Here is a 72,089-nt window from a genome sequence, read left to right on the forward strand (position 1 = left end):
TATAATGTCACCATCTACATCTTTATATTTTTGCATTTCACATAATTCAACAAAATTATTAAGATGGGCAGCAGCATCATCAGAACTAACACCAGAAAATTGCTCTCGCATAACAAGATTCAGTAAAGCAGGTTTAATTTCGAAGAATTCTGCTGTAGTAGCAGGTGGAGCAATGGGTGTGCATAAGAAATCATTATTATTTGTGGTTGTGAAGTCACACAACTTAGTATTTTCAGGAGTACCCATTTTAGCAACAGTAAATAAAGCAAACTAGATAAAATAAATGCAAGTAACTAATTTTTTTTTGGGTGTTTGATATAGCAAACAAGATAGCAAATAAAGTAAAACTAGCAACTAATTTTTTTGTATTTTGATTTAGTGCAGCAAACAAAGTAGTAAATAAAACTAAGCAAGACAAAAACAAAGTAAAGAGATTGGGATGTGGAGACTCCCCTTGCAGCGTGTCTTGATCTCCCCGGCAACGGCGCCAGAAAAATTGCTTGATGGCGTGTACAGCACACGTCCGTTGGGAACCCCAAGAGGAAGGTATGATGCGTACAGCGGCAAGTTTTCCCTCAGTATGAAACCAAGGTTTATCGAACCAGTAGGAGCCAAGAAGCACGTTGAAGGTTGATGGCGGCGAGATGTAGTGCGGCGCAACACCAGGGATTCCGGCGCCAACGTGGAACCTGCACAACACAAACCAAGTACTTTGCCCCAACGAAACAGCGAGGTTGTCAATCTCACCGGCTTGCTGTAACAAAGGATTAGATGTATAGTGTGGATGATGATTGTTTGCAGAAAACAGTAGAACAGTATTGCAGTAGATTGTATTTCAGTATAGAGAATTGGACCGGGGTCCACAGTTCACTAGAGGTGTCTCTCCCATAAGATAAACATCATGTTGGGTGAACAAATTACAGTTGGGCAATTGACAAATAGAGAGGGCATGACCATGCACATACATATTATGATGAGTATAGTGAGATTTAATTGGGCATTATGACAAAGTACATAGACCGTTATCCAGCATGCATCTATGCCTAAAAAGTCCACCTTCAGGTTATCATCCGAACCCCCTCCAGTATTAAGTTGCTAACAACAGACAATTGCATTAAGTATTGCGCGTAATGTAATCAGTAACTACATCCTCGAACATAGCACCAATGTTTTATCCCTAGTGGCAACAGCACATCCATAATCTTAGAGATTTCTGTCACTTCCCCAGATTCACGGAGACATGAACCCACTATCGAGCATAAATACCCCCTCTTGGAGTTACAAGCATCTACTTGGCCAGAGCATCTACTAGTAACAGAGAGCATGCAAGGTCATAAATAACACATAGATATAAATTTGATAATCAACATAACAAGTATTCTCTATTCATCGGATCCCAACAAACGCAACATATAGAATTACAGATAGATGATCTTGATCATGTTCGGCAGCTCACAAGACCCGACAATTAAGCACAATGGGGAGAAGACAACCATCTAGCTACTGCTATGGACCCATAGTCCAGGGGTAGACTACTCACACATCACTCCGGAGGCGACCATGGCGGCGTAGAGTCCTCCGGGAGATGATTCCCCTCTCCGGCAGGGTGCCGGAGGCGATCTCCTGAATCCCCCGAGATGGGATTGGCGGCGGCGGCGTCTCGATGGTTTTCCGTATCGTGGCTCTCGGTGATCGGGGGTTTCGCGACGAAGGCTATTTGTAGGCGGAAGGGCAGGTCAGGGGGCCACACGAGGGGCCCACACTATAGGTCGGCGTGGCCAAGACCTGGGCCGCGCCGCCCTATAGTCTGGCCACCTCGTGGCCCCACTTCGTCTCCTCTTTGGTCTTCTGGAAGCTTCGTGGCAAAATAGGACCCTGGGCGTTGATTTCGTCCAATTCCGAGAATATTTCTTTTCTAGGATTTCTGAAACCAAAAACAGCAGAAAACAGCAACTGGCACTTCGGCATCTTGTTAATAGGTTAGTTCCAGAAAATGCACGAATATGACATAAAGTGTGCATAAAACATGTTGATAACATCAATAATGTGGCATGGAACATAAGAAATTATCGATACGCCGGAGACGTATCAGCCATGTGGTTGGCTATGAAGCCGGATCGGTTAACAGTTTCCCCAACTTTGAGACAGCCGGACCCACCGGCTTCGGCATGCTGCAGGACGCTTTGAAAGTCAACCTTTATGCTCTTTGTGCAGAAGGGGCAGCTGTTCCTGGCACCAGTCCAGGGTTCACTCCAATACTTGTCGAACTTCCCCGCCTTAAGCTTGTTGAGAGTGGCCCTGGCCTTCCTATGACGCGACTCGACATCGCTGTCAACCTCATCAGTAGCAACCTGATACATGCCAAATAAGCAGGTGAAGCAAATATGTAGCAGTTGCAACTAATAATGAATATGAATCTAAAAAGATTCTAACGCTAATTCAAAACCCTATAGCGTAAAAAAGAGAGGGAGAGACCATAGAGCAAATCGATACAGGGCTATGTTGAATAAGGGAGAGAGGTGAATCGGATGTGAAGCAAATATGTAGCAGTTGCAACTACTGAATATGAATCTAAAAAGATTCTGACGCTAATTCAAAATGCTATAGCGCAAAAAAAGAGGGAGAGACCATAGCGCAAATCGATACAGGGCTATGTTGAATAAGGGAGAGAGGTGAATCGGAACATACTTCCTCCCCCTCGTCGACGATATTCTCGTCGAAGGTCGGCGGCGGTTCAAAGATGAGTTCAACCTCGTCCTCGTCATCTAGGGGATGCTTCCCAAGAGAGTGGACCCATCTACCAACAGCATCAGATGCCGATGAGCGACCGATGGCCCGACCTTCGGCAATGGCCTCCGCTTCGTCTTTGGCATCCGCTGCGGCGATGATCGCCGCCGTTGCGGCCATGCGTGCTGCGGTCGCGGCTCTGGACGCCTCCTCTGCGGCTAAGGCCAGCCGCGCGGCTTTCGCTTTCGCTACGTTGACGGCGTCGGTTGGGCTCTCCATCGGTGGAATGGGAAGGGGAAGCGAAGAGAGGGTTTTTTCCTAGTCCGTGGAGAGAGGGAGAAGTGTGGACGTGAAATGGATAACTGACGATATTTAAAGATTTGGGAGACATAGCACGAACGGGCAGATGACAGCGCGTGGGTGCATTACCTCATACTGCCTCTGTCCTAGAAAGAGCGTACGTGTGGGTTTTCAAGGCATATTAAGGATTTTATTATTACATTGGGAAACTGTCATCGACCATCACTTTCCTCTTCAACTTTTCCACCTCCAATGAGCTAAATGCATGTAGTAAATAAGAAAACCATATTATGTTAAATACTACTACCTCCATCCCAAAGCGTAAGGCTTATATTATTTTTAGAAGCTCAAACTATGTCAAGGTAAACTAAGATTTTACCAAAAATCATTATCATGCAAAATACAAAATTAATATCAATACATAGACAATGAATTTTTTTGGTATGGCATCTACAAAATATTATATTAGTTGATAGATTATTCTAAATTTTCGTCAACCTTTACTTGCTTTGACTCTTAAAAAAAGACTTAGGCCTCCTTTGATTTAAAGGATAGGAAAAGCATAGGAATAGGAAAGGTTTAGGATTGGAATGGCATGTCTAATTGAATCCTATAGGAAGATGAAGTTTGTTTGATTGTAGCAAAGGAATTTTTCCATGAGGCATGAGCTAATGCTTTTTTCCTATAGGAATTACACTACAAGATTCCTATAGGATTTTTTCCTATAGGATATGTTCCTATGAATCAAACAACATGTATAGGAAATTTTCCCATAGGAACCAAATCCTACACAATTCCTATGCAAATCCTTTGAATCAAAGGAACCCTTAAGCTTTGTGATGGAGGTAGTACGTACTAGTCGTGAAGAAACTATATCTCTCGTGATGAGAAAGAAATATTTTTTACTAGGAGTACCACTCTTTGTGGACAAATTTTGAAGTGCATTGCAAAACGAGAAGTACACTCTTTTATGGACAAATTTTAACTCTACACCCATTATTTCAGGATGGAGGGAGTATAGCCCAACTTGTTTTTTTTCTTCTGGGCACTACACTGCTTTTTCCCTGTGCAATGCTTGGTTCTACCCTTTTTCTCATTGTAATGGTCACTTTAAGTCAATTTTTCCCACACACATTTATTTTGTACTTCTCTACAGTGTTGACCGTGCTACTACTATTTGTGTTAGTGCGCCAAAAACAAAATGTTATTTTCTAAGTGCCAAATTAATCTAGGGCGTTGGTTGTGAACCGGTGAACAAAAAAAATAGCCCAAAAGAGGAACACACCAAGGTACAAAAACTAGCATATATGCATGTTTCTATGTACATATATATGACCCTGGGTTTGTAGATAAAAAAACATTCATATATGCGCTTACTATTAATATACATAAGTTTATGCTGATTCTCTTGGTTTAGGTATATATATGGCTAGGCATCACTACTAATTCAGAAAAAAAAATGTAACCCTTCAAGTGAAGTCATTTTAAGTGACCTAACAACTAAAATTCATATATAGGATTTGTATAGGAATTATGTAGGATTTAGATCACATGTGAATTTTCCCCACACTAGTTGTTTGATTCATAGGAACATATCCTACAGGAATCTTGCAGTGCAAATCCTATAAGAATAAAACATTAGGTCATACCTCATGGAAAAATTCCTTTGGCACAATCAAACACAACTCATCTTCCTATATGATTCAACTAGCCATTAAATCTCAATCCTATATTTTTCATATTTCTATGGTTTTCCCATCCTATGAATCAAAGGAGCCTTAGGGCTTATATCTTTTTTTAGAAAGGCAAACTATGTTAAGATTGGCCAAGTTTTACGAAAAACCTTTAACATGCAAAATACAAAGTTGAGTCATTTCGTTTGAATCGGAGGGAGTACATTTGACGTTATGGTACTATTTGACAAACCGCTTGGCACACCGTATTTTTTCGAACCAAACTTCCCCCTTCATGAAGCTTTTATTTTGGGATAGAGCTTCAGTGACTTGATACATCCATATATATCTAGACAAAGTTGAGTCAATTCATTTGAATCAGAGGGAGTACATTTGACTATATGGCTACTGTTTGACAACTGTTTGGCATTGTCTTCTTTTTTGAACCAAACTGCCCCCTTCACGAAGCTTTTATTTTGGGATAGAGCTTCACTGACTTGATACTTCCAAGTCTCACAGTGACTTGGTGCCACCATCCACCATCCATCTCAGATCCAATGTATGCGATTGACTTAGAATTTAAACTAAATAATTATTATAATTGCTCAGAAATATTTCAAGAACTTCCAGTTAATCGTGCATATTTCGATTTATATTTTGGTGAAGTTTCATTCGATTTGAATCAAAGGTTTGTGAGCAAATATATACTCCCTCCGGTTCATATTAATTGACTCTAATATGGATGTACTAGACACATTTTAGTTCTAGATACATCCATATTGAAGTCAATTAATATGAATCAGAGGGAGTATTTAGTTTAAACTAGTGCTCGTATACGTAAAAAGCTCTTTAATCACAAGCTAGTCGTCCGAGTGGGATGAAATATTCACAGATTTTAGAACAAGGCATCTACATTTTACTGGATTTTTTTCATAATTTTCTGAATAATTTTTGTTTTTAGGTTCGAAATAAGAGATAGTTTGGAACGTTGGATCTCAAATGGTTGGTAGATGGTGGCACCAAGTCACAATGAGATTTGGAGACTTCAAGTCACTGCAGCTCTGTCCTTTTATTTTGACAAACTGCAGAGCCGCTGGTGCATCTATGGTTGCATACGGCCGACGCCGATTCTTAGCAAGGAAGTTCTTCCTATAAGTAGTAGTATCCATACTCCACTCCAAGGCATGTATAAAAAAAAAGAACCCATCCCGTTCTCGTTTTCCCGATCACTCTTCTCTGAAGATGGAGGAGGCCCTCTTCTTGTGCCCCCTCTGCCTGCTGCCCTTCAAACCCCCCATATCCAAGGTCGCTCCCTTCCGATTTCATTCTTAGGTTCACCTGTGAGAAATTTTAATGACAACTGATGCCACGTACGTTGTTCCGTGCAGTGCATGGGCGGTCATATGGGCTGTCGGCGCTGCGTCGGCGAGCTTGCGCCGAACTCGTGCAAGAAGTGCGAGCAGCCGACGAGGTTGCCGCCGTTGAATCGATATGGGGCAAGATTGCCGCCGTCGAATCGATCTGGGGCAATGGTCAAGTGCGTCGGCTGCCAGAGCTTGGTCGCCTCCACGGAGTCCTACAAGCACTATATCGCGTGCCCGCATGGTCCGTGCGGCTGCACAGAGGCCATCAATACCGGCTGCAGCTTCACCGGCCCGCCGCGGGAGCTCCTAGTACACCTCCAAGCATCCCACTCCATCCCAGTGTTTACGTTCCAGTATGGCATACCCGCCTGGTGCATAGTTTGTGTTCCGGTACAACCACAGGGACACCTGTTCATCGGCAGTGGGGAAGAAGACAGTAGCATGTTCGCCATCACCGTTGGCGCGCTCGGCCCGACCACCATTGTGTCCTGTGTGTGCATCAGGTCGGTCGCGTGCTTATTTCTGATGTACAAGGCGCAGCTGCTGGTGATTGGTCCGCCGGCGCCGGCTGGGACCAGTGACCTCTCGACGGACACCTTGATGGCGGTAATCGAGCCGACGAGCTCCCCGACGCCTAGCTCGATCATGTTGTAGCAACTCACTTCTTTCCTGGCGGTGCCGCCCCGTTACGCGAAGCAGAGTGGAGGGCAGCGTGTGTTGCCTATCTGCGTTTGCATCAACAAGAAGGTTATATAATAATCTTCGTTTAGTTACTCGAAGATCGGAGGGAGTAGTTTAGTTCGAAATAGGGTTCGTTCGGATGTATTTTGGACTTGTATAGTAGTACTACTACTCCAGAACTATTAGCTAGCTAGTTGGAGTGCTAGAATGCAGCTCGGATTATTAGTATTTTGGTAGTACTATATATATGTGACTGCAAGTTCAAACTAAACTGGAGTATTTCTTGCTAATGTTGTTCTCTTGGAGTCATCATTTTTTTCTGAACGTGTTAACTATGCTATTGTCTAAGGATTCGTTTAGATTTCTTTGGTTGAATTCATATTTCCTCTCTTCCTAATTTGGCAAAACTGCACTGTCATGGGCATTCTTACAAGGTCGTTGAAGTTTCGATGTTTCTTAATGTATATTGCGTAGGGTGTACCCCCTTAACATGGATCTGTTGCATTTTTTGGTTGTATTTTTTTGGCAATTTTCAGGACCATAAAATAGCATGCCTTCAGTTGAAATTTGAATTACTTTTCGAAAAGTGGCCGATACTAGCATGGAGTAGTAAAGTTTTTTTGTACTCCCTCGGTCCCACCAAAAGTGTCTCACCTTTGTTAAAATTTAGATGGATAGATGTATTTTTTTTACAAAGTTGAGACAACTTTGGTGGGACGGAGCCACGGAGTCCTAGTTGATGGCGAGAAGGTTGATGCCTTGCTAGGTTGGTGTACTCCATGTTGCAAAAAGAACAAGGTTGGTGTGTATTTGTTTTATTTGTTCACCATAATACTGACATGGCCATCGATTTGATTAGACAACACAAGCCTGGGACGTTTCACTTATTTATTGTAGGGAGCACGATTAATGGACTGTAATGATGGGGCTACTCCTATAGTCCGTCTGCTCCTACTCGGGTGTCGGGTCACAGTCACACTCTCCTCTTTTTTTTGAACACATTCACACTCTCCTCTTTTTTTGAACACATTCACACTCTCCTCTTTTTTTGAACACATTCACACTCTCCTCGAAACTGCAGTAGGCAGTATATGCATAAGAGGAGGAGCGTCTCGGTTCACCTCCGTCGTCTATCCCCACTCCGCCCAGCTTCCATAGCACGCGCCTGCGTCTCCGCCATGGCGCTTTCGCATCCTATCCAACAGTGCCCAGTTTGAGAGCCTCTGTTCTCCAACTCAAACCCCCACCTGCCGCCATTGATCGCCATCTCTCTCCCAAAGTTCGAATCAGTAAATCTCCCAAGAAAATACCAACCCCATTGTACCACCTGCCTCATTGCGATGGCGAAATCGAGCAGGGTCTGTGGATCTGGGCTGTTTCACAAGGTGTTTACGGAAGGCCCCCTTGAAGTGCTCATCAGCCAGTGCGACGCCATCACCGCCGCGTCCCTAGTCGGTTCCTCCAAAAGTATTCTTCAGTCAGCCAAATACAGTACCACTCTGCCTGCTTCTCAGCCGTTTGGCCTTCCGTGTGTTCTCTGTTGTGACCCGGCAGATAAACCATGGGAGTTCAAGGAGGATTTGCCGGTGCAAAGCAAGTGCAAACTATTGCCGCTGGACAGGTTCTCCTATGATTGCCTAATGCCACACGGTAAGGATGAGGAGCGGGCAGGCGCCAATGGATATTGGATCGCCATGGTTGGCCCCAAAGGCAAGTGGAACCTCCTCAATGTCTACACTCATCGCAAGATTAAGCTTCCATCTTTGACGAAGAAGTTTGAAACCACACGCAATCCACTTATATTCGAGTATCAGGGTGATGCTATTCAACTGCAGAAGATAGCTATTTGCCAAGTTCCTACAGCTGCTAGGGGGTATAAAGATTTCTCCCTTGTCTCAATCTTCGACTTTGCAATTGCCTACCTCCATGGCGAATATCCTCGTACATGGATATTTCTTGAAAACCAGTTTTAGGACGGTGCCATATACTGCGATGCAATTATACATAACGGACTTGTGTTCGCCGTTACTGAGCTTGGAAATGTTTATGCATGGGATCCTAATTAATTTGGTAACATTTCCTCCCTATGTTTTTTATATACGTAACTTATATAGTATTTCACCTCTTATTTGTTGAACTGTCTTGGCATCTTTTGGCTTAAAGGAATTCCATAGGCGCACACCATAACCCTCTTGTGGTATGGACATATATAGAATTTAACATCTATAGGAATTTTAGTATGGTCTAATGTGCATGTTGTTCCGTAGGAAAAAGGCCCCCTAGTAATTAAGTTTCTTTATTATTACTCCCTGGAAAATTTAAGGTAGAGTAGAAATATAATCAATAAAGGTGCCATGCAATATTGATAAAGACTTTCATTTGTTTATATTCCCCCGGTTCTAGAGAATAAGGAGTACTATATTCAAACCATCTAAAATTTGGACCAATATTATGGGGAACATGTTTTAAATCCATATGAAGTTTTACCAAGATGTTCGAAATATATTTCAAACCATCTTATGTTCGACCATGATTTTATAAAGTACTAGTATTGGCATCTACAATATCAAATCAATATCACTAGTAGATAAACCATGAAATATATTTTCATGTGACGTGTTCTTTCTTTTTTCAAGGTCCTATAGTGCTCCCTGGTCCATTCATTCCGTGGACGGCTGGATTTGATATCGATGATGATTTTGACTTTAATAGTCATACGTGGTGGCTGGCAAGATCTCAAGATCGTTCTAGACTTCTCCTGGTCCATGCACGTGGCGTAATGTATTTTGACGCTGACGGTGCTCCAAGTTATTATGATAGTACCCCTTCTGTCCATTGCGGTCGCGCTGTTCACAGCTATTCGGGGTATACCTGCATGGTATTCTCGAATGACACTAGTCGGTTACTTCCAGCCAACCCGTGGGAAAGCGTTACTAATCTTGGAGACTATTCTGTGTTCCTTGGGTTGAACTATCCGATTTTAATGCCAGTGGGTGGTGCAACATTTCCCCAGGATATATGACAAGAAGAAACTGCATCTACACCACGCCTCAGGCCATTGGCTCTCAGTTTGACACATCACATCAAGAAATTTTCCGCTTCAGTCTAAATGGCGAAGACCACCAAAGCATCTCTTTCTCAAGCAGCGGTCCAGCGGCCAACTGGCATACGGGGTTTTGGTTCATCCCAAGCTACACCAACGCGCTGGACTGGAACAAAGACAATCAGAGTTAGGGATATTTATGTAATAGTAGGATCATACTACTAGCTAGCTCAGTTGGTCTTGACTCCTATTTAACTATTTATAGCTAATGTACTTAGGTGATAAATTGATGCTATTTGCATGAACCCAGGTGCTTCTTGTAATTTGATCAAATACGGTCTATACACATGCATGGTTGTTTGGCTGTTTCAGTGTCCCTAGAGGCATACATATATACTGTTATTTAGCAATCTTTATTACAGTACAAATGTCTTAACCTCATGGTTCACAGAAAGTATAAACGTAGATCAGCCATCTAAACATAGAAGACATTCTAGTGTATGATTCTTACATATACACATCAACATCGTATCAGAAAATCTTAATGTGAATTGTACTGGTTGTACAAACCCGTGCATCATTCTCTAGCTGGTTGCACCCAAAAACCAAATCGTGGTACTTCATAGTTGACTGTATGTAGGACAACATACGGATTTAATGCGAAGCCATGGGTATCACCTGCATGACAGAACAATATTTCACATGGTAGGAGGTACTCCATATGGCATTTAAAATCATTCCTTGTCCTTCATATGGCCCTAAAAATAGTACAGTTGGATTTGTGGGTTTTAATTTTTTATTAACACACTCAATTAATTGCCCAAACATTGATTAATAATATTATTAAGGGGTGTGATGTTGAAAGCCATAACAACAATGTGCCAAACAATCTTTGCTAGCGGATGGTAAATGTATACCCATCAGAAATATTAGTACTACTAGTAGTACTATCAAAATAATCAGCAGACGTGCATGTTTCTTTGGTCAGAATAACTGCTGCACCATCTTAAAAGTAAATGGCATGACCATTTATTTGATTTGATAGCGTGCAGCTAGATGGCGTACATTACTATCTCTACTTCCTTGGGTCGCCCAAATCTGGAGTACTAAAAGCAAATCCTGGTGATTCATTTGACAAGACAACACAGATGCGTCTAAATTTCTCCGCCCATATTATATTATAGTAATATACGAAATCTGGAGTGCGTTGCCTCGTTGCCTTCCAAGAGAAGCTGCATTCCTTGCCAAAAAAGAGAGAGAGGCTGTATTTATAACTACCTCACCGGCCGCCACTAGTACAAACCATCACTCCATCTCCACCTCCACCTCCACCTCTTCCCTAGTAGCTCCACCTCCATATCGGCGATGGACCACAATCGCGCGGCTTCGACTTCCTCTTCGACGGCGGCGGCGACAGAGGCGTGAGGCACCTTCTCCGCGGCGCATCACTCATCCTCGTCCTGCGGCAACAATGGCTGTATGTGAAATCACCATACCCTTGTGTATGGTAGAGATGATGATGTGCGGATAAAATTTTATTGGCGGTTGCTCATCCTTGTTTGAATATTTGGTGTAGATTCACAACTATGGCAGGGTGTCAAGCGGGGTGGGTAGCGGGCTAGCTAGTTTCAGTGCGAGTGCTTTAAATCTGCTCTAATCTCAACCACTATTTGCTCTAATTTTCTGCTTTGTGGGACGATTCGCGGACGCCGCTTGCAACCCTAATCTAGGGTATTGATCCTAGTTTAGTAGACTACTAGGATTTACATGCCAATTTGTTTTTAGACTAGATCCGGATATTTGTCAATACTACTACGTACTTCTTCTGTTCGTATTTAATTGACTCTAGTTGAAAGCATCGACAGTTCATTTTCTTCTCTCCCTCGCGTCGACTAATTAAAACCGAACAGAGGGAGTATTAGGAATCCATGTGCATCCGTACTACCAGTAAGGTATTGCGTTGTTGCAGAGGCTCAGTGTAATCAATATCTTTCGATATTAATATACTCACTTTATCAGAAAATAAATTAGTAATCCATGTTCAAACTTGCTAGTTTGATCGACGTTTGATGATGATTTGTGAGGCCATGTATGGGCCTAGTTTGTTTTGTCTGGTGGTCAGTAGGCTGATGATTTTTTTTTTGCTTGGTCGATCTGTGGTCGTTCCATGGCCACTGCTGATTAAGCATTACTAGAATCAACAATTTTTTGCTTGTCTGGTGATTGGAAGTGTATGCGCTCTTCTGAAGAGCACCATCGCATGATGATTAGTCTTAATGGAGATGCAGATGTTGATCAAGAGGGAGAAACATATCTTGATCATGCATTTCTCACGAGATTACTTGGTGATTGGAAGTAGAATCCACAATTTGTTGTGCAAACTTCTCAACATATGCATATATTCAATGAATTAGCTTTATGTGATCAATAGTACTTCTTATTGCAGATGGATGGAGGGGAAAGAGCGAAAAAACCGATACTTAGTGAGATGACTTCTCATTCTGTGACTTCTGATATCCCAGATGACAAGGTAAATATATAGAACGACGATTCGTGATAAAAGCAGAATCCACAATTTGCCGTGCAAACTTCTCAACATATGCATATATTTGATTAATTAGTTTTATGTGATCAATAGTATTACTTATTCCAGATGGACGTAGGGGAAGGAACGAAAAAGCGGATGCTATGTGAAATGACTTCTAAATCTGTGTGTTCTGATATCCCAGATGACAAGGTAAACATATGGACCGATGCTTGTTTTGCCGCTGCCCCTGTTAGATGGCTAGATGCTCTGGTCTAATTTCTGTTCATGTGCTTATTATTGCAGAAACATAGAGTTGAAGAAAACTCTATATTGTCTGATGACAAAGGTGAAATGGCATGCCAGTCTTTTAAACCTCCGATGCCACCTTGTTTACTGTCTATGGAGACTGATGCGACTGGACCTGGTACCGATGAGCCTATACACAGCATCATCGTGCCACATGAAGAAGGTTGTGGATTGGGTTTACCCCCTGCTGTAGAAACTGGTGGTGCAGTTGGAGCTGCTAGTGTAGAGCCTCTAGTGACCGGTGTCGTGCCACGGGAATTCTCTGAACTGGAGCAAGACGGTTTACCTATTGTCAAGACCGATGTAACTGGTGCTGATGCTGGAGTTGCTACTGATGATCCTGCACCCGAAGTTGCCACGCCACCCGAAGGAGGTTTTGTATTGGTAGAACCCGTCATGACTATGCCCACTGATCTTGTTGGTGGTGGACCTGGAGCTGGTAGGGTAGAGCCTCTAGCGAAAGGTGTCGTGCCACAAGAATCCTCTGAAGTGGATATTGGTGGTTTACCCTCTGTAGAGACTGGTGGTCTACCTGGAGCGTGTATTGTAGAGATTTCAGCAAACGGTGCTGCCCCACCCAACTCCTATGAACTGGAGCATGTACCTGATGTGCCTTCTGTAGAACCTGATGCACCTGTAAGTAGTGGTGATGATTCCGCTGAATCTGATCAAGAAGGATCTGCATCTCGAGGATAAGATGTCAGCTGTCATTCACCTGAACCCGAGCTGGAGTAAGCAACGGTAGCTTATATGGCACAGACTGTCCTTCAAGCTCTAAAGATCCAGTTGGGTGGTTCACAGGACCAGCTACTACAAGCCATTGTCACTACAAAAGACCAGCCAGCATGCTTCGTCATCTCCTGCATACTGTTTGACAAGCTGAAGCACTGCAACTGGCGCATTGTTCAATCCCATCAGCATGGAGAGAGGAGCTATGTTTATGTCAAGATGATTCATGCTGATTTGGTAAGGTTCCATGATAAGATGTATGGGTGGGGTGAGGCAAGAGCCACATTTTGCAGCATTCACACAGTCTTTGCTCTTGAGCCAGACCCCATGGATGCTTACCCAGTGGTGCAGCTGTCCTGACTTGATATATGTTTTATGATCAGTATGCTGCTATCGTGGAACTGTGATGTGGAGCTACCTTTCTTATGGTTTCTAGGCTTTTGGTTTCAACATGTATTATGGAGCTTACCTTAGGACTTTCGCATGCGTTTGGCTGTTGACCTGTAATGTTTGTGGTTGGTTATCTAATCTACTTGGCACAATCACATTGCAAAGGCAAATGTTCCTTTTCTCTTTAATTATTATTATGATTTATGTGTTATAACCAGGCAAGAATATGCAATCTTGGTTCTCTGACCGATATATATTTACATACAACTTTTGTTCACATAATAACACTTACACGGGAAAAGAGTAGCTTTCTCTGTTGGACAAACACCAAACCACAAAAGGGTAACAACACAATATCCAAACTAGGTACGGCACCTGTTGAGCATATATGACTTTTGGCGTAAAATCACGTTAACCAACACTAGCATCATCTTGTTCTTTGCAAGGTGCTATGCTTATCAGTCTAATCCCAATATACCACCTACTTCAGGTGGCACGATGATGTCAAGTGCAGGCTCACCAGTACCAACTCTCTTGCATCAGTCTCCATTGAAGGTACGCCATCACTGCAGTAGACACCATTAGCAATGCAAGCTGAAGGTGTTCTTATCCTCATATCAGGATCACATAATACAGGTGTCAAGCTACATGCACTAGCCAACACAATCAAAAGTCCGAACTAGGATCGCTAGGAAAAAAAACATGAAGATCTTTTTTCGAATCCCACGCTGAACATCTTTTTCACTAATTAGGTAAGCTCCTGCTGACAAACATATTACAGCAACTCCAGCAGTGGCTCTATATTTTGGCGATGTGGGCTGATGCTGCGCATGGAGCCGGCAATAGCTTCACCGGAAGCTGCAAACTGTGGCGGCCAAATGCAGGGCTGAAACAGCGTATTTTCAGAGGCGCTATAAATGCAGCGCCAAAAACAGAATATAATGATAAATAGAGTGCAGTAAAACAGAAGATCAAACAAAGACTAGAAATAGACATAAAATAGGATAAAATTAGCTTGATAGATACTCCGTAGTTCATATTTTTACAAAGTAGTGCGATAAAACTAAACTAAAACTCGACATCTGACGAGTCCGGTGTCGTGCCCGACACCGGATCCGACGAGAAGAGGTCAATCCAACGGGGGTCGTCCTCGCCAATGGTGGTCGGCCCGGCGAGCTGCGCTTCGATGAAGGCCTGCTTCGTCGCCTTCTCCGCCCTCCGTCGTGCGCGGTCCTCCTTCTTCGCAGCCCGCCTCGTCGCCTTCTCCGCCCTCCGTCTGCGGAAGTGCTCGTTCTCGGCGGCAACGTCCTCGGGGAAGCGGGCCGCCCACTCGCGCGCCGCGTGCTCGTCCCGCTCGGCGATACGCAAACGACGCTCCGTCTCGCAGCGGCGGCGCTGTTCCTCCTGTCTAACGATGTACGGCGGCGGCGCGAGATCCTCGGCCTGCTGGCGCGTCCACACGTCATGGAAATTCATCGACGATCGCGGGCGCCCGAGCCGCCACGCCACGGCGTCGTACGCGCGCGCGGCCTCGTGCGCGGTCTCGTAGGTGCCGAGGCCGATGCGCTCGCCGCCGTCACATATCTCCACGTAATGCGTACCTTTGGGGCGCGCGCGGACGCCGCAGTACCCCGTGCCCGAGACGCGGCAGTACCGCGAGCTCGACGCGAGACGAGGCATGGCGGCGGCGGCGGAAGCGGAGCCGCGGCGGCGATATTAGGCGCAGATGGGAAAATTTCAGCAACCCGTGTCCATCTTTTTTTGGCAGGATTACGCCATGTACCACCTTCCAATTAGAAAATAGTACTGTTCAGTCTTCCCCTGTTGGGCCCAATATTTCACTTTGGGTTGCCAACGGCCATCTACATGGTAATTGCTATCGGCCTACTTGCTCCGGCTGTCAAAGCCCAATAACTACAAATGGGCCTTTCTGCTCATGCAATTTCGGCCCTTTTCTAATGAAACACAGATCCTATGAATGGCAAAAAAAAACGCAGAGATTATACATAAAAGTTGTTTTTATTTATTTTGAATTATTGGGTTCCAATTTTTGAAACTGCTCATGCCCAATATGAAAATCCTTGATCGCTCCATACCCACATGGATAACGGTATTTTTAATAATTCATAAAGTGGATTTGAAATTTAAAACATATCCTAATAATTCTATGATTTAATCTATCAACTTGCAAGATCTTGGAGAGAAAAAGCTTGTATTAGTCTGCAGAATCCTCAACGTTTCAAAGGAGGCAGTGGATCAAAAGAAAAAAGGAAGTAGCCAGAAATTAGGGGTAAAAAATAACTCCAAGAAATGAAACTTTTATTGTTGGTAGAGGATGACATGCGGGACCCATGAGCCAGCAGCTTACTCAACGTTTCAAAGGCGGCATGAGATCGAAAGAAAACGGCAAGTGACTAAATATCAAGAGCCAAAAATAATCCAAGAAATGAAACTTATTGTACATAGAGGATGACATGCGGGTCCCATTTTGCAGCAGCGGTTTCAGCGTTTCAAATGCGGTTTGAGATCAAAAGAAAAAGAAAGTAGCCAGAAATTAGGGGTAAAAAAACTCCAAAAGAAGAAAGTTGATTGTACATAGAGGATGACATGCGGGTCCCATGAGTCAGCAGCTTACTCAACGTTTCTAAGGCGGCAGGGGATCAAAAGAAAAAGGAAATAGCCAAAAATCAGAGGGTGAAAAAAACCAAGAAAAGAAATTTTATAGTACATAGAGGATGACATGCGGGTCCCATGAGCCAGCAGGTTCCTCAACGTTTACAATGGCGCATGGGGATCAAAAGAAAAAGGCAAATAGCCAGAAATTAGGGGTAAACAATAAATCCAACAAAGGAAAGGTTTATTGTTCATAGATGCTGACATGTGGGACCCATGAGCCAGCAGCATCAAGGCAAGTGACCAAAAATCAGGTGTAAAAAAAATCCAAGAAAAGAAACTTTATTGTACATAAAGGATGACATGTGGGTCCCATGAGCCAGCACCTTACTCAACGTTTCAGAGGCGGCTTGAGATCGAAAGAAAAAGGAAAGTGACCAAATATCAGGAGCTAAAAATAATCCAAGAAATGAAACTTTTATTGTACATAGAGGTTGACATATGGGTCCCACTAATACAAGCTCTTTCGCTCGAAGATCTTGCAAGTTGATTGTACATAGAGGATGACATGCGGGCCCCATGTGTCAGCAGCTAACTCAATGTTTCCAAGGTGGCAGTGGATCAAAATAAAAGGAAATAGCCAAAATCAGAGGGTGAAAAATAAATCCAACAAAGGAGAGGTTTATTGTCCATGGAGGCTGACATCTGGGACCCACGAGCCAGCAGCGTCCTCTACGTTTAGAAGGCGACTGGGGATCGAAAGAAAAAAAGGCAAATAGCCAGAAATTAGGGGTACAAAATAACTCCAAGAAAGGAAATGTTTATTGTTCATAGAGACTGACATGTGGGACCCATGATCCAGCAAAGTCTTCAACGTTTGAAAGGCGGCAGGGGATCAAAAGAAAAAGGAAGTAGCCAGAAATTAGGGGTAAAAAATAACTCCAAGAAAGGAAACTTTTATTGTTCATAGAGGATGACATGCGGGACCCATGCTCCAGCAGCTTCCTCAACGTTTCAAAGGCGGCATGAGATCGAAAGAAAAAGGCAAGTGACCAAATATCAGGACCCGAAAATAATCGAAGAAAGAAATTTTATTGTACATAGAGGATGACATGCGGGACCCATTTAGCAGCAGCGGCCTCAACGTTTCCAAGGCAGCAAGGGATCAAAAGAAAAAGGAAGTAGCCAGAAATCAGGGGGTCAAAACAAAATCCAAGAAAAAATATTTTTCAATTGGGCTGCATCTTGCCATCTGGGCCTTCGAACTATCGTGCTGGACGCCTTTTGACTCGTACAATTTCAGCCCACTACAAAACATGAAAGTCCTATGTTTCGCAAAAACAAAAAACAAGGAGATTCAACATATAAGTTTGTTTATGTAAAAATAAAGATTTAATTTATCCGTTTGCAAAGCTCAGAGCGAAATAATCAAGATATCACATGTTTCTTGTACGGGGAGGCTGACATCGGGGACCCATGAGCCAGCAGCGTCGTCAACGTTTTAAAGGCGGCAGGGGATGGAAAGAAAAAATAAACAAAAAATCAGTTGGTCAAAAATCCAAGAAAATAAACATTTATCGTTCTGAGAGGATGACATGCGGGACCCATGAGGCAGCAGCATCCTCAACGATTCCAAGGCGGCAGGGGATCAAAAGAAAAAAAGGAAATATCCAGAAATTAATTAGGGGTTCAAAATAAATCCATCAAAGGAAAGTTTTATTGTTCATAGAGGATGACATGTGGGACCGACCTGCCAACAGCGTTCTCATCGTTTCAAAGGGGGCAGGAGATCAAAAGAAAAAGGCAAGTAGCCAGAAATTAGGGGTAAAAAATAACTCCAAGAAAGGAAACTTTTATTGTTCGTAGAGGATGACATGCGGGACCCATGAGCCAGCATCTTACTTAAAGTTTCAAAGGCGGCATGAGATCGAAAGAAAAAGGCAAGTGACAAAATATCAGGAGCCAAAGATAATCCAAGAAAAGAAACTTTATTTACATAGATGATGACATGCGGATCCCATTTTGCAGCAGCGGTCCCAACGTTTCAAATGCGGCTTGAGATCAAAACAAAAAGAAAGTAGCCAGAAATTAGGGGGTCAAAAAAATCAAGATAATAAAGTTGATGGAAATAGAGGATGACATGCGGGTCCCATGAGCTAGCAGCTTACTCAACGTTTCCAAGGCGGCAGGGGATCAAAAGAAAAAGGAAATAGCCAAAAATCAAAGGGTGAAAAAAAACAAAGAAAATGAACTTTTATAGTACATAGAGGATGACATGCGGGTCCCATGAGCCAGCAGGTTCCTCAACGTTTCAAACGTGGCATGAGATCGAAAGAAAATGCAAGTGACCAAATATGAGGAGCCAAAAATAATTCAAGAAAAGAAAGTTTTATAGTACATAGAGTATGCCATGCGGGTCCCATGATCCTGGAGGTTCCTCAACATTTCAAACGTGGCATGAGATCGAAAGAAAAAGGCAAGTGACCAAATATCAGGAGCCAAAAATAATTCAAGAAAAGAAACTTGATTGTACATAGAGGATGACATGCGGGTCCCATTTAGCAGCAGCGGTCTCACCGTTTGAGAGGCTGCACGGGATCGAAAGAAAAAGGCAAGTGACCAAATATCAGGAGCCAAAAATAATCCAAGAAAAGAAATTTTATTGTACGTAGAGGATGACATGCGGGTCCCATTTTGCAGCAGCGGTCTCAACGTTTCCAAGGCGGCACAGAACCAAAAGAAAAATGAAGTAGCCAGAAATCAGGGGGTGAAAAAATCCAAGAAGAAAGATTTCAATTGGGCTGCATCTGGACATCTGGGCCTTCGAACTATCCTGCTTGGCCTTTTGACTCGTACAATTTCAGCCCACTCCAAAACAGGAAAGTTCCGAATTTTCTAAAAAAAACAGGAAAGTCCTATGCTTCGCAAAGACAAAAAAACAAGGAGATTCAACATACAAGTTTTTTTATGTAAAAATAAAGATTTAATTATCCGTTTGATATAGCTCAGAGCGCAATACACTATTTATTGTCTGCAAAATAATCAAGATATCATATGTTTCTTGTACGGGGAGGCTGACATCAGGGACCCATGAGCCAGCAGCGTCGTCAACATTTTAAAGGCGGCAGGGGATGGAAAGAAAAAATAAACCAAAAATATGTTGGTACAAAATCCAAGAAAAGAAACATTTTCGTTCTAAGAGGATGACATGCGGCACCCATGAGGCAGCAGCATCCTCAGCGTTTATTGTTCATAGAGGCTGACATGTGGGACCCATGAGCCAGCAGCGTCCTCAACGTTTTAAAGGCGGCAGGAGATCGAAAGAAAAAATTAGCCAAAAATCATTTGGTAAACAAAATCCAAGAAAAGAAACATTTACCGTTCTGAGAGGATGACATGCGGGACCCATGAGGCAGCAACATCCTCAACGATTCCAAGGCGGCAGGGGATCAAAGGAAAAAAGGAAATATCCCGAAATTAATTAGGGGTTCAAAATAAATCCATCAAAGGAAACTTTTATTGTTCACAGAGGATGACATGTGGGACCGACCTGCCAACAGCGTCCTCATCGTTTCAAAGGGGGCAGGAGATCAAAAGAAAAAGGCAAATAGCCAGAAATTAGGGGTCAAAAATAACTCCAAGAAAGGAAACTTTTATTGTTCGTAGAGGATGACATGCGGGACCCATGAGCCAGCAGCTTACTCAACGTTTCAAAGGCGGCATGAGATCGAAAGAAAAAGGAAAGTGGAAAAATATCAGGAGCCAAAGATAATCCAAGAAAAGAAACTTTATTGTACATAGAGGATAACATACGGGTCCTAATTAGCAGCAGCGGTCTCAACGTTTCAAATGCGGCTTGAGATCAAAAGAAAAAGAAAGTTGATTGTACATAGAGGATGACATGCAGGTCCCATGAGTCAGCAGCTTACTCAACGTTTCCAAGGCGGCAGGGGATCAAAAGAAAAAGGAAATAGCCAAAAATCAGAGGGTGAAAAAAAACCCAAGAAAATAAACTTTTATAGCACATAGAGGATGACATGCGGGTTCCATGAGCCAGCAGGTTCCTCAACGTTTCAAACGTGGCATGAGATCGAAAGAAAAATGCAAGTGACCAAATATCAGGAGCCAAAAATAATTCAAGAAAAGAAACTTGAGTGTACATAGAGGATGACATGCGGGTCCCATTTAGCAGCAGCGGTATCACCGTTTGAGAGGCTGCACGGGATCGAAAGAAAAAGGCAAGTGACCAAATATCAGGAGCCAAAAAGAATCCAAGAAAAGAAATTTTATTGTACATAGAGGATGACATGCGGGTCCCATGAGCCTGCAGGGTCCTCAACGTGGCATGAGATCGAAAGAAAAATGCAAGTGACCAAATATCAGGAGCCAAAAATAATTCAAGAAAAGAAACTTGATTGTACATAGAGGATGCCATGCGGGTCCCATTTAGCAGCAGCGGTATCACCGTTTGAGAGGCTGCATGGGATCGAAAGAAAAAGGCAAGTGACCAAATATGAGGTTCCAAAAAAATCCTAGAAAAGAAAGTTTTATAGTACATAGAGGATGACAGGCGGGAACCATTTAGCAGCAGCGGTCTCACCGTTTGAGAGGTGGCAGGGGATCGAAAGAAAAAGGTAAGTGACCAAATATGAGGTGCCAAAAAAAATCCAAGAAAAGAATGTTTTATAGTACATAGAAGATGACATGCGGGTCCCATTTAGCAGCAGCGGTATCACCGTTTGAGAGGCGGCAGGGGATCGAAAGAAAAAGGCAAGTGACCAAATATGAGGTGCCAAAAAAAATCCAAGAAAAGAAAGTTTTATAGTACATAGAGGATGACATGCGGGTCCCATTTAGCAGCAGCGGTATCACCGTTTGAGAGGCGGCAGGGGATCGAAAGAAAAAGGCAAGTGACCAAATTTGAGGTGCCAAAAAAAACTCCAAGAAAATAAAGTTGATTGCTCATAGAGGATGACATGCGGGTCCCAATTAGCAGCAGCGGTGTCAACGTTTCCAAGGCGGCAAGGGATCAAAAGAAAAAGGAAGTAGCCAGAAATCGTGGGGTCAAAAAATCCAAGAATAGAAAGAATTTTGGTTCATAGAGGATGACATGCGGGACCCATGATCCTGCATCGTAAACGGCTCGATCGGAGAGCGTTGAACGAGATGGCGCGATCGAGAAAAAAAACAATGCCAGAGAGGCTACCATCTGGGCCCTACATCCCTCGGCGGTGCGGATTTGCGTTGACTCGGCCGGTGAACCTGAGAATTCGAGATGCACCACGTCTCGGGCCACCATACGCAACGTTTTGGCCGGTTTCGTCGGGCTAGGTGGCCTCAAAAACGAGAAAAAAACGTTTTGACATGCACAATGGACAGACCCAAAATCGTCGGCCATGGTACACCAGCAACCACGGCGCGACTTCAACTTCGTCGGCCATGGCAACTTTTCTTGTAGTGCATTATATTGTGATTTGCTTCATCATGTCTTTTATTCTTCCTTGTTTAGTATGAGTTTTATCTGAATGAATATAGCTTTGCAAGTTATCAATGATCATGAGGAAACTATTATGATTGAGTATGCAAGTTGTGCCATATAAACTTTAACATAAGAGCGCTGCTCGATAGATAAGTATAACCTGTTAATTGTTCTCAGACCAAGAACGAAGTTTGCCATCACCAACTATGATTTCTTATGCACCTTTATTTGTGATTACCTTATACTTGTTTCAAATTGAATTATATGAGGAAGTTGTTTACTAGAATGTCTTGTGTGAATGAATATGATGCTTCTTGTCCGTATTTTATTTATCGACTCTTCACTCCATAAACATGTGGTCCTGTTTACCGAGTTCAGTTTCGCTTGGGGACAAGCGAAGTCTAAACTTGGGGGAGTTGATACGTCCAATTTGCATCACTATTTTATATCATAATTTGCTGTTATTCATTGATATATTTCATATTTGAAGATGATACTTATGTTATTTCATCTATTTTGCATGTTTCATGATTATTGGAGGATCGCGCACCGGAGTCAGGATTCTGCTGGAAAAAGCGCCGTCAGAATGCAATATTTCGGAAGATCAGCAATTGACGAAAGTTATATGAAAAATCCTATTTTCCCAGAAGATGACGAGAGCCAGAAGGAGGAGCCGAAGAGGGCCACCATGGGCCCCCCTCACAGGCCGGCGCGGGCCCTGCCCTGGCCGCGCCGCCTTGTGGGGAGGGGGCCAACAGCCCCCTCTGGCCTCCTCTCCTTCGCGTATTTCTTCGTCCCGAAAACCTAAGCTCCGGGGGATAAGTCACGAAGAGTCACAGCCGCCTCTGCGGGGCGGAGAACACCAGAGAGAAAAGAGCTTTCCGGCAAGCTGAGATCCGCCGGGAAAATTCCCTCCCGGAGGGGGAAATCGACGCCATCGTCACCGCCTTCGAGCTGGACATCATCTCCATCACCATCATCATCATCCTCATCATCATCACCGCCGTCTCCACCGCTGCACATCGTCACCGCTGTAACAATTCGGGTTGGATCTTGATTGTTTGATAGGGGAAACTCTCCCGGTGTTGATTTCTACTAGTTATTGATGCTATTGAGTGAAATCATTGAACCAAGGTTTATGTTCAGATTGTTATTCATTATCATATCACCTCTGATCATGTTCCATATGATGTCTCGTGAGTAGTTCGTTTAGTTCTTGAGGACATGGGTGAAGTCTAAATGTTAGTAGTGAAGTATGGTTGAGTAATATTCAATGTTATGATATTTAAGTTGTGGTGTTATTCTTCTAGTGGTGTCGTGTGAACGTCGACTACACGACACTTCACCTTTATGGGCCTAGGGGAATGCATCTTGTACTCGTTTGCCAATTGCGGGGTTACCGGAGTGACAGAAACCTGAGCCCCCGTTGGTATATCGATGCAGGAGGGATAGCAGGATCTCAGAGTTTAAGGCTGTGGTTAGATTTATCTTAATTACTTTCTTGTAGTTGCGGATGCTTGCAAGGGGTATAATCGCAAGTATGTATTAGTCCTAGGAAGGGCGGTACATTAGCATAGGTTCACCCACACAACACTTATCAAAACAATGAAGATTAATTAGCCGTATGTAGCGAAAGCACTAGACTAAAATCCCGTGTGTCCTCGAGAACGTTTGGTCATTATAAGTAAACAAACCAGCTTGTCCTTTGTGCTAAAAAGGATTGGGCCACTCGCTGCAATTATTACTCTCGCACTTTACTTACTCGTACTTTATTCATCTGTTACATCAAAACCCCCTGAATACTTGTCTGTGAGCATTTACAGTGAATCCTTCATCGAAACTGCTTGTCAACACCTTCTGCTCCTCGTTGGGATCGACATTCTTACTTATCGAAGATACTACAATACACCCCCTATACTTGTGGGTTATCAATGATGTTAATAATTGCCATAGTATTAGTACTATCCATGCTTCTTCCCATAATGATATAGAAAGCTCTAAGCTTGGGGATGAGGTGTTTGAAAATCCTTTTGCAACTGATGATTATATGTTTGATACATCTCCTTATAGTAACAATGATGGTATGGTTACAGATAAACATATTGTGAAAGATAACTATTCTATTTCTTATGATGACACTATGCATCCAATCTTTGATAATTATTATAAAGAATGCTATGACATAGGTTATAATTATCCTTATGAAACTTGTCATAGTTATGATTGGATTGCCAAAAACAATTCCCTTAGTATGCAACTTGTTTACCATGTTCAAATTTTTGATAATGATCCTGCTCCAATTACTATTAATGAGAAGAATTCTTCTTATGCCAAAATTAATGATACTTTTATGCATATGAACCATGATAAGAATGTCTTAAGTGATGGTTATATTGTGGATTTCATCAATGATGCTACTGAAAGTTATTATGAGAGAGGGAAACATGGTTATATGCATCTTAATAATATTAAGTTTCCCCTCTTTATGTTGAGAATCTTGAAGTTGCGCTTCTGCTGCCTTTCTATGCTTGTTGCATTATGCTTACATGACTTGTTTATTTACAAGATTCCTTTTCATAGGAAGCGGGTTAGACTTAAATTTGTTTCATACTTGCTTTTTGATGCTCTCTTTGCTTCAACTCTCATCCTTATGTGAGCATCATTAAAATTACTGAGCCCATCTTAATAGCTATAAAGAAAGCACTTCTTGGGAGATAACCCATGTTTTTATTTTTTGCTACTGTTTTGTTGTGTCTTGGAAGTTGTTACTACTGTAGCAACCTCTTCTTATCTTTATTTTATTGCAATGTTGTGCCAAGTAAAGTCTCTAATAGAAGGTTGATGCTAGATTTGGATTTCTGCGCAGAAACAGATTTCTATCTGTCACGAATTTGAGTAGGTCTCTCTGTAGGAAACTCAGAAAAATCTGCCAATTTTCATGATTGTTCCTCAGATATGTACGCAACTTTCATTAGTTTTGAGTTTTCTGATTTGAGCAACAGAAGTACCTCTTACAAATTCGTGTTTACTGGCTGTTCTGTTTTGACAGATTCTGTCTCTGTTTTTTGCATTGTCTCTTGTGGACTTTAAGCAAGACTTTCTAGACTTGGAGAGCTGTAGCTAATGTTTTATTGAGTTCTTGCAATGTGTCACTACAGGACCAAAGTGGATTAAAGTTTTTTGAGTACTAACCCCTCTAATGAAGTTTATGAGAAGTTTGGTGTGGAGGAAGTTTTCAAGGGTCAAGAGAGGAGGATGATACAATATGATCAAGAAGAGTGAAAAGTCTAAGCTTGGAATGCCCCCGTGGTTCATCCCTGCATATTTCAAGAAGACTCAAGCATCTAAGCTTGGGGATGCCCAAGGCATCCCCTTCTTCATCAACAACTTATCAGGTCACCTCTAGTGAAACTATATTTTTATTCCGTCACATCTTATGTACTTTACTTGGAGCGTCTGTATGTTTTTGTTTTTGTTTTTGTTTTTGTTTGAATAAAATCGGATCCTAGCATTCTTTGTGTGGGAGAGAGACACGCTCCACTCGTTCATATGAACACTGGTGTTCTTAGCTTTACTTTTAATGTTCATGGCGAAGGTTGAAACTGCTTCGTTCATTGTTATTTGGTTGGAAACAGAAAATGCTTCATGTGGTAATTGGTATATTGTCTTGAATAATTTGATACTTGGCAATTGTTTTGCTCAATAGATCATGTTTAAGCTCTTGCATCATGTACTTTGCACCTATTAATGAAGAACTACCATAGAGCTTGTTGACATTTGGTTTGCATGATTGGTCTCTCTAAAGTCTAGATATTTTATGGTGAAGTGTTTGAACAACAAGGAAGACAGTGTAGAGTCTTATAATGCTTGCAATACGTTCTTATGTAAGTTTTGCTATACCGGTTCATACTTGTGTTTGCTTCAAACAACCTTGCTAGCCAAAGCCTTGTACTGAGAGGGAATTCTTCTCGTGCATCCAAAACCTTGAGCCAAAACCTATGCCATTTGTGTCCACCATACCTACCTACTATGTGCTATTTCTCTGCCATTCCAAAGTAAATTGCTTGAGTGCTACCTTTAAAATTTCATTCCTTGTCTTTGCAATATATAGCTCATGGGAAAATAGCTTAAAAACTATTGTGGTAAAGAATATGTCGCTTATGTATCTTATTTCTTATAAGTTGCTTGTTGAGCGGTAACCATGTTTCTGGGGACACCATCAACTATTACACCTTTGTTGAATATCATGTGAGTTGCTATGTATGTTCGTCTTGTCTGAAGTAAGGGTGATTTATCATGATCAAATGGTTTGAGTATGCATATTGTTAGAGAAGAACATTGGGCTGCTAACCGAAGCCATGTATCATGGTGGAAGTTTAAGTTTGGACATTAATCCTCAATCTCTTATGAGAATATTATCTGTTGTTGAATGCTTATGCATTAAAGAGGAGTCCATTATCTGTTTTCTATGTTGTCCCGGTATGGATGTCCTTAGTTGAGATCTATCAAAAATGAGAAATCAAATGCGATCTATCTCCTTGGATCTTTGTACAGGCGGCATAGAGGTACCCCTTTGTGAAACTTGGTTGAAACATATGCAATGCAATGATAATCCATCGAAATCCAAGCTAATTAGGACAAGGTGCGAGCACTATTGGTATTCGATGCATGAGGCTTGCAACTTATAGGATGTCTTATGCATAATACATATGAATTATTACTACCGTTGACAAAATTGTTTCTATGTTTTCAAAATAAAAAGCTCTAGCACAAAAATAGCAATCCATGCTTCCCTCTGCGAAGGGCCTTTCTTTTACTTTATGTTGAGTCAGTTTACCTACTTCTTTCTATCGTAGAAGCAAACACTTGTGTCAAATGTGTGCATTGATTCCTACATACTTGCTTATTTCCATTCATCATATTACTTTGTGTTGACAATTATCCATGAGATATACATGTTGAAGTTGAAAGCAATTGCTGAAACTTAAATCTTCCTTTGTGTTGCTTCAATGCCTTTACTTTGAATTTATTGCTTTCTGAGTTAACTCTTATGCAAGACTTTTTGATGCTTGTCTTGAAAGTATTATTCATGAAAAGTCTTTGCTATATGATTCAGTTGTTTAGTCATTGTCTTTGCCATTGCTTTGAATCACTTCATTCATCTCATATGCTTTACAATAGTATTGATCAAGATTATGATAGTAGCATGTCACTTTAGAAATTATCCTTGTTATCGTTTACCTACTCGAGGGCGAGTAGGAACTAAGCTTGGGGATGCTTGATACGTCTCAAACGTATCTATAATTTCTTATGTTCCATGCTAGTTTTATGACAATACCTACATGTTTTGCTCACACTTTATAATGATTTTGTGCATTTTCCGGAACTAACCTAACAAGATACCGAGGTACCAGTTCCTGTTTTCTGCTGTTTTTGGTTCCAGAAAGGCTGTTCGGGCAATATTCTCGGAATTCGACGAAACAAAAGCCAAACATCTTAGTTCACCGAGACGGACCAGAATACTGAAGGGGAGCCGGAGAGGAGGCCCAGGGCCTCCAAACCATAGGCTCGCGCGGCCTAGAGTGGGGGGCGCCGCCCTATGGGGTGGGCCCCCAGGCACCCCCTTGCGCCGCCTCTTCGCCTATATTACCCCTCGTGACTGATACGTCTCCGACGTATCGATAATTTCTTGTGTTCCATGCCACATTATTGATGATATCTACATGTTTTATGCACACTTTATGTCATATTCGTGCATTTTCTGGAACTAACCTATTAACAAGATGTCGAAGTGCCGATTCTTTGTTTTACTGCTGTTTTTGGTTTCAGAAATCCTAGTAACGAAATATTCTCGGAATTGGACGAAATCAACGCCCAGGGTCCTATTTTGCCACGAAGCTTCCAGAAGACCGAAGAGAAGATGAAGTGGGGCCATGAGGTGGCGACACCATAGGGCGGCGCGGCCCAAGCCCTGGCCGCGCCGACCTAGGGTGTGGGCCCCTCGTGCCGCCTCTTGACCTACCCTTCTGCCTACTTAAAGCCTCCGTCGCGAAACCCCCAGTACCGAGAGCCACGATACGGAAAACCTTACTGAGACGCCGCCGCCGCCAATCCCATCTCGGGGGATTCAGGAGATCGCCTCCGGCACCCTGCCGGAGAGGGGAATCATCTCCCGGAGGACTCTACGCCGCCATGGTCGCCTCCGGAGTGATGTGTGAGTAGTCTACCCCTGGACTATGGGTCCATAGCAGTAGCTAGATGGTTGTCTTCTCCCCATTGTGCTTAATTGTTGGATCTTGTGAGCTGCCTAACATGATCAAGATCATCTATCTGTAATTCTATATGTTGCGTTTGTTGGGATCCGATGAATAGAGAATACTTGTTATGTTGATTATCAAAGTTATGTCTATGTGTTGTTTATGATCTTGCATGCTCTCCGTTACTAGTAGATGCTCTGGCCAAGTAGATGCTTGTAACTCCAAGAGGGAGTATTTATGCTCGATAGTGGGTTCATGTCTCCGTGAATCTGGGAAGTGAGAAATCTCTAAGATTATGGATGTGCTGTTGCCACTAGGGATAAAACATTGGTGCTATGTTCGAGGACGTAGTTACTGATTACATTACGCGCAATACTTAATGCAATTGTCTGTTGTTCGCAACTTAATACTGGAGGGGGTTCAGATGATAACCTGAAGGTGGACTTTTTAGGCATAGATGCATGCTGGATAGCGGTCTATGTACTTTGTCGTAATGCCCAATTAAATCTCACAATACTCATCATAATATGTATGTGCATGGTCATGCCCTCTTTATTTGTCAATTGCCCAACTGTAATTTGTTCACCCAACATGTTGTTTATCTTATGGGAGAGACACCTCTAGTGAACTGTGGACCCCGGTCCAATTCTCTATCTTGAAATACAATCTACTGCAATCTTTGTTCTACTGTTTTTCTGCAAACAATCATCATCCACACTATACATCTAATCCTTTGTTACAGCAAGCCGGTGAGATTGACAACCTCGCTGTTTCGTTGGGGCAAAGTACTTTGGTTGTGTTGTGCAGGTTCCACGTTGGCGCCGGAATCCCTGGTGTTGCGCCGCACTACATCCCGCCGCCATCAACCTTCAACGTGCTTCTTGGCTCCTACTGGTTCGATAAACCTTGGTTTCATACTGAGGGAAAACTTGCCGCTGTACGCATCACACCTTCCTCTTGGGGTTCCCAACGGACGCGTGCTGTACGCGTATCAAGCTCTTTTTCTGGCGCCGTTGCCGGGGAGATCAAGACACGCTGCAAGGAGAGTCTCCACTTCCCAATCTCTTTACTTTGTTTTTGTCTTGCTTAGTTTTATTTACTACTTTGTTTGCTGCACTAAATCAAAACACAAAAAAATTAGTTGCTAGTTTTACTTTATTTGCTATCTTGTTTGCTATATCAAAAACACACAAAAAAAATTAGTTACTTGTTTTACTTAATATCATGCATGTTTTTATTTCACTAGTTAAGCATAATGGAAAACAACAAAAATATGAGAGATCTTTATGAACTTTATCTTGAATTAGGACATGATGTGTTTGAAGAGAGAATTAAAAAAACCCATGAAACTTTATATGCATGCTAATGGGAATGTTATTACTATGAATGCTTTGAACACCATTGTTGCTAATGCTATGGAAAATTCTAAGCTTTGGGAAGCTGGCTTTGATGAGCATGATCTTTTTAGTCCCCCAAGCATTGAGGAGAAAATTTTCTTTTATGATTACAATATGCCTCCTATATATGATGATAGCCACTTTGTTGAATTTGCTCCCACTACAACTAATAAAATTGATTATGCTTATGTGGAGAGTAATAATTTTATGCATGAGACTCATGATAAGAATGCTTTATGTGATAGTTATATTGTTGAGTTTGCTCATGATGCTACTGAAAGTTATTATGAGAGAGGAAAATATGGTTGTAGAAATTTTCATGTTACTAAAACACCTCTCTATGTGCTGAAATTTTTGAAGCTACACTTGTTTTATCTTTCTACGCTTGTTGCATTATGCTTCTTGAACTTGTTTATTTACAAGATTCCTTTTCATAGGAAGCATGTTAGGCTTAAAGTTGTTTTTAATTTGCTTCTTGATGCTCTCTTTTGCTTCAAATACTATTTCTTGCGAGTGCATCATTAAAACTGCTGAGCCCATCTTAATGGCTATAAAGAAAGAACTTCTTGGGAGATAACCCATGTGTTATTTTGCTACAGTACTTTGTTTTTATTTTGTGTCTTGGAAGCTGTTTACTACTGTAGCAACCTCTCCTTATCTTAGTTTAGTGTTTTGTTGTGCCAAGTAAAGTCGTTGATAGTAAAGTTCATACTAGATTTGGATTACTGCGCAGAAACAGATTTCTTTGCTGTCACGAATCTGGGCTGTTTTCTCTGTAGGTAACTCAGAAAATTATGCCAATTTACGTGAGTGATCCTCAGATATGTACGCAACTTTCATTCAATTTGAGCATTTTCATTTGAGCAAGTCTGGTGCCTCGATAAAATTCGTCAATATGAACTGTTCTGTTTTGACAGATTCTGCCTTTTATTTCGCATTGCCTCTTTTGCTATGTTGGATGAATTTCTTTGATCCATTAATGTCCAGTAGCTTTATGCAATGTCCAGAAGTGTTAAGAATGATTATGTCACCTCTGAACATGTTAATTTTTATTGTCCACTAATCCTCTAATGAGTTGTTCTAAGTTTGGTGTGGAGGAAGTTTTCAAGGATCAAGAGAGGAGTATGATGCAATATGATCAAGGAGAGTGAAAGCTCTAAGCTTGGGGATGCCCCGGTGGTTCACCCCTGCATATTCTAAGAAGACTCAAGCGTCTAAGCTTGGGGATGCCCAAGGCATCCCCTTCTTCATCGACAACATTATCAGGTTCCTCCCCCTGAAACTATATTTTTATTCCATCACATCTTATGTGCTTTTCTTGGAGCGTCGGTTTGTTTTTGTTTTTGTTTTGTTTGAATAAAATGGATCCTAGCATTCATTGTATGGGAGAGAGACACGCTCCGCTGTAGCATATGGACAAGTATGTCCTTAGGCTTTACTCATAGTATTCATGGCGAAGTTTCTTCTTCATTAAATTGTTATATGGTTGGAATTGGAAAATGATACATGTAGTAAATTGCTATAATGTCTTGGATAATGTGATACTTGGCAATTGTTGTGCTCATGTTTAAGCTCTTGCATCATATGCTTTGCACCCATTAATGAAGAAATACATAGAGCATGCTAAAATTTGGTTTGCATATTTGGTCTCTCTAAGGTCTAGATAATTTCTAGTATTGAGTTTGAACAACAAGGAAGACGGTGTAGAGTCTTATAATGTTTACAATATGTCTTTTATGTGAGTTTTGCTGCACCGGTTCATCCTTGTGTTTGTTTCAAAATAACCTTGCTAGCCTAAACCTTGTATCGAGAGGGATTACTTCTCATGCATCCAAAATCCTTGAGCCAACCACTATGCCATTTGTGTCCACCATACCTACCTACTACATGGTATTTCTCCGCCATTCCAAAGTAAATTGCTTGAGTGCTACCTTTAAAATTCCATCATTCACCTTTGCAATATATAGCTCATGGGACAAATAGCTTAAAAACTATTGTGGTATTGAATATGTACTTATGCACTTTATCTCTTATTAAGTTGCTTGTTGTGCGATAACCATGTTCACTGGGGACGCCATCAACTACTCTTTGTTGAATTTCATGTGAGTTGCTATGCATGTTCGTCTTGTCTGAAGTAAGAGAGATCTACCACCTTATGGTTAAGCATGCATATTGTTAGAGAAGAACATTGGGCCGCTAACTAAAGCCATGATCCATGGTGGAAGTTTCAGTTTTGGACATATATCCTCAATCTCATATGAGAAAATTATTAATTGTTGTTACATACTTATGCATAACAGAGGAGTCCATTATCTGTTGTCTATGTTGTCCCGGTATGGATGGCTAAGTTGAGAATAATCAATAGCGAGAAATCCAATGCGAGCTTTCTCCTTAGACCTTTGTACAGGCGGCATAGAGGTACCCCTTTGTGACACTTGGTCAAAACATGTGCATTGCGATGATCCGGTAGTCCAAGCTAATTAGGACAAGGTGCGGGCACTATTAGTATACTATGCATGAGGCTTGCAACTTGTAAGATATAATCTACATGATACATATGCTTTATTACTACCGTTGACAAAATTGTTTCATGTTTTCAAAATCAAAGCTCTAGCACAAATATAGCAATCGATGCTTTTCCTCTATGGAGGACCATTCTTTTACTTTTATTATTGAGTCAGTTCACCTATTTCTCTCCACCTCAAGAAGCAAACACTTGTGTGAACTGTGCATTGATTCCTACATACTTGCATATTGTACTTATTATATTACTCTATGTTGACAATATCCATGAGATATACATGTTATAAGTTGAAAGCAACCGCTGAAACTTAATCTTCCTTTGTGTTGCTTCAATGCTTTTACTATGAATTATTGCTTTATGAGTTAACTCTTATGCAAGACTTATTGATGCTTGTCTTGAAGTACTATTCATGAAAAGTCTTTGCTATATGATTCACTTGTTTACTCATGTCATATACATTGTTTTGATCGCTGCATTCACTACATATGCTTTACAAATAGTATGATCAAGGTTATGATGGCATATCACTCCAGAAATTATCTTTGTTATCGTTTTACCTGCTCGGGACGAGCAGAACTAAGCTTGGGGATGCTGATACGTCTCCGACGTATCGATAATTTCTTGTGTTCCATGCCACATTATTGATGATATCTACATGTTTTATGCACACTTTATGTCATATTCGTGCATTTTCTGGAACTAACCTATTAACAAGATGCCGAAGTGCCAGTTGCTGTTTTCTGCTGTTTTTGGTTTCAGAAATCCTAGTAACGAAATATTCTCGGAATTGGACGAAATCAACGCCCAGGGTCCTATTTTGCCACGAAGCTTCCAGAAGACCGAAGAGAAGACGAAGTGGGGCCACGAGGTGGCGACACCATAGGGCGGCGCGGCCCAAGCCCTGGCCGCGCCGACCTAGGGTGTGGGCCCCTCGTGCCGCCTCTTGACCTGCCCTTCCGCCTACTTAAAGACTCCGTCGCAAAACCCCCAGTACCGAGAGCCACGATACGGAAAACCTTACTGAGACGCCGCCGCCGCCAATCCCATCTCGGGGGATTCAGGAGATCGCCTCCGGCACCCTGCCGGAGAGGGGAATCATCTCCCGGAGGACTCTACGCCGCCATGGTCGCCTCCGGAGTGATGTGTGAGTAGTCTACCCCTGGACTATGGGTCCATAGCAGTAGCTAGATGGTTGTCTTCTCCCCATTGTGCTTAATTGTTGGATCTTGTGAGCTGCCTAACATGATCAAGATCATCTATCTGTAATTCTATATGTTGCGTTTGTTGGGATCCGATGAATAGAGAATACTTGTTATGTTGATTATCAAAGTTATGTCTATGTGTTGTTTATGATCTTGCATGCTCTCCGTTACTAGTAGATGCTCTGGCCAAGTAGATGCTTGTAACTCCAAGAGGGAGTATTTATGCTCGATAGTGGGTTCATGTCTCCGTGAATCTGGGGAAGTGACAGAAATCTCTAAGATTATGGATGTGCTGTTGCCACTAGGGATAAAACATTGGTGCTATGTTCGAGGACGTAGTTACTGATTACATTACGCGCAATACTTAATGCAATTGTCTGTTGTTAGCAACTTAATACTGGAGGGGGTTCGGATGATAACCTGAAGGTGGACTTTTTAGGCATAGATGCATGCTGGATAGCGGTCTATGTACTTTATCGTAATGCCCAATTAAATCTCACAATACTCATCATAATATGTATGTGCATGGTCATGCCCTCTTTATTTGTCAATTGCCCAACTGTAATTTGTTCACCCAACATGCTGTTTATCTTATGGGAGAGACACCTCTAGTGAACTGTGGACCCCGGTCCAATTCTCTATACTGAAATACAATCTACTTTGCAATCTTGTTCTCTTGTTTTTCTGCAAACAATCATCATCCACACTATACATCTAATCCTTTGTTACAGCAAGCCGGTGAGATTGACAACCTCGCTGTTTCGTTGGGGCAAAGTACTTTGGTTGTGTTGTGCAGGTTCCACGTTGGCGCCGGAATCCCTGGTGTTGCGCCGCACTACATCCCGCCGCCATCAACCTTCAACGTGCTTCTTGGCTCCTACTGGTTCGATAAACCTTGGTTTCATACTGAGGGAAAACTTGCCGCTGTACGCATCACACCTTCCTCTTGGGGTTCCCAACGGACGCGTGCTGTACGCGTATCAGTGACCTAAAAACCCGACACCGATTGATGAAACTTCAGAAAGACTCCAGGGGCGCCGCCGCCATCGCGAAACTCCGTTTCGGGGGACAGAAGTCTCTGTTCCGGCACACCGCCGGGACGGGGAATTGCCCCCGGAGTCATCTCCATCGACTCCATCACCATCTTCATCGCCATTGCTGTCTCCCATGATGAGGAGGGTGTAGTTCTCCCCCGAGGCTGAGGGCTCTACCGGTAGCTATGTGGTTCATCTCTCTCTCCCATGGTGTGATCTTTATGTGATCGTGAGCTTTGTATCACTATTAATCTATGTGCTACTCTAGTGATGTTATTAAAGTAGTCTATTCCTCCTCCATGATGTAATGTTGACAGTGTGTGTATCATGTAGTACTTGGCGTAGGTTATGATTGTAATCTCTTGTAGATTATGAAGTTAACTATTACTATGATAGTATTGATGCGATCTATTCCCCCTTTCATAGCTATTGTTGACAGTGTGTATGCTATGTTAGTACTCGGTCTAAATTGCAATGGTCTATTATGCACTCTAGAGGTTACTTTAATATGAACTCCGGATGTTGTGGAGCTTGTTTACTCCGGCTTGAGGTGTGCTTTTGTAGCCCTACACAATGAATGGTGTTTGTTATCCAACAAGAGAGTGTAGAAAGTAGCATTTATTTATTCAGTTATGTGATCAATGTTGAGAGTGTCCACTAGTGAAAGTATGATCCCTAGGCCTTGTTTCTAAGCATTGAAACACCGTTTCCAACAAGTTCTGTTACATGTTTGCTTGCTGCCATATTTATTTCAGATTGCAATTACTACTTACAATCATCCATATTACTTGTATTTCACTATCTCTGAGCCGAACTAGTGCACCTATACATCTGACAAGTGTATTAGGTGTGTTGGGGACACAAGAGACTTCTTGTATCGTAATTGCAGGGTTGCTTGAGAGGGATATCTTTGACCTCTACCTCCCTGAGTTCGATAAACCTTGGGTGATTCACTTAAGGAAACTTGCTGCTGTTCTACAAACCTCTGCTCTTGGAGGCCCAACACTGTCTACAGGAATAGAAGCGTGCGTAGACATCAGGGATGCACATGGCCAAGAAAAAATAAATAAAAAAGAGAGAAAGAAAAACAAAGACCCCACCGGGGTGTTAAACCACTCGCAACAGTAGCACTCCAACCATCACCGAAGACAACACCGGACTACAAACGAGATTCTTCAAAGCAACGCCTTCAATAAGGAAACAATGCACAAGTGTTAACTTTACTATTCTATTATTTACTATGCCTAGACGATCCAACTACTTGCATGCATGTTAGCTTGTGTATATTATATGTGAGCTTGTCAAGTAAAAAAATACGAAAAATCATATAAATACTTTTATTTGACTACACAATTTTAAACTGACTACACAAGGTTAATGTCCTGGCTCCGCCACTGGTACTTATGCTATATATTTTCTCTCCATCAAAACTTGGTAGAAACACATTGCCACATAATTGCTTTCTTTCTTTTCCTTTCTTATCCTCATATGAAGTAGATATTGTTCTTCAAACAGATAGGGAACCTGTGCTGTAATACCGTAAAAAAGATATGATTTTGAATATGATGTCTCGTGCTAAACTATGTTTCAGAACATATTATGAGCCTTTGCAATACACAAGACATGTATGTAAACAAGAAAAAAGTTTTTTTTGTTTTCATCAAATTTTTGGGTTCACACTTACTACTTCAATATTACATTTGATCTCGTCCGCCGATCTTGAGTTGACCAATATTACTTCCATATCACAACTGGGTAATGATGATAGAGAGACCAGAGACCAATGATCATAGATAGTGGCACAGGCGGAGCTTAGTGTAAGTCAGCCCCCCCCCCCCCATCTTTTTGCAAAGTTCTTAAGATTTTTCTAGGGAGTGTTTAGATGTAGAAAAATTAGCATTTCGCCCCTTCAAACATTGACATTTTATCTTTCGCCCCCCTGATTTTTGGTGAAGCTCCACCACTAGATAGTGGGATGATCGGGATACCATATCAGAATTATCTTACACTGTATTTCAGTGACACGACATAAAACAATTTACCGTCGATCTTGATCAAAAGCTCTTAGGTCATCAAAATAGGGTTATGACCGACAGCGCAATGTATGATCCTAACTACCAATAATATATGTTTATTTTAACTTGAACCTCTTCAATGTGTAGGTACAATCATGATAAATAGCTACATAATTCATTCATATTTACGTAAATACTTAGGGCAAGCCATAGATTTTCGAGTGTTTTGGGGTCTTAGAAAGACATTATCCCTCATCTCCCTCTCAAAGAAGGATATGAATAGCATAGAAACTAACGCAACCAAGAAAAATATGTTTTTTTCTTAGCTCACAATAATACGTAGCTATTTACTATTTTGGATATGTACATGTCTACTATTCGAGTTTAATGTGTTATAGATAAAAAGGTTAATGTGCCATATATGGGAAAGAAATGTGCGATGTAATGTTATGATTGCTGGGTGTGTAGAAAATGTTGTGTGTATACGTGGTTTATGATGGAATGCATTAACGGATAAAAACTGTATGGCCACAAAAAAAGGGTCATTCTCAAATATATCCGAGACGGTTTTCAAGAAAATATTAGTTTCAAGGTTTCTTTTCTAGGCGGTCGACATTCCCAAAAGAACCTTCCCATGGCGTGCAGTTGGGAAGATCGGTAGCCAAAGGAGGTATTCACCTCATAAAGAAAACCTATCCAGAACCAATGTGAGAGATCCATGTCTAAGTAGTAAAACCTATGGGTCGCGACCCACGCTAATTATCTGTTATATACTAAAAGCACAATATGGCGGTGTAAAATAGAGACACCACGTTAAACCACATGTACTTAATTATTTTGATCCGTCCATCATAATTATAACGGCTGAGATTTAAAATCACAAAAAGTTACATAAAATATAAGTATGTACAAGCTGTCACGTTTGTGTAAAAAAGTGACAATAAAAATGGTTTATTAACACGTTGGTGTAAAAAGAAGATAATACCTAGCACTATGGGCCACCACATAGGAAAGGCATGGTAGCTGGACTCTTTGGTTTACACGTGTATATTTTTTTTATGTGGACTTTTGGTTACACGTGCAGTTTTGAGAGGAAAAAAATCCTCTTTTTTTACGTCTTCTTCTGGTCCAAACACAAATACTTGGTGCATAAATAATTCACGTCACCTGTATCCCCAAGTTTGTACAAAAAATACGGAGTAAACGTTCTCTTCTTACCATGCGTCGCACCAGGAGTCATGAGGTTTCGTGAGACGTTCCCCGCTGTTGCATGCCGGACGCCTCGAACCAGGGGAGGGTTCGTCAAACAGGCGCCGCTGGTGCATGCCGGACGTCACAAACCAGTCGATTCCTCTAATCCGAGCTTTCGCCGGACAAGAGCTCCCGGTGAATGCCGGACGCCGCGAACCAGGGTATATTCCTCTACTCTGAGGCTTAGGCGGGGCCGATGCACAGCGGACGTCACGAACCAGGCGATTCCTCTATTCTGACAGGCGCCACCCAATGCAGGCCGAACGCTGACGTAATTACCAGCTGCATGCATCGATCATAAGTCTACCAAATACAAGAAGTGACACTAATCATGTAGGAGAAGATCAAATGTATAGATGTAAATTATGTGCACCAAAGGCAAGCAGAAACTGGGCTGCATTGCTGCGTAGAATTCAGTATATACATATGTGCCTGGTACTATTTACTATGTTATGAATGCATAGCCTACATATATGAATGAGTCAAAAAAAATTTGACACAGTAGGGACCTTTTTTCCCTACTGTAAATGTGTAAAAAAATGCATGAGTATGTCGATAAACAAATTGCTACTATTCTGCAATACTTATTGGTGTTATCCACGAAAGAGAGAACACATGGACCTGAACTGGAAAGTAGATTGAGCCGCCCCTTTGATGCTATGCAGTATAACATATAGCATGTGAGGAAACTTTCCACGCCGCCTTAATAATATGCTTGCATACCAAAAAAAAGATTATTACACTGAACAATACATATAAACTAGGAAGTAAAATTCACCCTCAAATTAAATGGAACAACTCGACTAGATGGTGTAACCTGTAAGAAAATCACTAGGTTATATATAGAATGTTGTAAAAGAATCTCTTTTTGTTTAGTGGAACTTTAACAATAACCCTATTCGAATTAATAATACAGTACCGTCAAAGATATATTTTATTTATCGTAAAAACTGTTGTGCCGAAGAAACTTATTTTGGTTGCCTTAAAAATAATATCAAGAACCTAGAAACAACTGGTTGACATTGTGTACACAACTAACACACCACCTATCGCGAACTCACGGTCAAAATTTGAGTTCGATGTAGTGATGCATTGCAGTAGACAAACGACACAAATCATCAATAGAGCATGTAATGGTCATAAACTCTCTAAATAAAGTTAAAATATATTTGACATGAATGTCATAGGGAAGTATTCTACATCCACATGATTCAATGTTCCACTCACATGTGGTGTTCATTAGCAACGTATTTTACGATGATTATATATTGGTGTTTTTTAGATTGCATAATGCAATGTTGAGAAAATCGCTTATCGGGTTTAACTCGGTCGGCTGACGATTAGCGATTAATAGGCAAATCGGACGATTAATCGAGCGATAAATAAGTTAATCGGACGATAAATAAATTTATCGGCTAATCGGTGACCACTGAATAGGGATTAATCGGGCGATTAATCGTTGAATCGGACGATTTTTGAACAGTGGCATAATGTGAAATATTACATTTCACTCATCGTCGAGCCAATTAAGACAACGCCCTCGCATTTGCGAGGGCCACCATGCTAGTTCAAGAGAAAAGTTGTCCCGTGCGATGCAGGCCAGCGCTAGCCATCAGCCAGGTGTAAAAATGCCTCCCATCAGCCGTCATTCAGACCGTCCGATCGATTTAAGTGAGCGATTCTCGCGCTTCTGATCTTGCTACAAAAATGGTTCGTACGTATCAATATTTTAGAGTATGCAACATTTGTCTCCAACATTTTTTCCTCTACTTGCGAAATAATGGTCCAATTTTTTTTGCCAATGGTGCAAAAAAATCCCGGATGTAACATTTATATCTGTGTATCTAACATTTTTGAAAATCCGACATAGTTTTGTAGCATTTCTCTGCAACAAATCCAACATTTTTTGCATAGCTAATCCAACATTATAATAACACGTATGTAACATTGGTGCAATTTTTCTGTATTGAACATAAAAGATCACTGTATTATTTGCTCACATTTACAAAACAAAATATATACATGTACGTATCAAAAAGTGGCATCCTATGTAACATTGAAGGAATCCCCTAGCAAAAATCGAGCCTCAAAACCTCCATGGATGATTCGAGCTCACCGGCGAGGGGAAGCTAGAGAAGGACGCATTGTCGTGGCGGGGAGCTTGCGCTGCTGGTTTGGGCGCGTCCAGAGTGGCATGGCCGTAGGGAGCCGCGGCCCTGCGCGACGGTGCGGCGGAGAAACCCGGACAGATGGAGGCCCGGGCAGCGGGGCACATCCGGAGGGGAGACGCCAGAGGGAGGTGCGGGTGGAGGGGAGCCGTTGGAGGGAGGTGCCACCGAAGGGGAGCAGCCAGAGGGAGGTGCAGCAGGAGGCCCCGTTTGTGGTGCAGGGCGGCGAGCACGAAGAAGGGGCAAAGGGACTTGTGCAGAGGAGAGCTACCGGAGGAAGGTGCGGGCGGGGAGGGGTCAGAAGCAAGCACAGGGAAGAAGCGAGCAACACTTGTGTTAAGGAAAGAGACGAGGAAGATGGTGTTGAGGACGAGCGAAAGAACAAACCGGCTGTAGCCTGTAGCTACAACCGGCTGTCAATAAAAGTTTTCCGCGATATATCCTACAATGTTTATAAATCGGTCGTTGCCAAGCTATTGTCTTCGATGTCTCCCTACACGCATGCACACAGCTGCCTCCATGCTAGAAACCACATGGGCACCGTACCGGCAGCACTAGGGCATCTCCAGCGGGCCAACTAAAAATGGCGACCCATTCAATCCGTTTTGGCCGGCCAGGACAGTGCGCCCAAGGTGCCACCCAATTGATCCGCTGGCTATTTGGCCTGCTCACCCGAGACAAACAATTTGGAATTAAGTCTAAAAAAGCGCGCGAAAATTCGACCAAAATTTCATTAAATCGAATGTAATTTACATAGTTTAGAAATAAAATCTAGACCCTAGTTTCCAGCGTCGCCGTCTTCGTCGTCGCAGACGAGGTCGACGACAGGCTGCCTATGCTGACAAGCTGCTGGCCATGGCAGACATGCTAGAGTGCAACCCAACGGTGTCGCGGATGGAGGCACGCTTGAAGTTGAGCAAGGTGTGCACCAATGACCAATCCACCGATGGATACCACGTTCAACCGTAGTCTCATTGGAAGCATGAGCTACATTGTTCACACCAAGCCGGACATCGCATTCGGCGCTGGCTACGTCACGCTACATGGAGTCCCCGACCATAGAACACCTCGCCGTGGTCAAATATCCGCTCTGATACATTGCCAGGAACATCAGCTACAACTTCTTGTAGACCAGCTCACGAGGCCATAAACTGGTCGGCTTCCGCTAATCCGACGAAGCCGGGGATGTCGATGACCGCAAGATGGGTGTCGATCACCTAGCAGGTAGCCGGGCTCCCCTCATGTGCGCGCGTGTTTCATTGTGTGAGAGAGACTGGCCGGAGGATAAACTATTTTCCCTTTCGTTCTCTCCAGTCTAGCCTCTTCGAAGGCGCCGGGCCGAACCAAAGCCGATCTCGCCGGCGCCGCCGGTCGAGATGGGTGGAGGAGAGGTGCCGGAGTACACAGAGTAGCTAGGGTTGGTGGCTTTTTGCCGGTAGGGGGCTTGATGCCCAGTAGCGCGAGCGGTGGAGGAGATCTGGCCGCCTGGATCTCGTCCGATCTAGGGTTCTTCCTTCTCTCTCTTTTCCTCCGGCGGTCGGAGGAGGGAGTGGAGAGGAGGACTGACGCTCAGTCCAATAAAGAAGTGGCGGTGAACCACCTTCTGCAGAGCGACTGCGGTGGGAGGCGTCTTTCCCTGGCCGGCCTTGGAGGCGAGGGGGGGAAAGCGCTCTGGCGGCGACCGACGGTGTGAGCGAGCTCCTGACCGGCCGTGGAGGCGAGGAGGAGCACAGCCACGCCAGATCTTCGTTGGCTAACTGCTGGGTGGCCTTATCTGCGCTGCTTTTGGTGCAGTAGCAGAGCACTGTTGCCGTTCCTCTCGGTCGGCCGTGGAGGCGAGAGAGAGGAAAGCGGCGGTGCTGCTGCTATGCGCTGGAGACGGTGCCATATCTGCATCAACCACGGAGCTGGGAGACGCCAGCTCTATCTCCGGTGGTTTTTCTACAAGCGCAATCACGCAGCTGGCACCATGGCCGCTGCAATCTGCAGCCGACGCGACGGCTGTTTCTCTGCCTCCAAAACGGAGGTATCTCCATGTCCCTACTGGAGCTCGACGCCTCCTCGCAGCCAAGTGATTAGTTCCCGGCGGCGAGGAGGTTGCCAGTGGGGGTGGGTTCTCGCCGGACGGAAGAGTTTGAGCACCTTCTCTCCATTCCTTGGCGGCGACGCTTCGAGGATGCCGACGATGGACGACGGTGGTGCTCCAGGACCGGATTGCTTTTCCACTTTTTGTTCTGGGGTGTTCTTTGTAAAATTGCAGGCCTTATCTTCAAATACTAGATTTTTTAGGGAAAGTATTGTAAAGGGCCTGTATGCATATTGTACCCGTCACGTGTTACTCTAACTAGGAAGTTTGCCGCGGCAGCACGCCGCGCCCTTGGCTATGTTGGTGTGGTATTGTAGGGCCATATGTATCTCTAAAAAAAAGTATAGCAATTTATTCGCAAAAAAGCACGAGCAAGATATTCTTCCTTAAGAGGGATCTCAATTGTGGGAAGAAGAGGCAAAAGTGGAAGGGTCAAAATCTTCTATCGGGAAAAATATAAAGAATAAAAGTGTAAAATCACCTGTTTGAAACAATATCCTTTGCTATTTTGGGTGGTCAAAGAGAAGAAATCATAAAGGAGGAAATCACTAATCATGAGGCGATGAAAAAGAGGTTATTATGGACAAAAACATTGGATGATTGTAGGGCGATGAAAAAAGAGAGAATAGTTTGCTAGTAGCACTACACAATAGCTGCAGTGTCCGGAGCGAGGATAACACACACTGGTTGAAAGAAGGACGTAGTATTTTCGTCGACTAAAATAGGCGACAGATGGTGTAGTATTTTTTGTTATCGGAGTTTCTACAAAAGAAAATGGTAGTATTTTCTCCAGCTAAAAGAGGCCGTAGAAGAAGCTAATAGTATTCTTCCCATGTGAGAGGCGACGGACGGTGGAGTAAGTATATTTTTGATAGTACATTAGGTGAACACAATATTATTTTCTCTGTGTAAAAGAGGTGACGAATGATCGTGTTTTTAAACTACCGCCGAAGAATTATGCACCCGTGGAAATTACTGGAAGTCAATCACTGTGCAGACCTACGGTTGAGATTGATGATTCATTCAGAAAGTACCACGCTAGTTCGCCATGAAGGAATTACCATCGCAGAAATATACGCTCTGAAATAATTACTATTAGGTTGTTCAAAATTTGTATGGAGAAATCGTTTTTGGATAAAATATAAGTACTTAGTTGTGGTGCCTAGAGGTAATGACCGCCTCGCAAAAAGATATTGCCAAATAGTTAACGCGAGAAATTACTTCGAGAGTTGAATATTTGTACAAAGTTTTTTAGAGAAAAGTCCAAAAGAAAATCTTAAAAAAAAATACAGACCGGAACAGCGCCCTACCATTGTGGTGCCACCAAATATGTAGAAACTACGACGCTTGTGGGCTGTTGAGAAATTACCGTCGTAGAAATGTGCGATCTGGAAAATTACTACTATAGCATTGATTCAAGAAATCGCTTTTGAAAAAATACATGTAATTACAGTCTCACGAAAAATTACTGCTTAATAGTTAACACGAGAAATTACGACGCTTGTGGGCCGTTGAGAAATTACCGTCATAGAAATGTGTGATCTGGAAAATTACTACTATAACATTGATTCAAGAAACCGCTTTTGGAAAAATACATGTAATTACAGCCTCACGAAGAATTACTGCTTAATAGTTAACACGAGAAATTGCTAGAGAAATCATTATCGAAAACTCTAAAAAATTAGAATCAGGAAATCTAAAAAATATTCTAAAAGAAAACGAAAAAAATGGCTGGAGTACTGTTCATATGCACATGAACAGTGCCTGAATCAATGTGGTGAGGGCAAACCCCTTCAGCTTTTATATATAGTACTAGGAAGTTTGCGGCGCGGCGCACGCCGCGCCCTTGGTGTTCCTGCGCTGCCATCAAATATACGTCGTATTTGTCTTAGCATCAGAATTATAGAGCACAATCCTACGGGCAAGAAAGATATTATTTTTTTGCCAAGAGAGTGGAAGCGTTAAACCATGCTGCTTCTAAATGTAGGCGGTACGGTAGGTCGGTCTGATGACACATGAAGTCTAACACGGCTATATCATATACCATAAAAGTAAATAAAACTACCTTACCTCTTAATTTGAAAAAGAACCAACTAAGCACTGGCTGGGAACTGAAAGATAACTGAAAATAAGACACTAACATACTGTAGCAGGCGACAGAGATATACAAATATTGAAATTGTTAAAACGAAACACTGGCATATACATAATTCAGAGAATGGGAGGCTTCCTGGAGGTAAAAACAAAATAAATAAAAAAGGACGGCAAATTGCATAAACTGAGCAAGACAATAATGTCTATCCATGTTTTGACATGTGAACCTATGCATTGGTTGCTAAAAATAACCAAGCATTTTACATAGAGTGGAGCAAAGCAAACACAAATATAGAAGAATCTATATTTACTACTCTTGTATAGACTAATATAATAGAATGTACATCCGTACCATTAACTCGAACCTTCCGTGTTTCCAGCAATTCAATTAGGAAGGAACAGAGGAAAATAATGGATTCCGCATTTCGAGTACTACAATTAGTAAGGAAGAGAGGAAAATAATGGATGAACTGTCTTTTCTGAACTATAGCCCAAAGACTAAGGTGGACGCAATAAATAAACGCCTAATTAGTACATTCCTAAATCCTTACAAAAGCACCATACTCCGGATGGCCACGAAGATACAGTTACTGTATATAACATGAATGTTCAAAACGTAGGGAAAAATCAAAACTGAACTGAAGCTACAAAATAGTTCAGTTGAGAAAAAATAACACCTATGCATATCATTAACATTAAGCATTCCATTAAACGGATGTCATGCATAAAAACAATACTCCAACTGCAGGAAAGAATCAACATAATCCTCAACTCACATATATTTCTACTGAACAAAGGAAGTTCTGTGAAGGCCAAAAAAAAAATCATTATCTTAGCCCACAGAAACAATGCAGGACGAAAATTTTCATTCATGCTAACCTTGTTGCATCCTGAACCTTACAGCGTATAACCTTAGGTGTCATCTCCATTGGAGCTGCTGATCTGACCTGAAAACTGGCTAACCGTCATGCCAACAAACTGGATGATGTCTGGCGTGATCACCTTAAGAGTAATGATGTCTGTTTTTCTGCATGAAACCTACTATTTTATTAATACCTTACCATGGCATGTTTCAGAACCAGTAATGTTCAAGGTTGCCTTATACTAATCACACTTGATGAACCTCCATGACTCTGTACCCATCTACAGTATAATGCCATCTAATCAGATAATGGAAGGAACTAAGTGTGTGTAGGAACAACTACAATATTTGTTGCCTTGCATCTGACTCCACACCTGAAGGTCGTATAGGTGCTGGATTTTAAGGGGAAAAAGTTACTGAAATGGGCTAAGCAAATCAATAACTATGAACAACAATATTACACGAAGGATGAGCTAGCTACTGAAATGAATGCAATCAGAGCAGGTTAGGTACTAATAATGATCATTTGGCGCTTGTTTTTTTTTTTGCTTACTGCATATATACTTGAATATTTACTTTGCTTTTGCTAAAGTACTTCCGGCCTCCTGAAAATAGGGCGGGGGTCACTTGCTTTTGCTCGATGCATGGAACTCCCCAAACCATGCCGTGAACCGCCACCTAATAATAACATGGCCTGAAATATCAATAAAAAGAGCATTGATAAGTAACATCCATGGGAGACAACTAACTGAAACAGCTGCACATAGATTAGGAAAAAATTCTCAGGGAGTGGCACTTGTCATAATCATATAGAAGTAGTACCTATGTCATATACTGAGCAGTAGTTTTATAAGGTACCTAATATTACAGTGCCTGCGTGCCATTCTCGAACTCTTATATCTGCTGCAAGGAAAAGAGCATTGAATTAATGTTATTTGCTTTACTGTGACCAGGCTTCTTTGGCCTAACTTGGTACCTGAGGAAGGTCTCCTTCCGTTTGTACTTTTCCCTCTTCTAAGCGCAATGAAAGCAGTCAAGCTGCATTTCGTCAAAATACTGTGACCTATACCATTTACTGAAACATATCTTTTACCTGGCAAGGCGTAGTTACCTATTTGGATGGTCACAATTCCTTAGATTTGTTTTTTCTCATTGGTTGGATTGTAGACAATGAGTATACACTGAGCTGCTAGTACAACTTCGCAAGAATGAAGCTGATTCAAAAGTAGACCTTTTTTTGGCTGGTGCAGCAGCTGTTCTCGAGTTCATTTTCCTGGTGTCAAGTGTTCTGTTTGTTTCGTTGCATATAAAGAATGGTAATACATAAGATGATATATTGATGTCAGTTTTTGCACACCTAGATAGAATTTGTATGTGTTTACATCACCCAGTTCTGAATAGACCATCACTATAGTGTCCTCGGAAGATGTGGCGGCTGAAATCCTGGTATTTTGTGGTGGTTTTAGAGTGTCATTTGATGGATGAGTCATGGAGGTTGATCCATTTATTTGTTGCCAAAGCAGGAGGCCACACATAGTTGTTGAATTAGGAAATCCCAAGCGGAAAAGATACTACTATTCAGAAATCAGTGCAATGAACATGTCTAACTTTGTTTTCTGAAACAAAATGGAAGAATCGCTTCCCATGACTAATACTACTGAGCTATAGAAAAAAAAAACAATTATGCGATTACCTGTGATCTTGCAAAAACTCAACCAAAATAAAGATGCAGTTGACCTCCTGTCAAACATACACAGATTCTCATTTGCACAAAAGAAATTGGCACCCTGGCATCTAAAACCACCACCAATGAGATCTGTGGCAAATAAGAAAAGTATAGCATCAGGTGGATGAACCAAACGATGGCTGAGAGCAATTTACTGACATAAAGTGTGGGGATGGGGTGGAACCGCTCATCAAATTCAGGTAGCGTAACAGTACAAATGGTAAGTTGGAAGCTGCGTGCAGAAAAATCACATGGCTTACCCAGACTATGCTTCCGTCTTGAAGCACGAGGAGACACACATCGGCAAGACGGCAATCCTTCATGAGCGTCCTCGTCGCCTTCCCGGCGGTGGTGGGGCGGCTCCCAGTCAAGGCCACTCTCAAAAAGCCGGAGCAGGCAGTTGTAGTGCTGGCATCGGGGGCCAAAACAACGGACCCACGATGCGTCGCTGCCTGCGCAATACTGCCCCTAGCGTCAGTCTCCCGTGGAGCAGCACACCGGCGACACGTGAACAGGGCCGACAAACCAGGAGAAGAACCGATCTCTCCGGGCCGCCTCCGCTGCACATCAGACGACGGGGCTCTGCGCGGCCGTTGGCGTTACTCGGACACACGGACGAACCGATCAGCAATGGTACCAAGAGGAAAACACCTGAAAGTCTGCAACAAGCCAACAACCAACACATCAGATTGCGAAAAACGGAAACAAAAATCAACACATCAGATCGAGAGGAAACGGAAACGCAAAAGGGAGGAAAAGCAGGATGCCAGGAGCAGAGGGAGAAGACGACCTCACGTCGATGGCTCCGCTGCATCAGGGATGGCTCGAGGGTGCCGGCCCATAGGAGATGACACCTGGGCGTTGAGGACGCTGTCCACGGGGCAGGGGCGGCGAGGTGGAGTAGGCCACCGTCAGAGCGCGTGGTCGCCATCTCCCTCGACCTCGTGGTGGCCACCGCAGTTTTCTCTGTAACCAAGGCGAGCAGCTGAGCAGGACGCGGCGGCGGATGTCATCTGCATCGAGTCTGACCGGAGGCTGCAGGGCGACGGACTTGGGAGGTGCGAGGAAATCGCGCAGAATAGTAGATGACTCCCGGCGGTGGATACCGAGCTGAGGAATGAGGAGGAGGATAACCGGCTGAAGCTAGATGTTGACAGGGGAGAGGTGGGATACGGCTGCAGGAGGACGTCCTCCTCGGCCGTTGCCGTCAGAGAACATGAGACCGCCCGTTGAGCCACGCCACCTCGCGTGCCCCAAGCTCGGAGGATCCAGGGCCGCGACAGGGTGTGGAAGGCGGAGCTCGGTCCGCCGCTGCACTCCACGGTCGCTGCCGCTCGCACGTGCGGGATTGCGGCCATGCGCCACCATGTACCAGTACCATAGTGGGCCTAGTGGCCACTGTTCAGGCGAGCAGCTGCACCGGGAACCGGAGCGCGTCGGTGTCGGGCGCAACGCTTGAGAGGACTGAACCTAGGCATGGCCGCTGAACAGGGGCAGGCCGACGGGTAGGGGCTCCTGTGTTTCAGGTAGGTGGTGAAGAGCCCAGCTAGGAGATCCAATGGAGATGGAGATATATTTTTGGATAGATAGAGGTGGAGCTGTCGATGGAAGATCTGGGCAAGAGAAAAGAACAATTTGGATTTCTGGAGAGAAGCTCCTGCGGTGGAAAGCCAGGGTCACGGCACGTGGCCGTAAAGAGGCGGAAGAGTACGCCTCGAGATAGGTAGAAGCGGCACAATAACTGGCGACCGGGAAACTGGGAACCGTGTAGTAAATAAATACGAGAAGGCATGAGAAACCGGAAGCAACCGGATGTAAAATAGAAAATCACCGGCAAGAAGCGGTGGAAGAGAATTTAACACGTAAAAATAAAACGACGAAACTAACATCCGCGGGAGACCTAATGCGCAGCATCACCCATCTACAGTGCAAAAGAGTAACGCGTCAATTTTTTATTGGAAGCAAGTGCACCATCTACGGTGCCCAAAATGCTAATGTTTCAGCAAATGGGTTCAGATTTTATATAGGTAATAATAATTATATAAACCACCTACTGTTTCAAAAAAAAGACTATTTTTATATGTGTTTTTTGTAAACAATCTTGTTATAGAAACTATATTTTTGTGTTCTGCACCTAAACTCGACAACCTTGTACTCGACAATCTTGTACTCTAGAGACCTCTGTGAAGTTGTACGTTAGACTTATACACTCTCTGTAATGCTGCGACTATATGTCCCTAAATATTTAAAGATATCATGGAGAAGGATTGTAGAGAGACCTACATACAGTAAGATGCATATATTAATATGTGTATTATTGTGATACTTTTGGTTTGATTGACTTATATGTGAAATCCAATAGAATAAAATGATTTTCCTAAGCATGAATATGAAAGTAAACTAGCAATAGCTTCTCAAAATACAATCGTAATTTAGCATCTAAAACTTATTTGAGCAAATAAAAATTATGAATGAGCATGATTATAATTGCAATCTTACTTACTATACCTACTATTATCGAAGATATTAAGACATGTGATGTATATGAATAAAAAATGGCATGCATTTAATGTCAAGATTAGTTGTGATTAAATAAAACAGTTTGGTGTAAATATGTGAGAAAAATAGTTTAACCCATCCATCATGGGCCCACAAAGTGAGTGTTTTCATAAAAAGTAGGAGCTATCGAAGGATTCAGTTGAACATGCTATGTAATTCGTTCTGCTCAGATCTAGAGTCTACCATTTCATACTTCATGACTGTTTAGATTAGTTGATGCCTGCATTCTGAAATAACATCCATCGCTTTGGAGATGTCCCACCGTAGGTTCAAGATCTCCTAGACCTCCTCACCACCTTCACAAGGGACCAGTACCTACTCCTCAAATCCCATCTGGCACACGAGGATGCCCTGGGCCAATCTACCATCTTCAGCAAGCTGTACGGTCTTCTAATGGCTTTGAAGGCAAGGGACATGAACCAATTCCCCAATGCCATGGGGAACATGAACAACGCCATCAACAGCCCCGCCTGGATCTGTGATGTGTCAGCTCCTACTACTAAGAGCTGTGCTACTCACACGCTGATCACTTGGAACACACACGCACTCAAACTCCAATGGAATGGAGGACACGAGTAGTATTTTGGTGCAGCTCAAGACGTCTGCTTTTCTTGCTTCTTCTCTACTACTTGGTGTGTCCTGAAATGATACAAGGGTGTCCTATTTATACTACTAGATGAGCTGCATGGTTTAGCTCTTCTACTACTCTCCAAAGTGTGGACAGCTGACCGTTGAAGGCCAAGAAGTCCAACCCCATTATTCACCTACAGCATTGCACGTTTATCATCTTCTAGCCGGCCATGCGAGGCTGATGTTCACACTAATACTATTACTACTAGCACATGCACCTACACATGCACATGCCCGTACTGGTTGAGTCCTCTAGCAACTTGATTAATACAACAATTCTCCCCCTAATCTAGTTGCTGTAGAGGTTGACGACGCCAATTCTCTCTCGCAGATTCTGAAACTGAATGCGACCTAGTGCTTTGGTCAGGATGTCCGCGAGCTGGTCATGAGTGCCGATGTACTCGACGTCGATCTTTCCATCCTCGACACACTCCCTGATGAAATGGAAGCGTGTCTCGATGTGCTTACTCTGGTCATGGAAAACCGGATTTTTGCATAGCTGAATTGCAGACTTGTTGTCCACAAAGATTGTCGCAGTGTCATCCTTCTTGTCGAGGAGGTCGCCAAGAAGTCGGCTGAGCCAAATTCCTTGGCAAGCCGCGGTTGTTGCAGCAATGTACTCCGCCTCGCACGATGAAAGTGCGACCACCTTCTACTTCTGTGACTGCCAAGTCACAGGGTTACGATCAATCATGAATAGCATACCTGAGGTGCTCTTTCGGTCGTCGATGTCGCCTGCCATGTCGGCGTCACTGTAGCCGATCAGCTTGCCGCCATCCTCATCCTTCATGTAGCGGCAACCATAGTTGTGCGTACCAGCAATGTACCGCAACAAATGCTTGACAGCAGCCATGTGCTCTGTCGTGGGCTTCTCCATGAACCGGCTGACGTAGCCGACGGCGAATGCAATGTCAGGACGAGTGTGCACAAGGTACCTCAGGCTCCCGATGTTGGAGATATGCCCAAGAGGCAATAATAAAAGTGGTTATTATATATCTTTATGTTTATGATAAATGTTTATATACCATGCTATAATTGTATTAACCGAAATATTGATACATGTGTGATATGTAAACAACAAAGAGTCCCTAGTATGCCTCTTAACTAGCTTGTTGATTAATGGATGATTAGTTTCATAATCATGAACATTGGATGTTATTAATAACAAGGTTATATCATTATATGAATGATGTAATGGACACACCCAATTAAGCGTAGCATAAGATCACGTCATTAAGTTATTTGCTATAAGCTTTCGATACATAGTTACCTAGTCCTTATGACCATGAGATCATGTAAATCACTTATACCGGAAAGGTACTTTGGTTACATCAAACGCCACTGCGTAAATGGGTGGTTATAAAGGTGGGATTAAGTATCCGGAAAGTATGAGTTGAGGCATATGGATCAACAGTGGGATTTGTCCATCCTGATGACGGATAGATATACTCTGGGCCCTCTCGGTGGAATGTCGTCTAATGTCTTGCAAGCATATGAATAAGTTCATAAGAGACCACATACCACGGTACGAGTAAAGAGTACTTGTCAGGAGACGAGGTTGAACAAGGTATAGAGTGATACCGATGATCAAACCTCGGACAAGTAAAATATCGCGTGACAAAGGGAATTGGTATCGTATGTGAATGGTTCATTCGATCACTGAAGTCATCATTGAATATGTGGGAGCCATTATGGATCTCCAGATCCCGCTATTGGTTATTGGTCGGAGAGAGTACTCAACCATGTCCACATAGTTCGCGAACCGTAGGGTGACACACTTAAGGTTTGATGTTGAAATGGTAGAACTTGAATATGGAATGGAGTTCGAAGTTTTGTTCGAAGTCCCGGATGGGATCCCGGACATCACGAGGAGTTCCGGAATGGTCCGGAGAATAAGATTCATATATAGAAAGTCATTTTATAAGTTTTAAAATGATCCGGTGATTTTGCGGAAGGTTCTAGAAGGTTCTAGAAAAGTCCGGAAGGAATCACTAAGGAAGGAGGAGTCCCGGAGGGACTCCACCTCCCCATGGCCGGCCAACCCTAGAGGGGGGAGTCCAAGGTGGACTCCACCAAGGGGGCCGGCCACCCCCCCACATGGAAGGGGGGAATCCCACCTCAAGTGGGAGTCCCACCTTGGGTAGGTTTCCCTACTACATGGAAGGTTCTTGTGTTGGGGTCTTATTCGAAGACTTGTAGTCCAACACTTGGGGATCCACCTATATAATGAGGGGCATAAGGGAGGGGGCCGGCCACCCCAAGACCACAAGGTGGCCGCACCCCTTAGTGGCCGGCGCCCCCCTCTCCCAAACCCTAGCCACCCCCTCTCTCCTCCACCACTCCCGCACGCTTAACGAAGCTCCGCCGGAGTTCTCCACCACCACCGCCACCACGCCGTCGTACTGCCGGATTCAAGGAGAAGCTACTACTTCCGCTGCCCGCTGGAACGGGGAGGAGGACGTCGTCTTCATCAACACCGAACGTGTGACCGAGTACGGAGGTGCTGCCCGATCGTGGCACCGTGATCCAGATCTTCTATGCGCTTTTGCAAGCGGCAAGTGATCGTCTACCGCAGCAACAAGAGCCTCATCTTGTAGGCTTTGGAAATCTTCAAGGGTGAGTCTCGATCATCCCCTCGTTGCTACCGTCTTTTTGTTTTCTATGCAACGAATCCCTATAGTGGTATCAGAGCCGTGTCTATGCATAGATGGTTGCACGAGTAGAACACAATGGTTTTGTGGGCGTTGATGCTCTTGTTGTCTTTAGTTTGAGTACTTGCATCTTTGTGGCATAGTGGGATGAAGCGGCTCGGACTAACTTTACATGACCGCGTTCATGAGACTTGTTCCTCGTTCGACATGCAACTTGTATTACATAAGAGGCTTTGCGGGTGTCTGTCTCTCCTACTATAGTGAAGATTCAATTTACTCTTCTATTGACAATACTAGTATCACCGTTGTGGTTCATGTTCGTAGGTAGATTAGATCTCTCTCGAAAACCCTAAACCACGTAAAATATGCAAACCAAATTAGAGACGTCTAACTTGTTTTTGCAGGGTTTGGTGATGTGATATGGCCATAATGTGATGATGAATATGTATGAGATGATCATTATTGTATTGTGGCAACCGGCAGGAGCCTTATGGTTGTCTTTAAATTTCATGTTGAGTAGTATTTCAAAGTAGTTGTAATAGTTGCTACATGAGGTGAACAACCATGAAGACGGCGCCATTGACCTTGACGCTACGCCGACGATGATGGAGATCATGCCCGAAGATGATGGAGATCATGTCCGTGCTTTGGAGATGAAGATCAAAGGCGCAAAGACAAAAGGGCCATATCATATCACATATGAACTGCATGTGATGTTAATCCTTTTATGCATCTTATTTTGCTTAGATCGCGACGGTAGCATTATAAGATGATCCCTCACTAAAATATCAAGATAATAAAGTGTTCATCCTTAGTAGCACCGTTGCCAAGACTTGTCGTTTCGAAGCATCTCGTGATGATCGAGTGTGATAGAATCAACAAGTGCATACAACGGGTGCAAGCCAGTTTTGCACATGCGGATACTAAGGTGGCCTTGACGAGCCTAACATGTACAGACATGGTCTCAGAACACGTGATACCGAAAGGTAGAGCATGAATCATATGATTGATATGATGAACACTTTGAGTGTTCGCCATTGAAATTACACCTTGTCTCGTGATGATCGGACTTAGATGTGGTGGATTTGGTTCGTGTGATCACTAAGACAATGCGAGGGATATTGTTTTGAGTGGGAGTTCACCTAGATTTTTAATTATGTTGAATTAAAATTTGAACTCAATTTGTCATAAACTTAGTCTAAATTTTTGCAAATATATGTTGTAGAGATGGCGTCCCCAATCAATTTTAACCAGTTCCTAGAGAAAGAAAAGCTTAAGAGCAACGGTAGCAACTTCACCGACTGGTTCCGTCATGTGAGGATCTTCCTCGCTGGCGGAAATCTGCAATATGTGCTTGATGCACCGCTAGGTGACCCTCCTGCAGAAATTGAAACCGATGAAGTAAAGAATGTTTACGCGAATCGGAAAGCTCGGTACTCTCAAGTTCAGTGTGCCATCCTGTGCAGTCTGGAAGCCGATCTTCAAAAACGTTTTGAGCACCACGATCCTCATGAGTTGGTCAATGAGCTGAAAGCTATATTTGAGACGCATGCGGCCGTGGAATGCTATGAAGCATCGAAACACTTCTTCAGCTGTATGATGGAAGAAGGCAGCTCCGTTAGTGAGCACATGCTCGTTATGACCGGGCATGCGAAGAAACTCAGTGACTTGGGAATAGTGATTCCTAACAGACTGGGGATTAATCGTGTCCTTCAATCACTACCACCAAGTTACAAGAACTTTGTGATGAACTACAATATGCAGAACATGAACAAAGAGTTACCTGAACTCTTTGGCATGCTAAAAGCTACTGAGATTGAGATCAAGAAAGAGCACCAAGTGTTGATGGTCAACAAGACCACCAGTTTCAAGAAACAGGGCAAGTCTAAGGGAAAATTCAAGAAGGGTGGCAAGAAAGCTGCCACACCTCCTATGAAACCTAAGAACGGCCCTAAGCCTGATGCTGAGTGCTATTACTGCAAGGAGAAGGGACACTGGAAGTGTAATTGCTCCAAGTATCTGGCTGATCTAAAGAGCGGCCTTGTCAAGAAGAAGAAAGAAGGTATATATGATATACATGTTATAGATGTTTATCTCATTGGTTCTCGTACTAGTACCTGGGTATTTGATACTGGTTCGGTTGCTCATATTTGTAACTCGAAATAGAAACTAAAGAATAAACGAAGACTACTGAAAGATGAAGTGACGATGCACGTTGGAAACGGATCCAAAGTCGATGTGATCGCTGTCGGCACACTTCCTCTACATCTACCTTCGGGATTAGTTTTAAGCCTAAATAATTGTTATTTTGTACCCGCGTTGAGCATGAACATTATATCTGGATCTTGTTTAATGCAAGACGGTTATTCATTCAAGTCTGAGAATAATGGTTGTTTTATTTTTATGAATAATATCTTTTATGGTCGAGCACCTGAAAAGAATGGCTTATTTCTGTTAGATCTCGATAGTAGTGATACGCATATACATAACATTGATGCTAAGCGAATTAAATTGAATGATAATTCTACTTATATGTGGCACTGTCGTCTTGGTCATATTGGAGTGAAACGCATGAAGAAACTCCATACCGATGGATTACTTGAATCACTTGACTTTGAGTCACTTGATAGATGCGAAGCATGTCTAATGGGAAAAATGACTAAGACTCCATTTTCTGGTATGTTGGAGCGAGCTACTGACTTATTGGAAATCATATATACCGATGTGTGCGGACAAATGAGTGTAGCATCGCGCGGTGGTTATCGTTATGTTCTAACCTTCACAGATGATCTGAGTAGATATGGGTATATCTATTTCATGAAACATAAATCCGAAACTTTCGAGAAGTTTAAGGAATTCCAAAGTGAAGTAGAAAATCAACGTAACAAGAAGATTAAATTTCTACGATCTGATCGCGGAGGTGAATATCTGAGTTATGAGTTTGGCATGCATTTAAAGAAATGCGGAATACTTTCACAATTGACACCGCCGGGAACACCACAACGAAACGGTGTGTCCGAACGTCGTAATCGAACTCTCTTAGATATGGTTTGTTCTATGATGTCTCTTACTGATTTGCCGTTATCATTTTGGAGTTATGCATTAGAGACAGCCGCATTCACTTTAAATAGAGCACCATCAAAATCCGTAGAAACGACACCGTATGAATTATGGTTTAATAAGAAACCTAAGCTGTCGTTCCTTAAAGTTTGGGGTTGCGAAGCCTATGTAAAGAAGTTACAACCGGACAAGCTAGAACCCAAAGCGGAGAAATGCGTCTTCATAGGATACCCTAAGGAAACTATAGGGTACACTTTCTATCACAGATCCGAAGGCAAAATCTTTGTTGCTAAGAACGGAACCTTTCTTGAGAAAGAATTTCTCACTAAAGAAGTGACTGGAAGAAAAGTAGAACTTGATGAGATTGATGAATCTTTACTCGTTGATCAGAGTAGCGCAGTACCGGAAGCTATTCCTGTATCGCCTACACCGGTAACAGAGGAAGCTAATGATAATGATCATGAAACTTCGAACGAGGAAACTACTGAACCTCGCAGATCGACAAGGGAATGTGCCACTCTTGATTGGTATGATCCTTGTCTAAATGCCATGATTGTGGACAACAATGATGAGGAGCCTGCGACATATGAAGAAGCGATGATGAGCCCAGATTCCAACAAATGGCAAGAAACCATGAAATCCGAAATGGGATACATGTATGATAACAAAGTATGGACTTTGGTAGACTTACCTGATAGCCGCAAGGCTGTCAAGAATAAATGGATCTTCAAGAGAAAAACAGATGCTGATGGTAATATTACTGTCTATAAAGCTCGACTTGTCGCAAAGGGTTTTCGACAAATTCAAGGAGTTGACTATGATGAGACTTTCTCACCTGTAGCGAAGCTAAAATCTGTGAGAATTTTGTTAGCAATAGCTGCATTTTTCGATTATGAGATTTGGCAGATGGATGTCAAAACGGCGTTCCTTAATGGAGACATTGAGGAAGACTTGTATATGGTACAACCCAAAGGTTTTGTCGATCCTAAAAATGCTGACAAAGTATGCGAACTTCAACGTTCAATCTATGGACTGAAGCAAGCATCGAGAAGTTGGAACCGACGCTTTGATAAGGTGATCAAAGACTTCGGGTTTATACAGTATCATGGAGAGGCCTGTATTTACAAGAAAGTGAGTGGGAGCTCTGTAGCATTCCTGATATTATATGTAGATGACATATTATTGATTGGGAATAATATAGAGCTATTAAGCAGTGTAAAAGGTTATTTGAATAATAGTTTTTCAATGAAAGACCTTGGTGAAGCATCGTATATATTAGGAATCAAGATTTATAGAGATAGATCAAGACACCTAATAGGGCTATCACAGAGTACATACCTGGACAAGATTCTAAAGAAGTTTAGAATGGACGAAAGTAAGAAAGGGTTCTTACCTATGTTACCAGGCAAGGTCTTGAGTAAGACTCAAGGACCGGCTACGGCAGAAGAAAGAGAAAGGATGAGTAATATCCCCTATGTCTCGGCAGTAGGATCTATCATGTATACCATGCTATGTACTAGACCGGATATAGCACATGCTGTTAGTTTGACTAGCAGATATCAAAGTGATCCAGGAATGGAACACTGGACAGCGGTCAAGAATATCCTGAAGTACTTGAAAAGAACTAAGGATATGTTTCTTTGTTATGGAGGTGACCAAGAGCTCGTTGTAAGCGGTTACACCGATGCAAGTTGGAACACTGATCCTGATGACTCTAAGTCACGATCACAGGTACGTGTTTATATTGAATGGTGCTGCGATGGCTGGGCAAGCTCGAAGCGGTGCACGGTGGCGAAATCTTCAACAGAATCAGAGTACATAGCGGCTTCAGAGGCTTCATCAGAAGCGGTATGGATGAAGAGGCTCATTGTAGAGCTCGGTGTGGTTCCTAGTGCATTGGACCCACTAGTCATCTACTGTGACAACATGGGTGCCATCGCCAATGCACAAGAACCAAGGTCACACAAGAGGCTGAAGCATATCAAGCTGCGTTACCACTCGATTCGCGAGTACATTGAAGATGGAGAAGTAAAGATTTGCAAAGTACACACTGATCTGAATGTAGCAGATCCGTTGACTAAAGCTCTCCCTAGAGCAAAGCATGACCAACACCAGAATGCCATGGGTGTTAGGTACATTACAATGTAATCTAGATTATTGACTCTAGTGCAAGTGGGAGACTGTTGGAGATATGCCCAAGAGGCAATAAAAGTGGTTATTATATATCTTTATGTTTATGATAAATGTTTATATACCATGCTATAATTGTATTAACCGAAACATTGATACATGTGTGATATGTAAACAACAAAGAGTCCCTAGTATGCCTCTTAACTAGCTTGTTGATTAATGGATGATTAGTTTCATAATCATGAACATTGGATGTTATTAATAACAAGGTTATATCATTATATGAATGATGTAATGGACACACCCAATTAAGCGTAGCATAAGATCACGTCATTAAGTTATTTGCTATAAGCTTTCGATACATAGTTACCTAGTCCTTATGACCATGAGATCATGTAAATCACTTATACCGGAAAGGTACTTTGATTACATCAAACGCCACTGCGTAAATGGGTGGTTATAAAGGTGAGATTAAGTATCCGGAAAGTATGAGTTGAGGCATATGGATCAACAGTGGGATTTGTCCATCCTGATGACGGATAGATATACTTTGGGCCCTCTCGGTGGAATGTCGTCTAATGTCTTGCAAGCATATGAATAAGTTCATAAGAGACCACATACCACGGTACGAGTAAAGAGTACTTGTCAGGAGACGAGGTTGAACAAGGTATAGAGTGATACCGATGATCAAACCTCGGACAAGTAAAATATCGCGTGACAAAGGGAATTGGTATCGTATGTGAATGGTTCATTCGATCACTGAAGTCATCGTTGAATATGTGGGAGCCATTATGGATCTCCAGATCCCGCTATTGGTTATTGGTCGGAGAGAGTACTCAACCATGTCCACATAGTTCGCGAACCGTAGGGTGACACACTTAAGGTTTGATGTTGAAATGGTAGAACTTGAATATGGAATGGAGTTCGAAGTTTTGTTCGAAGTCCCGGATGGGATCTCGGACATCACGAGGAGTTCCGGAATTGTCCGGAGAATAAGATTCATATATAGGAAGTCATTTTATAAGTTTTAAAATGATCCGGTGATTTTGCGGAAGGTTCTAGAAGGTTCTAGAAAAGTCCGGAAGGAATCACTAAGGAAGGAGGAGTCCCGGAGGGACTCCACCTCCCCATGGCCGGCCAACCCTAGAGGGGGGAGTCCAAGGTGGACTCCACCAAGGGGGCCGGCCACCCCCCCCCCCCCCCACATGGAAGGGGGGAATCCCACCTCAAGTGGGAGTCCCACCTTGGGTAGGTTTCCCTACTACATGGAAGGTTCTTGTGTTGGGGTCTTATTCGAAGACTTGTAGTCCAACACTTGGGGATCCACCTATATAATGAGGGGCATAGGGGAGGGGGCCGGCCACCCCAAGACCACAAGGTGGCCGCACCCCTTAGTTGCCAGCGCCCCCCTCTCCCAAACCCTAGCCGCCCCCTCTCTCCTCCACCACTCCCGCACGCTTAGCGAAGCTCCGCCGGAGTTCTCCACCACCACCGCCACCACGCCGTCGTACTGCCGGATTCAAGGAGAAGCTACTACTTCCGCTGCCCGCTGGAACGGGGAGGAGGACGTCGTCTTCATCAACACCGAACGTGTGACCGAGTACGGAGGTGCTGCCCGATCGTGGCACCGTGATCAAGATCTTCTACGCGCTTTTGCAAGCGGCAAGTGATCGTCTACCGCAGCAACAAGAGCCTCATCTTGTAGGTTTTGGAAATCTTCAAGGGTGAGTCTTGATCATCCCCTCGTTGCTACCGTCTTCTAGATTGCATCTTGGCTTGGATTGCGTTCTCGCGGTAGGAAATTTTTTGTTTTCTATGCAACGAATCCCTACACCCGACAATGCTGCGGTAGAATGTTGCGTCCACCGGTGGATTAGAGCTCTCCTTGCTCAGCTTGAGCCTGGGCTCCATTGGGACGTGCACTGGGTTGCAGTCGCCCATGCCGGCCTTGTCGAGTAGCTTGCCAGCGTATGCCGCCTGGCCGAGTGTTATCTCGTCAGCGGTCTGCTTCACCTCGATGCCGAGGTAGTAGCTCAAGAGGCCTAAGTCGCTCATCTTGAACTTCTCCTTCATCTCCTTCTTGAACTTGGAGATCTCTTGTGTGCTCGCACCAGTCACGACCAAGTCGTCGACGTAGACACCGAGAAGTAGTCGCGTGTCTCCGGTGCCGCGCGCATAGACTGCATGCTCCGACGGGCTCCTCTGAAACCCAAGCGACAACAGTGTGTTGTCGAGCTTAGCATTCCAGGCCTTCGGTGCTTGGCGCAATCCGTAGAGTGCCTTGCGCAGCCGCAACACCTTTCCTTCTTCTCCTTCGCGGACAAAACCAGGTGGTTGAGCCACGTACACCTTCTCCAGAAGATCGCCATTGAGGAATGCCGATTTGACATCCATGTGGTGCACTTCCCAACTCTGTTGTGCTGCAAGTGCGATGAGCACGCGCACAGAGTCGAGTCGAGCGACCGGGGCGAATACTTCGTCGAAGTCGATGCCAGCGCGCTGGACATATCCCTTGGCAACAAGGCGAGCCTTGTGCTTGATGATGTCACCAGCACTGTTCTTCTTTAGTTTGAAGACCCACTTGAGCCCGATGGGGCGATGACCCGCTGGCAAACTTGTGAATTCCCATGTGCCATTCTCCTCGATGGCGGTCATCTCATCCAACATGGCAGCACGTCATGCTGGGTGTGGTTCAGCTTCGGTGAACGTGGCAGGTTCTTCACCAGCCACTAGAAGGAGCTCCTCAGCGGACTCGGCGACAATGTTGTCGATGGTGCGGAACCTGCGTAGGCGTCCATCGCCATCCACCGAGGTTGGTGTCACTCCAGGTGGAGGTGACACGAACTCGACATGAGCGTCGTGACCAGCGTGCTGCGAGGCAGGCATAGTCGCAGGTGTTGCTGGTTCCTCCGGTTGATGTGTAGAGAGTGGCGGAGATTGTGCCACTCCCCGGTCATCCGTGGCCACATCGTCGTTCACGCTAGTGTCGACTCCCGAAACGGGGAAGTCGATGGTGAACGTGTGAGCGGGGTGAGCGTCGGCGTGCTCAGCCCACTCCCAGCTTGAATCCTCGTCAAACACGATGTCTCGGGAGACATGTGCGCGCTGCGACACTGGGTCAAATAGCTTGTATGCCTTTGATCCAACATCATAGCCCATGAGTACCATGGGCGTGCTTCGGTCATCAAGCTTCTTGAGTTGGGGACGCGCCGTCTTGACATGTGCAACACATCCAAACACCCGTAAGTAGGACACGTTTGGTATTTTTCCATGCCATACCTCATACGGAGTTTTGTTGTCGACGCTGCCCGTGTAGGAGCGGTTGAGGATGTAGACCGCCGTGGTCACCGCCTCTCCCCAGAATTTGTTCGGCACTCCTCGCGCCTTGAGCATGCTGCGAGCCATGGCAACAATGATCTGGTTGCGCCGCTCCACCACCCCATTCTGCTGAGGAGAATAGGGAGCGGACAAGTGCCGCTGGACGCCGTGCTCGGTGCAGTATGCAGCGAAATCCTTGGACGTAAATTCGCCACCGCGATCCGTCCTGAGCTTGCGCAGTTTGCACCTGCTCTGCACCTTAGCACTTTCCTTGAAGCGCTTGATTGCCGCCTCTGCCTCGTCCTTCGAGGCGAGCAGCGTCAGCCACATGTAGCGGCTGTGGTCATCCACAAGCAACAGGAAGTATCTCTTCCCGCCTGGTGTCGGTGGTGAGATGGGACCACAGAGGTCACCGTGCACCAACTCGAGCTTCTCCGTCGCGCGGAACTTGGCCGTTTGAGGAAACGGGGCGCGACGTTGCTTGCCCGCCAGGCAAGCATCGCAAAGCTTGTCGACATGGTCGATCTCTGGGAGACCGCGCACCATGCCCGTGCGCGCCATCTTCTCCAGAGCACCAAAATGTTGATGGCCAAGGCGCTCGTGCCAGCGCCATGCATCACTGCCGCGGCGAGCCGAGAGGCAAACCGGCTGCGCGATTTGCAGATGAACCTTGTACAAGCGGTTCCGTGAGCGCTCCACCTTGGCGAGGAGACGCCGGTTCCTATCACGGACGTACATGGTGCCATCACGTATCATCGTCTCGCAGCCATTCTCGTCGAGTTGGCCGAGACTGATGATGCTTGTCTTCAGGCGTGGGATGTAGTAGGACTCCATTAGCGCGCGGTGCTCACCACCGCGACTAGTGAACATTACGGTACCGCGCCCGCATATGTTCACCACGGAGTTGTCGCCGAACTTCACCGAGCCAGTGGCCTTCTCGTCAAGGTCGGCGAAGGCTGTGCGGTCGCCCGTCATGTGGCTCGATGCACCGGTATCTAGGTACCACGGCACATCGACGGGTTCCGCGTCGTCGCCAAGCCGTACCTTTGTGAGTTCTTCGTTGAGGAAGACATGGCCACCAGTACGCTCGGGCTCCATCGAGATGGCAGTCACTTGGGCCATTAGCATCGCCGGTTCGTTGTCGTCGCCGGCTTGCACCAAGTGTGCCTCATCCCGCTGCTTCTTACGGCACTCACGAGCCCAGTGGCCCGGTATACCGCAGTACCGACACTTGTTGTCTTGCGGGGCGCCGTTTGTGGCGCGGCCTCGTTGGCCGCCCTCTCCAGTCCGATTACGTGCGCCGTCCTGGCCGCGCCCGTGTCCTCTGTCGCGGCGCCGGTTCGGCACATAGCTGCTACCACTGCTACCAGACGGACTGTCGCGCTCGCGATGCATGCGAGCGCGCCACTGGTCCTCCGTGAGCAGGAGCTTGCTACTGGAGTCGTGCTCGTCGTCGTCTCTTTCATCGACGACCTTGAGCCGGCCGACGAGCTCCTCAATGGACAAATTATTTAAGTCCACCAAGCTCTCAATCGACCAACACAATTGCTTGTACCGCTTAGGAGCGATACGCAGCAGCTTGAGGACGACCTTCTTCTCGTCAAGCGGGTCGCCAAGGACCTCCAACTCGTTGGCGAGAGCTTGGAGTCGCATGGTGAAGTCATCGATTGACACCCCTGGACGGAACTTGATCTCCTCGTAGTTGAGGCGCAGCGTTTGCGCCCTCGACTCGCGCACTCGTTCGGCGCCGAGTCGTAGAGTCTTGAGTGTGTCCCAAGCCTCCTTGGCTGTCTTCTTGAAGGCGAGGGTGGCGAGCATCTCCGGCGGCACGGCACGAAGGATTGCTTCGAGTGCCAGCCTGTCGTCGGTGAACTCTGCGTCATCCGTCTCCACCGCCTTCCACCAGCCACGACCTTCGAGAATGACGCGCATGAGCAGCTACCATTCGTGGTAGTTGGAGCGTGTTAGGAGTGGAATGGCCGTCGAGGACATGCCCGCGTCACGCACGGCACGCGGAGCTGCTAGCTCCCGTCCGCCGTTCTTCGCTGCCAGCACACGAGCCATGACTCGCTCCTCGATCTCGGCTTCCATTTCCTCCGGCGTCCTTGACCCGCCAACACCTCCGCCTTTCGGCATAACTACACAACTTGGCTCTGATACCAATTGTCAGCTCCTACTACTAAGAGTTGTGCTACTCACATGCTGATCACTTGGAACACACACGCACTCAAACTCCAATGGAATGGAGGACACGAGTAGTATTTTGGTGCAGCTCAAAACGTCTGCTTTTCTTGCTTCTTCTCTACTACTTGGTGTGTCCTGAAATGATACAAGGGTGTCCTATTTATACTACTAGATGAGCTGCATGGTTTAGCTCTTCTACTACTCTCCAAAGTGTGGACAGTTGACCGTTGAAGGCCAAGAAGTCCAGCCCCATTATTCACCTACAGCATTGCACGTTTATCATCTTCTAGCCGGCCATGCAAGGCTGATGTTCACACTACTACTATTACTACTAGCACATGCACCTACACATGCACATGCCCGTACTGGTTGAGTCCTCTAGCAACTTGATTAATACAACATGATGCTCTTCAGAACCTCTATCTACATTTGCTGATGCACTTCACCACCGGGGCCAATGGACTGTAACAAAATCGTGAACTTTTTGACCAACAATGTCATGTGTGGTGGAGGGGCTGGAGAGGGCTGTCTGAAGGTCGGCGCAACGGAGAGTCCCACCTCCCTCAGGACTATTGTGGTGACCCTGCAGCTATGGGGACAGAGCAGGCCTTCCGTGCAGCCATAGCAGCCTCCACCGAGAAGATCCCAGCACTAGCAATGGCAGCACCATATCCATAGAACTTTCATGCTTTGCGACCTACCTTGGCAGCGCCCTTTCGTCAATATGAAGCAGCAGCCATTGCCACCGCTATTACTGATGCACTGCAGCTTTACGACCACTCAACTGTTGAAGTTGACGCAGCAGCAATAACAGCAACGAGGTACCTGGGAAGGCAGCAGGTAATCTATAGTTCCAATCCGCCGGCCTCTCTACCACCATATGGAACGCGTCGAAATCAAGCTCGGGCTTGGCAGGCTCAACAGTGGCAACATGCTCTTCAAAACTACCAACAACAGCAAGCAACCGCAAGAGGAATAGCAGCTTAGACAGCACAAAGAGCGCGACAACGCCTTTAGCAGGTGCAAGCGGCACCACACCCGCTCCTGTCCAGAAATATGTTCGATGTGAAAGACATCTCAAACATGTTTAGTCTCATGGAGCCAAGGCTGCTTTGTATACTGCAGCGGGCTATGTTCATGGAAGGGGAACTCCAAAAACTGGAGTGGCACTGAGGGTCCAAAATAAGTGCATTTGCCATCTTAAGATGTAGCACTGTGTTCCATTCTCATCCCAGTTCCTATCATTACCCAAAGACTAATCTGTAGCGATCATCTACCTTTAACTACCACTATCTAGCTAGCAAGTGTTGTAGTAATTTAATTACTTGAACCACTATGTAACAACTCTTTTATTCATGTGCTCAATGCTTTCCAACATAGTTCATCCGGTGCTCAATGCTTTACTTTAATCGAATGAACTGTGTTGGGGGCTGAGTGGAAATTCGGTCTGTATTTATCATTCCCTGTTACTATTGATTCTACCTTGACTTATGTCATTTAATTGTGGTGATCTGTGCCACGAGTAATGTTTGCCTGGCGCATTCCCATCATGTCAAGCGTTGCTTTGTTAAGGAGTTTATTGGAGCGCGGCGCAGGTTGTATGAGTTGGATGAAATTCTTGAGCACGAGCTGCTTGTTTTTGCTGTTGTTGGGCGGCAGTTACTGCCGCTCTGATCTGTGGTTGGGTTCGCTTCTGGATTAAGCTTTGTCTCGCTCTACCCGATCCATTGGTCTTGTTTGTGAAATTAGCTCACAGTTCGCCTGTGAGATTCTACCTCCCCTTCGATGCGGTTACCAATACTGTTCTCACTTCCGTAGACTTTTTGCTCGTTTACAGGTTCTGAATATGAGTTGCCAAGAAGTGCTTTTGCTTTGTCTGGGTACCAGCTGCAGAGAGTTCTAGGAATTTGGGAATTGGGTATCGGTTGCAATGCTATCCCCCTTTTTACCCTTCCACCACGGAGTTTTGGACATTTGCAAGACTGTATTTTTGTTAACCGTTCATGCTTTTCCATGCCGCGTTCGATATTTAGATTAGGACGGATTTCCACTTTTGTATTTTGCTTCTTGCTATCGGAGCAACAATTGATGTCTGTGTTCAGCAACCTCACTTAAATTGTGCAATAATTCTGCAGGATAAGAAAGTGCTATCATGGGGATTTCAGCTAAGTGGGTAAAATCACTGGTTGGGACAAGAAAGCATGAAAAGCGGCAAAATGCTAAATGCAGTGCTGGGGTAACTCACTGTGCACTTGTGCAGCTGTCTATAGCTTGAGATTTAGTCTGCGTTCCCATGAGATGCTTTGCTTATGATAACACAGATGTTTTACCGGAACTCATCTGAACTTGGAGCCACTTTTGTTGTTGACATGTCGTTTTCATCTGATATCCGATAAGGGCTGTTGTCCCACTTTTTTGTTACATTTGTGTTTGATTATGGTGTTAGATCCTGGTTGTAGCCAGTGCTTGGGTCTTGCTGGAAGAAATTTAAGTATACTAGCTATACAAGTAAACGGTTTAGGATCCCAGTTGACAGTTTAGGATCAAGTGATATGTTGAGAGTTTCTTGACCGCTTGATTTCAGCAGCTGAACTAACAAAGCCACACTACTGTTTTAAAGCTTTACGTGTCTAAATTAAAAAAGTTGTAAAGTGCACATCTTATGTGAACTTGTTACCATAGTCAGTAAAGAGAGCCCTTCATACCTCAATTGCTAATGATGCGGTTGAATACACGGTTATCCCGTTCCTTCCAAATGAGCCAGGTCAGTAGATAGTAGGTTGTCTTCCAGGCCTGCTGATCGTGAGGATGTAGGTGCTGAAGCTGCATAGTGAGCATGTCTCTCAGGCCAAGATCATTCCCATGGGGCACGTTGAAGGGTGCACCCATGGCAGTCTTGATCTTTTGCGCAACATCTTGAGGAAAACCACAGGATCCCAGGGTGTGGTTTGCCGTTTCTGGGGCAGAGTTGCAGAACGGGCAGTTAGGGTTGTGTGGGATATGCTTCTTGGCGAGGATGTCAGCAGTGAGGCACTTCCCCTGGAAGGCTAGCCAAGCAAAAGTTTTGGCTGCTGGAGTTGCCTGGGATGTCCAAATGAGCTCCTTATCCTGGGATCTGAACCTTCCCTCGATTATTAAACCCCGACGATTCTTCCATCTAGTTATAACTCTATCACCTCGTAGTTTTGAATGTTCCTGAGAAAAAGATTGCAGAATACATGTGTTTTATTGATATATTTACATATATGAGCAACTAGCTAGATCCTGCTTGTACAAGTAAAGAGTTTATAATTCGTGTACAAGGTGGAGGAAAGATTTAGGACTACATGTAATGTAATTGTTCTGGCTGTTATTTTCTCACTTCAATTCCTAGACAGTTATGATTATTAGAGTTCCCAGTTAGTTTTAATATTTGGACTGCCTGCATTCATTGACATGTTCTTCTGATTGTGTATTATCTGATGGTCATTTCCTAATTTATTTTAAAAGGATTAATTATTGGTTTGCCACTACAGCCCGCGCAACACTCAGTTTTGCCACTAGAGCAGAATGGTGCTCAGTTTTGCCACCGCTTCTGGCGCAGCTGCTTTGTCGAGGCCAAACAGCCAGGCTTCAAACATTTCCGTCTCGTGCCATTACTGAAAGTGGGGCCGGATCTTACAGGTAGGACCGCGCAATTACAAATTGGGTGAAGACCGAACTACCCTGCTCCCGCCACACAGCCACACAACGTTCCGCTGCTCCCGCCACCACCCGCGCCCCTACCGGCACCACCTGCGCCGCCACCACCTGCGCTGCCACCACTTGCGCTGCCGCGCGGCCGTCCCGCGTGGACACCTGCTCCACCGCCACCGCTTCCAGCAGCACCTGCTCTGCCCCCACCGTCTTTCAACGTAGTCGCTCGTTCCACCACTGCGCCCTCCAACTGCTCGACTAAATGGCTAGTGGCGGCGACGACCTTGGCGAGGCAGGCGTCGGGCCGAAGACCCACCGCGTCCACGACTGGGTTCCCGAGGGGTAAGCCTTGATCCTATTGAGCTTTCTTGTGCAGTGCTACAGTCAATTTGACATGGAGTGCTCATTGTGTTTGATTTTGCTTTTGGTGTGCCCATTGCCTCTCTGTTTCTGGTTGGTTAGAATGGAATTGCGGTTTGCTTTCTTGGTGAACATTAGAAGGGAGCAATTCATAGTGGATGAAAAGGATCAAAAGAAATTTCAAGGAGGGTTTGATTATCGGTTGCCAATGGATTGTAATTTTAGTTTTAGACAATTTGGGGAGGTAATTTGCGGCCCATATCCTTCGGGTTTGCATGATGAAGTGAAATTCAAATACTACGATGGGGGAAGTGATTGGGTGAAAGTTAGTAATGATGAGGAGCTCTCTACCATGTTTGCTAAGCATAAGGAGAAAGAGCAATTTCATGTGAGGCTGCAAAATGATGTGGTTGTGCCGGCAGTTGGACCTTCTCGGACAGATTCATGTCGTCGTAATGGCAGCTCTAGCCAGAACAGTTCAGTTAGGGGAGCTTCATTTAGTGCACGGCGACGTGGTGGCTCGTCAAACATGGGCACCGACAGTAGGGTCCCAAGAGAAGTGGACCTTGAATACATCGATGATGAAGAGAGGCTATATTCTGATGTTGTGCAGAATTTACGACGGCCATGTTGGGCTGAAAACCGAGATTAGTCTGACAATGAGGCTTGTGTGATTGATGATGAGGAGGGTGAGGATGAAGACCTTCCAGCTATTGAATCGGACCCTGCAAACCCTCAGATGGAAGAAGGTACCATCTTTACATCCATGAGTGAGTGTAGAAATGCACTTGTGACATATTGCATCAAGGCAGAGCGTACGTTTGAAGTTGACAAGAGCGACAGAGTATGTTACAGAGTGCACTGTCCGACTGAAGATTGTCCATGGAGGATGCACGCATCTAAAATGCGAAATAGCACGAATGTTCAAGTCAAAGTGAACCCTTTTAGGCACACATGTCTGGAATTAACCTTGAGGAAGGAAACAATCACTAGAGCCAAGTCAAGATGGATGGCTGAAGAAGTAAAACGGTGGGTGACAGAAGACCATCAAGTGGGTACAAAGGAGTTGCAGAAGAAGCTCAAAGAAAAGTTCAAGATAGAGGTACCATACATGAGGGTTTTTAATGGAAAACAACATGCTATGGATTCTATTTATGGTAATTGGCAGGAAAGTTTTAAGCTGTTGTATTCATTTAAGGGTGAAGTGGAGAAGACCAGCCCATGTAGTATTGTAGATATTGACAACCACACCGTGGAGTACACATTGAGGGGAATGACAATGATCAAGGAATGCTTTAGAAGGGTTTTTGTCTGCTTTGAGGCTTGTCACCGGGGTTTTTTGGAAGGCTGCAGGCTCTATTTGGCTATAGATGCTACTTTTCTCATAGGGAGGTTTAAAAGATAGTTAGTAGCAGCTTGTGTAGTTGATGGACACAATTTTGTATTTCCAGTTGCTTATGGTGTGCTGGAGGCAGAGTCTGAGGAGAGCTGGATTTGGTTTTTGCAGAATCTGCACCGTGCTATTGCACATTCCAATGGGTTGATAATTCATATAGATGCTTGCAAGGGTTTAGAAGTAGCCGTGGACAATGTGTTCCCTGGAGTAGAGCATAGGGAATGCATGCATCACCTTGCTGCAAATTTTGGGAAGAAATTGAAAGGAAAGGTGTATGCCAATAATTTGTGGCTAGCATGTTTGACTTGGAGTGTGAAGAAGCACACCACCTCAAGTTATGGCCAATTCAGTGAAGTGAGAAAAATTGACTATGTGCATAATAATCTTGCAGAGTCTTTCAACTCAACCGATCCAAAAACTAAAGAGTCTTTATTTGGCGAATTTGTTTGACAAGATAAGAATAGAATACATGCAAAACCGCCTCCCATAAACATTTTGTACTCAAGAGTTCGGTTAACTATTTGTTAAGAGCTTCACATGACTTATGACTCCATGTGGCATGACCTCGTCGATTGCAACCGCAGTATACTTCACAGTACATCGTTAGCAGGGCCGACCCTAGTGAGTGGGTAGGGTGTGCGGCCGCCAGGGCCCAAAAAATCTGGAGACCCCATCCCAAGTATATCACGCAGCTACGCAGATCCTGGTTCCAAAACGACTGGACGACTCGATGAGAGATAGTTCGAGCGTCGGTTCACATCATCCTGAATTCCTGATCAATCTACTGTCATCTTTGGCTCTTCCCGCTATCTGCACCGATTAGCGCTCCGCCGATCCCCATCGCCGTCTGCCGCCGCCGGTAACAGAGTAACCGTTCGCGACTGCCCACTAAAAATACTCTTTTATTTCTACGTATATTTCCACGAACTTCTTTGAAGAAAAGATTAAAGAACTCATGATGTTTAAAGATATCTTCGGTTTTTTATTTTAAGTGGTAGTCAACTTGAAGAGGGTTGCGGAAAATTTGCAGAAACTTTCTCTCTTAAAGGTGGTTCATGTAATGTTGAGGCATATCTTATTTCTGAATTAAAGATGATGATATTCACCTTGCCAGATGGTGTAATGGTGTAATGTCTGCAATGGATATTTTTGAACATATTAGAGAAGTGGATTGTTATCCTAATATCTCCATTGCTTATCACATCTTATTTACTATGCCCGTGATTATCGCATCGGCTAAAAGAGTTATTTTAAGTTGAAATTATTGAAGAACTATTTGAGGTCAACAATAACTCAATAAAGGTTAAATGGTTTGGCAATATTATGCATCGAGAAGAAATTATTGGATGACATCGGCATCGATCCCATCATTAGTGACTTTGCATCAAGAAATGTTACAAGTAAAATTTAAGATAATATGTATAAATTATTACATATGCTACCATGTTTGGATACATTTAAATGTTATTGACGACATGTTTTTTACGTATATATCATTATTAATGTCGTGGTTTCTATATTAAGGCCTGAAATTTTAGTCTCGCCTAGGGCCCCCAAAATCTTAGAACCGGCGCTGATCGTTAGATAGTTGAGGTTGACCGTCCCTCCTTTTTTGAGAGAAAAAATAGTGAAGCGGTTGGGCAAGAACCCGACGGGCAAGAACCCGACGTTCTTAGCTACACCATCTTTTTTTTGAAATAGAGGCAAAAGTTTTGCCTCATCCATTCATTAAGCAGAAGGTGCCCAGTTTTTAGGAGAAAACGGGACGAAAACCAACAACAACAGTGCCAAAGCACACCCACAACCACACTCACTCCGCCACAAGGGGCACACCTAGCCACCCTGGCTACCCACAAAAGCTACACAAGAAGCTCAAGCCGACCTATGCCAAACAGATGACTCTTCGAGAAGAGACCGGCAACTCTGATTCTGAAGACGAACCTCGGAGAGGAGATGCGCAAGACAAGCGCCGAATAGGACCTTCAACGGACCGCCCCTCAAAGGTCATCGTACACCGCCCAAGAGCAGCTTCGACTTCACAGCAAGAGGAGACCACCACGAAGACATTCAGACACGTCGGAACGGAGCCGACTAACATGACCTTTCCGCAACCAGACCTTGGTCACCACCATTGTCGTTGCCTCACAAGCCTCCACCCGGAACACCCGCATCTCCGGTTGACCTCCTACCAACCCAGATGCCCAGTGTGTCCATGCCGCCGGAGAGCGTGAAGGGGATCACCTACTTCAAGACGATGACCTCAAGAGGGGAAACTGTAGGATAACGTTGCATAGAAAACAAAAAAAATTCCTACCGCGAACACGCAATCCAAGCCAAGATGCAATCTAGAAGACGGTAGCAACGAGGGGTTATCGAGTCTCACCCTTGAAGAGATTCCAAAGCCTACAAGATGAGGCTCTTGTTGCTGCGGTAGACGATCACTTGCCGCTTGCAAAAGCGCGTAGAAGATCTTGATCACTGGCGTCACGAACGGGCAGCACATCCGTACTCGGTCACACGTTCGGTTGTTGATGAAGACGACGTCTGTGGTGACCCGGCATACCACTGCATGGTGTAGTATGCAAGTCTGATATAACACCAATGAAACACCGTTCCACTAGTATTATATCGCTCAGAGTGGTACAACAGAAACATATGCGGGTCCAAGGCATGTCTATAGAATTACATTCAGACTCTGTTACATAAGATCAGCACAGCCTCCTACTTTACAATGAGGTAAATCTGCAAATAACTCCAGAAGAACGACTCGTAGCCTAGTCTTATCACGGACTCTATTTGTAGAGTATTTAACTAACTACAGAGGCTAAGAATAGACTCTAGCTAAATAGGAGCTAGATTTAGGAAGCTAGTTCCCTTCTATGGCTAAACTAGGTTTTCTCCTTGTTGGACATGGTATCTGACTCCTCTGAAATGGTCCTGTCTCTTGAAGTAGTTGTTGACTCCTCGGTCTTCGAGTTGCACTGTAAATCCTCCATCGTGGCCTCTATATCTAAGCAGGGGATTTAAGAGTGGGATGAGTACGAGCGTACTCAACAAGTTCATTATAGGAAAGAGGTGTTTAATGCACTAGCTACAGCATTAGACCAGAAAGTCTAATACCAATGCAGGTTTTCATAATCATTTCTTCAAAGGTTGCTTTTATTCAGAAGAACTATGTCCGTCAGCCTTCACCGGTTTACTAGAACTTCATGGAGCTCCTTTCCGGCAGCGTTCGCAGTTCCATATCCCGGAACAGGGAGTGACAGGTCACGGTTCTTTACACTCTGCAGAGGTGTGTTGCTTTACCCATAAGAGATCTTATCCTTGGTGCCAACCGAGCTTAAGTTCTCGTCCACACTTCCTTTGGTGTGAGGCCCGGTATAAGGTCTAGCCAATCATGTTCCTCCGCTACCTCGCACACCCACCCTTTGTTGCATACCCCGACCCTGGGTCCTCGTCGGTCCTCTTATACCAATTAAGGATGGACCCCGACCACGACAACAGTTTGGGACTCGTTAACCAAACTCCTTCGCCGGTAGCTGCAACCCATCATAGACCACTTACCGTGGGGAATTAGAATGGGATCCCCACCCCACCGCTTGCCCAACCTGGGTCAAGTGTCTACGGTAAGCGCATCCGTTGATGTACGAGAGGTGGAAACACTTTTGACTACTCCGT

At 44.0% G+C, this 72,089-nt stretch overlaps 1 long non-coding RNA gene across 4 annotated transcripts; it reads right to left on the reverse strand.

Moving 5' to 3' along the window:
* Window positions 1–43,323: 43,323 nt before the first annotated feature.
* Window positions 43,324–48,197, reverse strand: LOC127305775 (uncharacterized). Of its 4 annotated transcripts, none has more exons than XR_007854143.2 (5): window positions 47,239–48,197; window positions 46,709–47,107; window positions 45,581–46,538; window positions 45,299–45,416; window positions 43,324–45,003 (listed from the first exon to the last, which is right to left on the reverse strand). It is a non-coding gene; the product is annotated as an uncharacterized lncRNA (long non-coding RNA). The 4 variants fall into 4 exon arrangements; XR_007854146.2 differs by having other exon boundaries at window positions 43,324–44,887; window positions 45,545–46,538; XR_011747697.1 differs by having other exon boundaries at window positions 45,545–46,538.
* Between the last annotated feature and the right edge of the window lie 23,892 nt (window positions 48,198–72,089).

This window comes from Lolium perenne, chromosome 6, assembly GCF_019359855.2.
Source record: "Lolium perenne isolate Kyuss_39 chromosome 6, Kyuss_2.0, whole genome shotgun sequence".
Lineage (NCBI taxonomy): Eukaryota > Viridiplantae > Streptophyta > Magnoliopsida > Poales > Poaceae > Lolium > Lolium perenne.